The 63,548-nt window shown below is 37.8% G+C and overlaps 3 protein-coding genes across 18 annotated transcripts; 2 read left to right on the top strand and 1 right to left on the bottom strand.

Moving 5' to 3' along the window:
* Positions 1 to 3,841: 3,841 nt before the first annotated feature.
* On the top strand, positions 3,842 to 18,178 carry LOC113460952 (mitogen-activated protein kinase kinase kinase 1-like). 8 transcript variants are annotated; one of them, XM_088708997.1, is made up of 10 exons: positions 4,010 to 5,192; positions 6,168 to 6,252; positions 6,468 to 6,530; positions 6,958 to 7,115; positions 11,761 to 11,836; positions 11,955 to 12,014; positions 14,154 to 14,199; positions 14,659 to 14,774; positions 14,855 to 14,962; positions 17,521 to 18,178. In XM_088708997.1, the coding sequence occupies exons 1-10, from the start codon at positions 4,285 to 4,287 to the stop codon at positions 17,725 to 17,727; spliced, it is 1,827 nt and encodes a 608-aa protein (XP_088565123.1). In that variant the 5' UTR covers positions 4,010 to 4,284; the 3' UTR covers positions 17,728 to 18,178. The 8 variants fall into 8 exon arrangements, 7 of the variants coding, with proteins under 7 accessions (XP_088565125.1, XP_088565123.1, XP_088565130.1 ...); XM_088709004.1 differs by having other exon boundaries at positions 4,010 to 5,212; XR_015972201.1 differs by lacking the exon at positions 14,659 to 14,774 and having other exon boundaries at positions 4,056 to 5,192.
* Positions 18,179 to 20,149: 1,971 nt separating this feature from the next.
* LOC103701832 (uncharacterized) lies at positions 20,150 to 34,889 on the bottom strand. The gene is made up of 5 exons (XM_008784030.5): positions 33,548 to 34,889; positions 32,724 to 33,445; positions 32,551 to 32,640; positions 20,872 to 21,768; positions 20,150 to 20,754 (listed from the first exon to the last, which is right to left on the bottom strand). The coding sequence occupies exons 1-5, from the start codon at positions 33,654 to 33,656 to the stop codon at positions 20,653 to 20,655; spliced, it is 1,920 nt and encodes a 639-aa protein (XP_008782252.2). The 5' UTR covers positions 33,657 to 34,889; the 3' UTR covers positions 20,150 to 20,652.
* A 3,999-nt stretch (positions 34,890 to 38,888) lies between these two features.
* RUG1 (Regulator of chromosome condensation (RCC1) family protein) lies at positions 38,889 to 60,509 on the top strand. 9 transcript variants are annotated; one of them, XM_088709005.2, is made up of 15 exons: positions 38,890 to 39,257; positions 40,516 to 40,592; positions 42,828 to 42,906; positions 44,082 to 44,141; positions 47,141 to 47,242; positions 47,343 to 47,436; positions 49,933 to 49,975; positions 50,086 to 50,131; positions 50,231 to 50,277; positions 50,392 to 50,494; positions 54,967 to 55,021; positions 55,134 to 55,200; positions 55,286 to 55,340; positions 58,472 to 58,551; positions 60,113 to 60,509. In XM_088709005.2, exons 1-15 carry the CDS (start codon positions 38,984 to 38,986, stop codon positions 60,368 to 60,370), a joined length of 1,440 nt encoding a protein of 479 aa, XP_088565131.1. In that variant the 5' UTR covers positions 38,890 to 38,983; the 3' UTR covers positions 60,371 to 60,509. The 9 variants fall into 9 exon arrangements, with proteins under 9 accessions (XP_088565134.1, XP_088565131.1, XP_088565135.1 ...); XM_088709009.2 differs by lacking the exon at positions 60,113 to 60,509 and adding an exon at positions 58,740 to 58,908; XM_088709006.1 differs by having other exon boundaries at positions 38,891 to 39,257; positions 55,304 to 55,340.
* Positions 60,510 to 63,548: the final 3,039 nt, after the last annotated feature.

The following is a 63,548-nucleotide window of genomic DNA, read 5'->3' as shown; positions in this document are numbered from 1 at the left end:
TGAATGTATACGTGTATTATATCTTTATCATTTTCGATATAGAATCAATAAATGACTTCTAAAGTAAATAAGTTATACTGCTAATTATGATTTACAATGTATGTTGAATCCTAATGCATGCTATGATGATGAAATTTCAGGCTCCAATAAGCATCGGCTTATTTTGCTTACGTACCATGATCTTTTACTATGATATACTTTGTTTCTACAAACGCTACAAGATTGGAAAGCTGGGGACCGAGGACATGTTAAAGATTTAACCTGAGAGTTCTATTTTTTTCTGATTCTAGCGGCTTTAGTATTTTCCGCTAGAGACAAATAAGATCATGAATCCACTGTGTGTGGCATAGACTTGAAATATCGCGGAGAAAACAAGGGAAGGTCAAGGTAGTTGAGTCGAAAGATGCACGTAAGAATTCTACTGGCTCTTGGATTGACTTTGAGGAGGGGATAGATGCAGCCAAAAAAGAGATAATTCCACACACACACACATCAAGTACTCATTTTCCTATATGGAGTGGTCAAGATAAAAAGATTATTAGCACTGGCAAAATACTTTACAAGACCCCCTTGACTCAACTTCGACACCACAATAATAACATACACCTTAAACACGTTTGTCATGAATAGACCCCCCCGCTCTCTCTCAATTGTCTGGTTTCTTTGTGGATGTGGGACATACACGTAGCACTTCAATAATCGAGTGTTTTCCCGAGGTTTCGGACGGGACGCGCGAACGTCTTCTCATTTTCCAGGCACGTGGTGGACTCGGAGGTCATTCCCTTTCTCTTAACATCAAGTCGGAGGTGATCTCGGCATGACGGGAGCGACCAACGCACGAGCGTCAATTAAATATGGAAAACGAATATCCTTTATCTAGTTTAATCAATAGAGTTGCCATCTGGTTCACCGGTACCGAGGTGGTGCTGGAGTGACGTACTCACACGTGGGGCAATCCACGAGTCGAAGAGAGCACGCGGAAACTTGTGATTTGCATCGAACATTTTCTGATGGAAGAAGGCCCAGTAGGGGCTGCTACGCAGGTGGGTTCGTTCCTCCCCCCTCCTTTTTTTTCACCAAAAAAAAAAAAAAAGGTGATCCCGGCACTAGAAGTTCCTTTCTTCTTTTTTTTTTTTGCTAGGAAAAAGGAAAGAGGGGGGTGAGGAGGAGCTCACCTGCGTAGCAACTCCCATTGGGCCTCCTTCCTGCTAGAGAATGTTCGATACGAGTAAACAAATTTTACTCGTATCCTTCCCACTCGTAGGAGAGTCGCACCAACGTGGCAGTCCCTTCCACGTGTGAGTACGTCACACCAGTACCACCTAAATACCAGAAGACCAGATGGCGACTCCATCGGATAAATTAGGTGGGGGCATCCGGTCTCCATATTTAATCAACGTCCGTGCGTCTCAAATTTGGACCACTATGATAAAATTTTAGCCCCATTTCAATGGAGCTACCACCTCGGTGGTCCTGGAAGTTCCTTTTTGAGATCATCGCTGTACTCGGAAGCTGTCCCGGCACGCTAATTAAAAACGTTGCCTTTTGGCATCAATAGCCATAAACAACGAGTCGGCTTAATTCATGTGCTTCTGATTGTGATTGGCCCGGCCGTGCACGGCTGTTCATTTGCCATTCTTCAAGCCTCGTGCAATGCTTTTGGCACGCCATTCTGGTTACAGTTGCAAGACATTGGGCATCCATTACACCATCCTTGTTAATTGAATGAGATTTTGATGCTGTGTGAAGTAATAAATTTATTGCATTATCTTTATATTTTTTGTTGTTACAGTCTCTTCTGCTAGATAAAGCAACATTACTTGACATTTGTCAACTACCATCTTTATGCAAAAAAATAAACTTGTAGCTGACATGAGATTTGGATTACAGTGTCTACTATTCAAGGAGAAAGCCTTCAGGTCAGGTTCTCGTTTGCAAGATGAGCGGCTCTCTTTTTCTTTTCCTTTTCCTTTCTTTTCCTTATTTTAAGGTTGTAGTTGAACTCTACCTAAATTGTTTCTCTTCTGCGCAGCCTCGCATTGGTTTAATTAGAAAGAAAGAGAGCAACCATCTGAATTAATATGTGGGCTCTCCCTTCTCCCTTCTAACATGTTTTTAACTCTTATTTTACATGCTCATCTCAAACACAAGAGGCATTAGTTTGATACATATCCATTATTCGATCCAATATATATGAATTGCACATGTAAAGTTCCCGTATATATGAGCAGCCATTAGTTTGATTTTTATGGAATGGCAACTATATGATGGGTATTATATATCGATCCATGATATAACAAAAGGCCTCTAAAATTTTTCGAGGAAGCTGATGTCATAAAAAAAGAGTTTTACATGCTTGGTTGACCATGAAAAAGTTGAATATAACATCATGGTTTATTTTTGGTTGAGCTTCTATTTTTTAGAAAAGTTATGTAAAATACCTATTATATAGTTATATCTTTAATTAAAAAAGGAAATTTAACCCTCTCTAGGGGTATGTTGCATCGAGATGCAGGATATATTGAACGATATAAAGGAATGTTCATCAAAATCAAATTTAGGTATCTATGAAGTACTTGTAGAGAATAAATATGAGCCCTTCTCCTCCACTTGTATAAAAATAGTTATTCTTAGAATATCTATGCATAAATAATGAGACTAACAACTTTCTTTATTTTTTTATTCACGAGACTAACAACTCCATTAATAAAAAAAATAGCTTTTGGAATTTAAAAAAAAAATAAATACTAAGAAAAATATGGTGAAATATAAAGCTCTTCCTGTAGTTTTTTTTCTCATGCCCGCTATATATGATTTTAGATTTTTTGCATGTATACCTTCCAAAATACACTAAATTCTTTGAATACCCTTGTAAAATTATTATTTACATATATATCCTCATAAAATACTTATTTTTTATATATATCCTTTTTTTTTCTTTCTTTTTTTTATATGTACCTATACCATCTAACATCGTTAAAAACTAGATGATTTAATTTTGAAATGACTAAAAATATCTTTACATATAGATGCACAAAAAAAAAATTTATAAGATACATATGCAAATAGCAACTTTGTAAGGATATTCACGCAATTATACATATTTAGGAGGATATACATTTAAATATTCAATAAAAAATGATCAAAATTCATTAAAGCTAATTCAGTTGTTCTTAATAAAATAAGGTGGCCAAAAAAGATTAATATTAACATGTCACATAATCTCATGATAATATCAACTTTTATAGAATGAATCATGTTTCTTTTACAAAATTCTCGCCTCAAAAACAAACAGCAACTCAACTTTACAAATTACTAAAAAATATTTTACTAATCTAAACATCTATAATTAATTTAAATTTGTTATGCTTTAATTTTTAAAAATAATGAATAATATATCAATGTCATAGATTCAATAATAATAATTATATCAAAATTAAAGGAGGAATAGCATTACCAAAATGATCACCTAATATTCTAATTTGACCGAGCCACAATTTTTTTAAAAAAATTAACAATGTGGATCAATCATTTTTTGACTTGTCGATTCAACTGAATCATAAAAGACTTAGTAAGTTCCAGCCGAGTTTTGATATTTTTTTAATAATTTTTTTGAACTTCTAAAATGAAAAGTTGCATGAATATCCTTATAAAAGTACTATTTATGTGTATATCCTTATATTTTTATTTTGGCTATTTACCAATGAAGGTATTTCGGTCATTGAAAAAAAAATACACATAAATAATAATTTATAAAAAAAGTATTTATATAATTTTATATATTAAGAAGAATATATATAAAAAAATTTATAAATTTTTATAATTTTTGTTCCTCACCGATGGCCGGCTGGTGGCCACCTTGAGGGCCCTGCGGCCCATCGCTCCACCTCCATATCAAGTGCCAAACTAATCCAGTCCGAGAAAGAGGGATCGTCGTCCATTATCCATCCAACCATCCCCACGCCATGTCCATCCCCGGACTTTTCACCCCCTGACGGGAAGTCTCCCCACGGCCGCGTTCTCTCTTGTGGACCAGTCAACTCTCTCACTCCCCTACCATTTCTTTCTTCAAGCTTCATCCAAACCTCCTCCTCCTCGGCTTTAAAAAGATCCAAAATCTCTCCTTTATTCCTACATTTTTTTACCTCTTCCTTCCTCATGCTTTCGCTTCTACTCTTCTCCGGCTTCAGTTTGGGCATCTTGTCCTCTCCCACGGCCTTCGAATTCCTCCAATATCAATTTTTTTCGGGATTTTTCTGATGGGATTTTGGCCCTCTTTCGCCTATGTTCTTGCCGAGACATAAAATAGACGCCTTTCGGTCGGAGCGGGGGGAGATGGAGCGGCGGCGGCAGCAGCAGGAGAAGGGGCGGGGGACGCGACGGCTGGAGCGACCGAACGCAGTGAAGAACATCGACTACGACGCGTTGGACGAGCCCCCCGTCATCCGTACCACCCGATCGCTGGACTTCTTGTCATCGTTATTCTCGAAGCAGACGAGCTTCCGAATTGGGGGCAGCATCGAGGGCCCCAGCCCCCAAGATCCCACCTCTGCCCCGAATTCTACGCCTGCCGATCCCCCCAGCGCATCGGCTGAAGAATCCGTCGGCCGGCAGGATGTCCAGGTGGAAGTTCCAAGCCAGCCTGACAGGCCCGTGGCTGAAAGTAAGGTTCTTGATGGTGAAAGTCCGAAGAGTTCGACTTCGTCTCCAGTTGTAAAAGGAGGAGATGGAGGAATTAGCGGTTTTCGCCCTCCAGCTCTTGCTCCTCCCCCTGTGATTTTGACTCTTTCCCCTCCACCATGGAGGCCGCTCGCGCCGCCTCCATCGATGCCCATTTTTGCCATGGACAAGGAAGGCTCGACGTGGGATATATTGAGGTCCTTGGCTCCTGATGAAGCGAACAATGATCTTGGCGCGGAAGGGGGGAGAAGGAGATCCTTCGACTCGGAGGAGGACGAGGAGGAAGAACCTCCTGCTGGTGGAGAGGTTGCGGGGGTGGAGACCTCCGAGGGCTTTACCGGGACATCGTCATACCCCACCATTGATGACGACGACACTTCCAGTACAATTACCGAAACAATGTTTATCATCTCGCCGAATGACAAGGTCAAGAGGAGGATCAGGTCATGGATGCGAGGTCGGCTCCTTGGGAGCGGTTCATTTGGGATGGTCTATGAAGCAATCAGCGAGAAGTAATCATGGAGCCTTATAAGTTGCTGGATCTTCTTCATTTATGGTTCTTTTAATGTAGATTTTTATATGTGCATATAACCATCAGAACAATCTTTTGAGCCATGACAAATGTTGCTGCAACATTCACATAACTCCTACTTCGTTCTCTACTTCTTATTCTTATATCTGTGTTGCCTTTTTACAAGTAACTGCAACTAATTTCTGTAAGTATTTTTGTTTTCAGATATATTGCGTTATGCTTAGGGATTTTGAATCCTCAAAGAGACACTAGAGTGAATTTTGCATATTGTTATTCTGATCATAATAATAATAATAATAATAATTGAGAACCATTTCTAGTACATGTTGATAAGAGGTGAGATAGAGTCATAAATCTACCTTGGGATGTTGCAAAATTTGAAGAGGGAGTTCTAAATAACACTATGCATAGAGGTATATGCTGCAGTTAGTATGGGGGACCCTGACCCATGATCCGTCAAGAGTTCTCGTAATTCTTTTACCCTCATTGGTTGAATGGTAGTGTTTTGAACTTTCATGCATTTAGGATGACCAAAAACTAAATCAAATCAACAAGATTAACAAGATTGTCACCCATTGCTACTTATCATGGACTTATCTGTTTTCTTATTCAGGGCATCAGATAAAGATTTTCTTAAAAAAGACATTGACAATGGTGATTAATAATCAATGTCATAACTGGGAAGTACACTTTGTTGTATTCAAAATTAATCTTCTTGTTCACTATCTCTGGTTCCACGTATAGAGTCAGTAATCCACTAGTCTAATATATTTAAAGCAGAAAATGGTGACAGAGCTAAGTTGCATTAAGTTCCATAGAGTAGCAAATATAAATAATTTTCTGGTTAATATCACTTCCTCTGCAGGATATTAGCTATGATTAGGTTGTTATCATACTGGTATGAGTTGTTGGCATTTTTTGTGATTGGCTATGCTTATTTCTGTTATCTTCACAGTGAGGGTGTATTCTTTGCTGTTAAAGAAGTATCTTTGCTTGACCAAGGAGGCAATGCCCAACAATGTATTCTTCAACTTGAGCAGGTGGGATGTCGTCAACTCTATTTTAACTGTGTTACAGCAGATGCCTTAATATTTATTCCGCCTGCTATTGTTCTTGAGTAACTTTTTTTCTCTTTCTTGTAAATATTGTGAAACTTTATTACTCCTTCAAATATGTTAGTTGAAAATTCATCTGTTGGTTTTCATAACTCTTTTTTTGAGCATGTTATCTTCTAACTTCTGACTTATCCTTTCAGGAGATTGCACTTCTAAGTCAGTTTGAACACGAAAATATAGTTCAATATTATGGATCAGACAAGGTACGCTTGCATAGACATTTTGATGTAGAATTGACTTATTGAGCCTTCCATCAATATTTCTATTCTATTAACATTGAGTTCCAATGATAAAAGAATTTTCTTAAGTTCCCATTTCCTGATCCCCCCCCCCCCCCCCCCCCCCTAATTTCTCACTGTTGAGACACTAAACTGTTTTGGCAGTCCTTGAAATTGATTATTTCTTGTTGCTTGGTGACTATGGTGTATGAAAGGAAAATGTTACCATAAGTCTCAGTTGCTTATAGCTTATTGGTCATTAGGAACTTATGCTTACAGAATTGCTGGATATTATAGTTTATTTGTTTTTAGTTGATCAATATTATCGTATTGCCTATTCTACTGCAGATCTGTGCTTGCATACTCTGTTGTGTTACTATTTCTTTTTACTAAGACATGGATTTTCTTGCAGGAAGATTCGAAACTGTTTATCTTCCTGGAGCTTGTTACTCAAGGATCTCTTGCATCTCTATATCAGAAGTATGATCTGCCAGATTGTCAAGTCTCTGCATTTACCAGGCAGATCTTAAATGGTTTGAAGTATCTTCATGACCGAAGTGTGGTGCACAGGTGAGGCAGCTGTTTTGGTTTATATGATCATACTTTACTCATACATTGAATTTCTTGATATTGTGTTCCATTATTTTGATAAAACACCCCATAATATGATCTTTTGTTCCTCAATTGTATTTCATTTGTATGCTGAAAGATATTATTTGTCACTAAGTAATCTTAGCTTAGAAAAAGGGTGCATTCTCACCTATCAAAACAAAGGTACTTCCTGAAGCCCATATTTGCTGCCATTTACTGGAATGGAAGATTTGATGGCTGTGAACTTAAGTAGTCTATGGTTTCCTCATTCTTCTCGTCTTCCTTTTTGCTTATTAGACACCATAAGCCTAATAGTTTAGACTTCTGATTTGAGGTAGTCTTGTTCACTGTTCTGTAAGGTCTTCGATTATTTCCGTTCATTTTCTGTGAAGCAATAAAAATTGTAATAGTATCAAGGAGTAGGAGGAAAAACAGATAGATGGTTCCCTGTTCTATTATCGAGATAATAAGCAAATTGGGAAACTGACTGCAAAACACGACCAAAGAAAGGAGGGCCCAGAAATACCATTTTGATTAAACTCACATCATAACTTAAGGACAGCTGCAGGTTACGAAGAAATGTTAAACTAATTTATCTTCAGTAGTTCTACATCCTGCCTCTCTGTCTTGATAAATATCAAATTTTCTGTCAAAGCTTCCCTTCAGTGTACGGAAAGACATTTCAAGCATCTTCATTATATAACTGAAAGCTTCAAGAAGTGGACCTGTTATTGATTTTATTGAGATCAGAAAACCCTTTCTACAGCTTGAGAGTGTCTAAGTTGTGATATAGGTTCACCAAGATTTTTTGTTACATGCACACTAGGGACATAAGAAATAGATACTCATTTTATATCATAATACTCAAATTTCTTGCATCATCTTTTTGGTGGAATGAGAGAGAGCTATCACTTCAGGGGATTTAATTATCTTCATCCCCAGGATTACATCACCCTCTTCTAGATCTTTCACGTCAAATTTGCTGAATAGAAAGGATTTACTTTCTTCTATGATTTTGAGAGACGCACTTAGGATCAAGATATCATCTACATGGGGACAAAGGGATAACACAATTGTCTTGAAAGAGACACGTTAATTATGATCGTTGAAAGAGAATCCAAATGATAAGACAGTTTTATCAAATTCTTGTGTCACTGCTTTGGATGTTGTTTGAGACCATATGGGGACTTAACTAATTTACAAACTTTGTTTTCTTGCCCTTAATGGTAAACCTCTCGAGTTGTTTCATATAGATCTCTTCTTCAAGATCCCCATTTAGAAAAGCAGTTTTCATGTCCATTTGATGGATTATCAACTTATGATTAGAAGTAGTTGCAAGGATTCTAAGAGTTGCAGCCGGAGTTACTGGTGAATAAGTATCAAAGTAATCTATATGTTTCTTTTGATGGAAATCTTTGGCTAGTACCTAGTCTAAAAAATATTTTTCTGTTTATCTTGCTTTAGCTTTCTGTGGAATACCCATCTACAACCTAATGTCTTACAACCAGAAGGAAATTGTTCTTAATTTGAATGATTACCTGATCTAATTAGACGTTAAAGATAGATTAGTGCCTAATATGGGAAAGGGTGGGTTCTTCTTTGGAAAGGATCCAAGTCTTACTTTGAAAGACAGATTCAAACTCACCCTTGATAGCTTTCTTCTAGAAAGGTGCATTGGAAGAGGACATTGTCTCGGCATAGGAGGAAGGTTCACTTTCAACAAGAAAGGCAAAGAAATCTTCATCTAGTTCTTTAGGTCTTTAGTTACTAATTATGAATTACTACAGTAATTAACTGATATAAATCAAGCTTTAAGAATCATTTCTGAAAATATTGATGTCAGAAATTAGGCCACAAAATCAGTGTGCATAGAATGCTGAAAAACAATGTTTCTGTTTATCAGAATACAGCTAGTATTTACTCAGGTGCAGAAATTATTTATTCAAAACATGCTACTGTATGCTGAAAAATCTGAAACAATGAACAGAAAACAAACTACCACAGTTAACTAGAACAGAATTGTGCTTAATATGATGCAGAATGTGTTTACCGAATACAGATTCATGCATACCAAAATTTGGGAATAGATAACAGCTAATTAATATAGATGCAAGATTGTTTATCAGTGCAGACTATATGCTTACAGAAAATCGCAGGTGTTTATTTGTTTACTATTTTTTGTTTAATATAGACTGCAGATGCTTATCCAGATACAAAACAGTGTAAAATAGTAAAAGCTTTATAATCCAATAATGTCTGTAAAATAGAAAATTGATAGAAATTGATTCTAAAAATGTATAATTACTTGACTAACCGCAGAATATGGAGAATATCAACATGTATAAGAGGATTTAATTTCTACATCTATAAATCAGAATCTAAGCATGCATATAAAATAATTTAACAAAAATTGGATAAATTAAATAAATTGATTTAAACCCAATAGCGCTCTTAGATTGTTGGAGGTAACTAAAAATAAATTGAATAAATCAGGAATTTGTATGATGAATATCATGTTAAAATCCAAATAGTAATTTAGCAGAAAATAATTTTGAAAATGATATGAAATTCAAAAATAAAATATAGCAGAACTTGGATTAGAGGTGTGCTAGGCATTGTAGCCTCTCTTGCCGGGTAGGTGGCTCTAATGCTCCCAAGGTACAATTGATCCCTGGTTTAGTTTGGCTTCTGTCTGGTGCAACACAGGCACACCGAAAGCTTGACCCGAATGACTTCTTTAGTTGCTTGAAATTATTTTTTTTGAAACTATATAAAATATGGAAAGAATTTGCAGTGAAAGTGATGGAAATTGTAGAGCAGTGGTTAGCTGCCATAAGGAGAAAGGGATTTTTGACCTCTAATCTGTGTGGTGTGCTTGGATTGGACCATGGCATTTATATAGGGACCAGTCCAGTAACAGCTTGAACAGCCAGTCTCCTGGCCTATAGAATTTGCAATAAGCGCCTAGGGCGTTGCTAGCTGTTAGGGCTGTCAACGGGCCGAGCTGCTCGGGCTCGGCTCGGGCCCGGCTCGGTAAAAGTCCGGCTCGGGCTCGGCTCGTTAGTCAAACGAGCCCGAGCTCGAGCCCAAAATGAGGCCCGTTTAAATTCGAGCCCGAGCCCGAGCTCGAGCCCGAGCAGCTCACGAGCCCAAACGAGCCCAACCAATAACCCATTCCCATTTTCCTCCACCTGACCTGACCACCTCCTCTCTTTTTATTTTTTTTTTCTTCTCCTTCCTTCTGGGTTTTTCCAGAAGCTTCCCGCTGTCCCGCATAAAAATCCATTCCCTCCCCTGACTCCCCTCTCGCCTTCCTCCTCCGCCGACCGCCGCCGATGCCTCGCTGCCTCCTTCCGCCGCCTGGGAAAGAAGCACGCGAGGCCCCTCCCCCTCTTTCTTCTCCGTTTCTCCCCCTCCCTTTTCCTCTCTTTGCCGACTCCTCTACCGGCGAGACTGCGATAGAGAAGGGGATGAGAAGCACTCCTCCACCGGCGAATCAGGGAAGGAGCCGAGGAGTCCCTCGCACGGGAGGGTCGGGCCGCGGGCGCCGCTCGCACGGGAGGGTCGGGCCACGGCCGGCGGCGCCCGCGGCCAAGCCCGCGGCTTCCTCGGCTGTGCCGGCGGCCGACACCCGTGCCGGCGGTGCAGGTGCTCGCGGCTGAAGCCGGCGGCCGCCGCACGCGATGAGGTGAGTCCCTTCTTCTCTCCTTTTTTTTTCTTTTTTTCTTTCTTTCCTTCTTTCTTCTCTTCTTCTTCTTCTTCTTCTTTTCTCTCTTCTTCGTTCTTCTCTCCGACGACGAACCGTCGGGACTCGGAACCGAGCTCGGCTGGTCGTTCTCTCCGACGGGCGACAGAGATGGGGGCGGGGATGGGGATGGGGATGGCCGGATGGGGATGGGGCGGGCTCGGGCTCGCCGCTCGGGCTCTGGCTCGGGCTCGGGCTCGGGCAAACGAGCTTTACGAGCCCGAGCCGGGCTGTGCCACCCGAGCCCGAGCCCGAGCCCAATACAAGGCTCGGTACCGAGCCCGAGCCCGAGCCCGAGCCAGAAAATTAGTGAAACGAGCCGAGCCGAGCCTGCGGAGGCTCGGGCTCGGCTCGGCTCGTTAACAGCCCTACTAGCTGTTATGGGCTAATAAAGCCACCTTGTGCTTGTGGTGCAACATGCATGGCCTGCCGAGTCAAGCGCGCATGCATGTGTGGTGAAAGGTCCATAGGCCCGCATACCCAACTAGAGTCTGCTAGTTGAGGAAGCATTAAATACAACTCAACTTGCATAAATTCTCCAATGTGGGACTAAACTAAAATGAAGTAGTTGAGAATTAAAGGCTTTAATGGTCTAAAGGCTTCAATGGTTGAACCTTTCCAACAAAAAATCAGAAAAATATTAAATAATTACATATCTTCTAACAAAAAAAATCTTCACTAATATGTTATGTACATGGACAATATATAAACCTCAGATTACAAGACTTGATCATGGTATATTATTCAAGATAATCTGGTTTGTATTATGTAATTTTGATTATTAGTGATTTAAAACATTTTCAATTTTAACAGTTTCTTGGGATATGGATAAGGCAATCCTTTTCTTCAACTGATGTTATTATCCTGTTTTCTTGCCAGGGATATTAAATGCGCGAACATTTTGGTTCATGTAAATGGATCTGTAAAACTTGCTGACTTTGGATTGGCTAAGGAGGTCAGTCGCCCCACCCCCCCCCTCTCTCTCTCTCTCTCTCTCTCTCTCTCTCTCGATGCATGCGACTTTTCAAATGTTTGAAATTTAGTTGATGTACTTCCCTTATGTACCTGTTCAGATAACCAAGTTCGTCATGCTGAAATCATGTAAAGGAAGTGTATACTGGATGGCTCCAGAGGTTAGCTTAATATTCTTTGATTTATTTAACCACCCATAATGGATGGCACAAGCTATTAGACCATGGAATGCCGTACCGGCCCGTACCGGCCGGTACGGGCTGGTACGTACCGGTCCGGCCGTGGACCGGTACCGGAACAGATAAAAAACCGGTATTTTTCTGTTTTTTATCCAAACCGGCCGGTACGGGTGCGTACCGGCCGGTTCGGGCCCGTACCGGCCGGTACCGGCCTCGTACCGGTGCGAACCGGCCGGTTCGCACCGGTACGATTTTTTTTTTTTTTAGAACCACAGCGCCGCGCGTTGTGGTTTTTGAAACCATCGCGTACCGGCCGGTATGTACCGGACCGGACCGGTACCGTACCGGTCCGGCCGGCCACCGGTATGCCGACCGGTACCGGTACGGCGGACCTTGTATTAGACACTGTCTTAACTCCATAAATTCTGAAAGTAGTGAGCAATGAATGCCATGTGATGTCTCCATTAGTTATAGGATTACAAAATGCATATATAACACCTCTCTTTCGTCTTAAATTTGTGTCATTTTGTATTTGGGGAAACATGTATTGTGAAAAGAGAAATGCCACTAGAGACATGGAGTCAAAAATAAAAATGAACATAAAAATACATGACAATGTAGATGGCGTGAAAATGAGGGTCCTGCTGATGGTTGGGGCATGTGAATTAGTTTGATAGTTCCAAGATTATTTAATTTATATAGTCATGCATCCTTATGTGCAGTTATTTTTGTAGAGAAATTCCTTTATGCTGGTTGTGACCGATGCAAAGCAATTGAAATGAGAAACTTTATCACTGCCTATTTTATGTATATATATATATCATTGCATATATTATAGGCAAAAGAAGAATAGAAAAATATAATAATAATGATCTAGGCTCAATTCCACAAAGTTAGAATAAGAAACTGGCAAACTGATTATGTTAAACAAGGTAATAAAATTTAATGACTGAATTTATTTAAGTAATACCCGGTTAAAACAATTCTAAGATATCTTATATTGAAAGCGTTGTTACAAGTTTGTGCATAAAAAGAATATCTTCACAGCTTGCTCAAGTATTAAATTTTACTTAAGTCTGATAGATGAAATACTTCTATTTCATTTTCATTCGAGTTCATCACAAAGTCCACTTATCAAGTCTTGAATTGATATCTTTCATTTCTAATATTGTAACTTTGTGTTTGAGATAGTGATAATAAGATGAAAAAACTGCAATATCCTAGGATCTCACAGAAAAAGACTTGCCAAAAGTTATATTTTGAGGTCCTTGCCCATGTTTAAGTACCTAAAATCTTCCTAGTTAATATTTTGAGGTCCTTGCTCATGCTTGCATAGGTCCTCTCACACTCCACCCATTTAAGTCCTAGCATTCTCACCAAGGAAAGGGTCTATCAAAATCACAAACACCGTATTCCACAGCTGTAGTGTTCCATGGTCCACAAGTGCCATTGATCATATTAGCTTTGATGCCATTTATAACGTTCTAGAACCTCACCCAAAAGGACTAGCCAAAAGTCTTATATTTTGAAATTCTTTACCCTACTTAAGGATCCAAGATCTTCCAGCGCACAACCAATATGGGACCCCAATATGCGACTAAGGACATGCCCCCATGGATCCTCACATGTATGGTGGCTGCAATTGTATATAAGTCTATACTAACTAAATAACACAGCTATGCATACAGGGTCACTTCAATTTGTGGTGATTCACATCCTTTCTTTGCATGGTAATGGTAATGGTAGGTGGCTGTTATATGTTATCTCTGCATATTATGCAGAAATCATGGCTTAGATGCACTCCATGAATTTTTTTTTGTTTGATCAAATCTTTTGTAAGTTGAAATAAATCTTGAAATTTGTCTTATATTGACCAACCAACCTGATTAGTAGCTTGTCCTAGTTTTCTTCGCATTGTAATTGGACTAGCTGCTACGGAGATCTTGTGGTAAAATGATCTTTGTGGATATCTTTGGTCCGATGTGTATGTTGCTGCAAACTAGAAGGAGGACTGATAGTTGCAAAAGAGTGAGCCTCAAATTAACGCATTGGTCTTTGTATAGATGCATTACCCTCTATCGTGAATAATTGCTACTTATTAGTGCTGATTACTATATGCAGGACATTATCTGGCAAATTGTTCGAAAAGTGAAGGATACCTTTAGAGGTATCATGTATTATACTTGTTCATTGTTCTTTAATAACTTGCGAATATATAGAATCAAGAAGGTTTAAAAGTCAAGCTTAGATGATATGATTGCTATCCAAAGGCAGACAACATAGCCTTTCTGTTCTTCACAATGCACTCGTTACTTTCTCACTCCCACTGAATGTGTGCTATGTGTTCTATGATGGCACTATATCAGACATTATATTTGTTTTGAGTCCAGATGCAAGCATTTGCTGGTGGTGATTCCTAACCAAATACTGACCTGGAGATGATGAACAGATTTGGTTCTCATCTAAATTTCAATTAAAATTCCTCGGAAAAAGAAAACACATGCACATAAACAATTATTTGTGAATGTATGTACATATATCATCCTATGTCATTCGTCACATTATTGGGTTCAGATATATCTTGATCCAAATCCAACTCAGATAATCTCCTACAACTCTTTTGCAGACTATTTTTTCCTGTTGGACTTGATTAGGTTTTGGATGGAGCGTCTATCTTTTGTGACAGAATGGAGAATGATGTTATTTTTTTCATCATCTACTGTGTTCAGAATAGTACTGCATGTAATTTTTAAAGATGCCATTTCATAAATTTGTGCATGGGTCTGCAAGTTCCTATTAAATGGGGAGTTCTCATTTTTCAGGTTGTTAATCCTAGAAAAACATATGGGCCTGCAGCCGATATATGGAGTCTTGGGTGCACTGTCTTGGAGATGTTAACACGGCAACTTCCTTATCCAAATCTGGAGTGGGTGAGTAATCTGTTTGGTTGAAACAGTTAGCTACTATTCCTTTTCATCTTCAAAGGACTCCTCTGCCAGTTCAGTAACGAAATAACAAACAATATTCCTGCTTGATTTCTTTTACTCTGAAAGTTCCCGTGATGTACCCAAAAAAAAGTTCACGTGCCATAACCGCAAACTTATTTACTCTATACCTTAAATCTGGATTCCTTGAAAGCTGAAAGCTATCTATACTTTTGGAACAGCCAGCTGCGGAATAGCAAACACAGAGAATAGAATTTCACTAAATAATCAGCTGCATCTAGATGACTTGAATAGTTCAAGACATGTAATTTTTTTAATAAAAAAAGAGTGATCTTGTAAGTATCCAATATATTAACAGGATAAAGTTGATATAAAGAAATGGTATGTTATAAAATTGAAAAAAAGGAGTGTAAGGATTAAATTCAGTAGCTCCAGCAGTTGAACTTGCTTCAAATTCTGAACACCTAGGTTAGCAATGGGTTTGGGTAATAAATCCTGGAGGATGAGATAAGATGAGGAGAAGGGCGTAGGAGATGTGGCACATTGACAGGATTAGTGTATGGAGGAGAATGAATCAAGAACGCAGATAAAGGAAGAAAGAGGTAAGCAAGTTTAAAAAGTTTTATATTATGGCTCGCAGGTTCAAATTCATGCTATATACTGCCAATTATGATAAGGAGAGTTCTGGATTGGGAGATGGGGAAATGGCCAGTTGAAGGTAGCAAGGACTCAAAGTTTCATTTAAGATAAAGGAATAAATAATGTTGTAAAAGATGGTTATGTGGATGAAGGCTGGCTAGGTGAAATACTCACAGACCCATTATGGTAGATCTTAACCTGCCCGCGCCAAAGCGAGTTCGTAAATAGGTGGATTTCTTTGGTTCACATCTTGAGCTGATCAATCTCCTTATGACGGGGACGGTCACCACTAAAGATACAACAGTCCCCATGCATTGCACCTAGAAATGACAACTTGCAGGAACCATTGGATCTCATTCCACATTCCGTTGGATTACCTCTGTTGCGTGCTGAACTTTTTCTGGAAATAAGAGTTTGTTGGCTAAGCTGGATGAGCTCTTTTACTAGCTTTCTTATATATTTTAGATTTGACATACGGGATCATCTCTCAAATTTGAGGAATCCTTAAAAAATTCTCTCAATATAAGCCCTTTGTTTCCAATATAAATTGTCTTATTCACTTATTCTTATCTTACTATAAAATTAAGCATTAGAGCAAACTTTATTTTAGTATTTTGATCTTAGCACTCATGCTTTCAGATAAAGATGCTCATATACACTCTCTGATACATGTAGGTTGTGAGGTCCCTTGAAAATTCATTATCCGTGTTATCATTAATGACTAACTTATGGCAGTTTTGAAGTAACAAGCTGTTTGTGTATTTTTCATCCCTTGCGCAAAATTGTTCCATGTTTAAACTTTTAAGCTAAAGATTTCTTCAAACTTGTTCCATATTTATGTCAGTACTATATAATGCAATTAGGAAAATCTAGATAGTAGTTCAAGTAACAATATGCTTATTGTCACATCTTTTATTCAGAATAATTTATCGTTGATATAATTTTGGAGAGGATGAGTCTATTCAGAGTGACCCAGATATTATAAAATACTTTGTTTGAATCATATACAACTCTTTATGAAACTGTATCCCACGAAGGAAGCTAAAAGTAGCTCTAGTGGCAAGTTTGTCTAATAGCTTGTATATTATTTAAAGTTTGTAATTAAGGTAATATCTTTACAGATCATTACTCATAAAGTGATTGAAAAATACGGGGATTGACATATAAAACAACTTGGTCAGATCTGTCTGGTGTGCTCCTGTACGTGTATCTCGACAAACTTGTTGGGTCAAACCTAAGAGGATTGGAGGTGTAACCTGTTCGAGCTGGCTGGTTGGTCAAATAATGTCATCAGGCCTTATTTGTGACGTATAGCAAGTAGGTTGAGCCTAAATGTAGAATTTTCTTCATGATTGCGCTGGTCGGACCCCTTGACGATGGTTATGTTTATCGAGCTGGACAGACCTTGATCGGCCAAATGGCCATCTCCTATACCAGAAATATACATCATTTTCAAAAGATAAATCTAATTCTCATTGATGAAAATTTCGTGCCGTTTTATAAAACACGGGAGTTTGAGATGTTGAATCCCATTCTCATTGATGAAAATATCTTACCCATCTTATAAAGATACGGAAGAGCAAAACGATCTCCTAAAAGCAAACAGCAGAAGATCATAATAACTTTTGAGCCTTTTCATAGAAAGTGCTTCTAGCAGTTAACACAGTAGGAGTAGATATTGCAGCTTCTTTAGATGTCTCCATCTTATTAGTTTTCCATGCCTATCGTGCAACTTCTATGCTTGCCTTTTCCTCTTAAGTCAAAATTTGAAAGTCTGAAGATATTTTTACTTCTGTTTCATGCTGCAAGCTGTAAACAACGGTTTATAATTGTTGGAAGGAGTTGGTAGCTATCTCAATGCCCCAAGATACTCTTACTAATTGTTCATTCTCTCTAATTTGCAGACTCAAGCTCTCTTTAGAATTGGCCATGGCCAACAACCTCCCATCCCCAACTACTTGTCAAGAGATGCCCGTGATTTTATCAGTCAATGTGTGAAGGTTAACCCAGATGAACGGCCTTCTGCTGCTCAACTATTAGAGCATCCGTTTGTGGTGAAACCGCTGACATTTTCTTCGAGATCCAGTTCCTCCGCACATGGTAATGATTGATGGAATTAACTAAAAATGAGAGCTGGCACTTTGGTATGACTAGGTGAAGCATTGCACTGCCCTTTTCATTCCGGCGTCCCCCCGATGATTTTGCCTTCTTCAGGCTATTAAAATTTTGCTTTTCAGATGACCATTTGAAGAATAAAACAGATGTTTGTAGGCTTTTCCGCAAATGGGCGTTGCAAGCAGATTCTTGAAAAGCAAGGAATAAAATTTTCGGCTTTCATTGTGTTTTAGAGTTTCAGCAGTAGTATGTTTTTTTTCCTTTTTTTTATTTTAGGATAGTTCCGATGTTGTTTTGGTTCAGATCCTTGCAAAGTCGGTCATGTATTTGGGTGCGGAAAAGAGAACTGGATATGCACCCAAATCTGGGTGAGATGAGTGCATGAATATATGTAAATATGTAGATTTATTTAAGTATCATCTTCAAGGCTATGTTTGCTTGGTAAAATCCCAAAGTATTCTTGTGCCGAGAAGATGGTAGTGCTTGGCTGTTTAGAAAGAAGAGACAAAGTGATGGTGGACCCGCAGATAAAAGATACTGTTTGGCAGTCAGGATCTAATCTGGAAGCATCAAAAAAACCAGAAAGGGCACAGTCCGGTCATTAAGAACCAAGACATGGATGAGATATAGATTACCAGACCTGATTCAAATTAAGGCAACGCATAAATTTTTCAATAAATGCTGACGCAGCATGAATGTAAACCAGAGAGAGAGATGTTAGATGTAAAATACCGATGTCTAAATACTTGGGATTAGAATCTGACCCATTTTTTCATCGAGTGAAGTCTTAAACTCAGACGTGGTCAAATTGGAGAGGTGTGATTTCACAAGTCAATTATATTAAGGCTTTATTTGGCAGAGCTTTTGAAAGTAGCTTTTATTTGTTATTTGGTAGCTATATTTGTAAAGTGCCGTGAGACTTTAATATGACTGAGAAAGTATTTTTGGTATGACAAAATGGTTATAAAGGACATTGCATAATATTATACAACATAGCATAATAAAATAAAATATATATTAATACATAAATATAATAGTATAATATTACTATACTATAATATTATTATAATATAGTAATATAATATTGTATAATATAGCATAATAATATAACATAATATATCAATGTATTATGATATAATGTAATATAATATTATATTTATAATATAATACAATAATAAATGTATAAAATATTATTATTATTATATATTAATACTATTATTTTATGTAATTATTATATTTTATTGCGGGTATTGTGGTCTAAAAATGAAAAATTTTATAATTCAAAATAGCTTTTCGACATGGCATGAAAATGCTTTTTTGGATAAGCTTCAAAATCCAAAAAGTTGTTTTAGTTTTCTGACAAAAGGTAATACAGCTTTTCGATTTTTTTACCAAACACTTCTATTTGATCTAAAAGTACTTTTGGAGGGTGAAAGTGTGCTTTTTGGTCTTTCAAAAACTCTGCCAAAAGAGCCTAATTCAGCAGGATGGATCAAAGCTTTTAGGTGATGAAGCTCAAGAACTCAACAATTGAGTATTATGTTCAAAGACACTGTAGCTCACAGTAGAACTTATTAGTGAATTCTAACCGTGACCATACGACATAGTTATGGTAATGTTTCTAAAAGATATTACTTAGAAAAAATCACATCAAGCTTTCTTGCTGCTCTCTTAAGTCTCGGCCAGATAATTTTGTCTATACCCAAAAAAGAGAGGGCGGAGGGTGGGGAAAGAGATTAATTAGAACAGAAAAAAAAATGCAAATTGAACTCCCACCGCTCTAAGGCCCTCAGATTTGTTGATTGCTGCTGTGGAGCTTGTTAGTGCCATTTCCTCAAATATGATCCTTTTTCTGTAAATTCACTCTATGAACTCAACTCGATGACCTGGCAAAAGTATAGGAGCTAAAGTAAAGAAGTATTCATCAAATATATTGCAATCACAGCCACCCATCAAATGCACCTGCTAATGAACTGTGCTTGCAAGTCGAGAGTATCAATAAATGTAGCCCTCAAATATTCAGTTTCAAAAATGTTATATAATATTTTCAATGGTTTGTACAAGCTAAAATTCCACATATCATATTGCTTGCATCTTTGTCAACGCATTCCTCTAACCACATCCAAGGGTTCAAAGCAATATCTGTCCACAATAGTCGCATAAAACCAGGAAAGTGCTGAAGCAGAAACGGCCTGCGCATCAAATACCCATTCTTGATAATTGACCCCTTCACTATGCTGGAGCAAGGCCTGACGCCTGGATATCACATAGCTCTTAGCCCTTGTGTTCACTAATATATATATATATATATATATAAAGAAAGCAAATCAACCTCTCACCATTTCTATTGATGAGGTTCATTTGGGTGCATCCCCATACAATAAGTACTGCATTCATTCATGCAAAATCGGATTCAGGTTGATGAAACTGGCTACTTTTCCTCTCTTATCACTAAAAGCACCATAATCTTTCTTTGAATATTGCCAAAAAGTTAAAAAAGAAAATAAACCAAAAGGCAAAAGGGTAAAAAAGCCCTGATGTTTCCAAGCTGTGCAATTTTCTTGTACCCTAGGACCCCTATCTACCTTTCCTGTTAACCCTCAACCAATCCAACAAAATCAAAAGGGAAGAGGCTTCTATGAGAAAGCACCCTGAAGTTCCGTAGGACAGCATGAGTTTGTGGACCGAAGCATGCATCTTATTTTGCATTTCACATCACGTTTCTTTTTGGAAGCAAGACAGGAAAAAACTACTTCCTCTTCTTTCAACCTCGCAGATTTCCATGCCACTCCATTTTCTTTGCATCTCAAATTCTCTGGGAGCCGATCCAAAAATCCCTTTGACCGCAAAAACTAGAAGCCTTCTTAGCCATGGAAGCAGTGGTTGTTCAGCAAAATTACGCTTCCCCTACTCAGATGATTTCAATCCAAACGATTGCCAGCTACATCACTCTGACCTGAATCTGGAACCACCATCCTCAATGGCCGTTGGCCCACCCTCAAAGATGTCCTCCGACCCTCATACTGCAAACGGTTAGAAAATATATATAATTATTATTAGGGTTCCTCAAATTAATATAAATCCCTATCAAGCACCATTAACAACATTACAATCCTTTTCAGATAGGATCAGTTAGTTACCCGACGAACAAAATCATCAATCTCCTCAGGTGTCAGAGCATCTCCCTCTGCATTTTCATCCCATCCAAGTCGTCGCAGTAAGTCTAATTCTTCCTCGCTGGGTACGACAACAGGGTCTGAAGATGAAGTTTCATCAACGCTGTTGGGAGCAGACGCCGGGGCAAGAACAGGCCCTGAAGAGCTCTTTCCTGCATTGCCAGGACCAGAATCTGGGACAACAGGGTCTGAAGATGAACTCTCCTCTTCATTGCCAGGAACAGACCTGCTGGACACTTCACAGATATCAGTACCATCCTCAGTCGCACCATTACCATCTTCCACTGGGCAGCGCACCAAATCAGAACAAGATGCAGAACTGTCCTTCTCTTGATTAACAGAAGTGGAGGCCCCTGTTATCTGCTCATCCAACTTCGCCGACCCGGATGTGGATGCAGCACAGCTTGGCTCAGTAAGATCAGCAGAATGGCTCGTAGGTGATTTCTTCCGAATGAAATTGAAGAAATCATTACGATTCTGAGCCTGAGAAATAGGCCTTCTTTCCCCAAAGGAACTCTGAGTAGAAGATGGAGCACCTGCCTTGCTGTCTGGCTTCAGCTTTGGGTTAACAGCGCTCTTTGGTGGGTGAATTGCAGCTGTCTGAAAACCGCCGTGTGGGGTCGCAACTCTGCTGGCATTCATTAGACTTGGGCTATCTTTGGCAGTAGGAGAGATGCCATTTCTCTCACGGTTGAGGACTTGGAAATTCCCCACCTGAGATACCTTTGAAGTATCTATTCTAGCAGGTGCACGGAGGGTCAGATTGACAGGTTGAGATGACTGCTGCCCAACCTTGGAAGGACCACCGAGATCTCCACTTCTTGCTCCTTTGGCTTTTGACTTCTCTAAAGAGTTGAGAGCCTAAAAGAAATATCACCATCAAAAAAATTTTAGTGTGTTAAACAAGAGTTTGCCTGCCATGTGAATATCAGAACTCAATTTTGAATCAAATTCATATTATGCCCATAAAAAAGCTAGAAAATTCAACAAAATTTCCAATATAAGGAATGGTGGCAGAGACCTTGATTAAAGCATCCAAGCATTGACATTCATAAAATAAAACCCCCAAAAATGGAAAAACTAAAGGTCAAAATTGTGGACTTCAAAAATTATTTCTTAACTGGATATCTGGTCCCAGCAAATTTTACTTGTGTGATATCATTGATGTAAATATGGTACACCAGGAGCATATTTCAAGGGATTCATTTGGAACTCATTTTAATAAACTACAACAAATGTAATGTGGCAATGTCCCTAGGGTAGTTCAATATTACATTTCAATTTAAAATCAACACCACCATTTTACTTCAAATTAATACCCAGAACCCATTCGGATTTGTGCATCTTTCAGCAAGTTGTATATCCAAAACCATGCTTTGAGCTCAGGGATCATCCTATCTGTATTATTATTTGGTAGTTATTTTGTGCATTGCAATAAACATTGCCCCCCCCCCCCCCCCCCCCAATCTCCTCCTCTTTTCTTCTGTCTATCATTTGCAATTACCAAACTGTAGGCTCTTCACACATTGTATACAGAGATTCCATTTATTTTCTGTAGGAATCAAATCTGATACTGTTGAAAAGATTGTCCGATATTAGATTCTGAAACTCTATGTGCATTTCCCGCACCTAATATAGCATGAGATTCTACAAAAAGGCCATGTCAAGCAGAATGGAAAATCATTAAAATTTTAATTGGATGGATCTGCAGTGACATTAGATGGCTGATTATATTTCAAAGGTCAATGTGAAGCACGATAAGATGTCTGTAAGTACCAAAAGAAATGTTTGCCTCCAGCTTTGGCTTAAGGTTCTCCCCGGATGCCAATCAAGATAGCCTTCATATCAGATGGATAATTCACTGGCTAAATAAGAGGGTAAGATCTCATACTTCCATCTTTTAAAAAAATCTTATACTTCATATGAATCCAAGTAGTGGTGAGGCTTCTCCAATCACCAAAGCTTGAAATAACAAAACAATAAACATAATGTGAAAAAGCTCCAAGGGAATTCTTAGACTCTAAAATGATCATAAAGAGCACAAGAGTCATTGCCCAACAAGCGTGCAAATTTCATGCAATGGAAGCAATAGATGTCGAACATGCCAAAATCATAGAAAAAACATCACAACGTGTTTACTGTCAAGATCCCATCAAAACACGAATAAAAAATTCAAATTACAAAATAACTAGGCTCAGGAATATAAACCTAAAGAAAACTCTTTAGACAGCATCACATAAGTAAGCTTCTGATCACAATGCAATTTCAACTTGTTTCATGTCAATATGAATCTGGTATACCAGAAGCACAATCTTATTATCTACAATGCATTTTTTTCTCATTTAGGCTGATTAAGAATCACATAATCTAGGGTCCATTTAGTATAAAATTGAATATTTACAAATTAAAAAGCATTACACCTAGTTTAAATTTTAATAACAAAGAGAATTACTTGAAATTCCAGATTAACTCTTTAAAGCGCTCCATGAATAAGCATGGCCTAGCAGGAAAGGTTATAATTTATAAGTCATTACTTTTTTATGGTAAAACATTTTAAAAGTAAATTCATGTCCTCCCTCTCCTTCTTTCCCTATTATCTCTATCTACATGTTAAATCATACCTAGTCAAGCTAAGTATCCATCAAAATTGAATTGCATAAAGTAGTATGAAAGATTCACATTAGAGGATAGCTGGAACTATAGATTCCTGCCAATGTTCACTGAGATGAGATTCAATATTTGCATTGAAGTTGATATTAGAGGGAAGCAAAACTCCTAACAATGTTCTGGCATTTTAAAGCTCTATATCAACCGTATTAGGGGGCTTCTAGAATGCAAAAGCTGATTGCATAATAAGGTACCATCGCTACTTCAAATCGATGGACCAAAAGAGAATTTGACTGCTAAGCATACGTAACAAATGGACCAAAAGGGATCTTCAATTGGTGGTAAGAGTAGAATTTCCTATATTGAGCAGTCTGTCTCCATCATTGTCGAGTCATCCACTAGTGCCTAAAGCAACTTACCCATCCTTACGATCAGAACCTTCTCATCACACAATCTGATCATGTCTTCTCCAGTCAAGTTTACACAAGGTTCTAAATACTGGTGGAATAGTGGGGCATCCAACCATCCCAAGAATTGAGACAGGAAAACGTCGAGTGTAGGGACAGGATGAGTTGTGAAATAGACTGGGACAGGGCGAGATGCCAACTGTCCTCAATGTGAGTACACAGCACATCGCATTCCATGAAAAAACTAGGAAGGCACAGTCCTGCAGTATTTAAGATCTTGAGGTGAAGCATCCTTGCTTAAGACAACTTGCAGAACTAATACTCGTCCACATACTAAAGAGAGAGCTCAGACTTGTGCTCAGCAAGAACATTTGCTCTAATACCAGTTTGATGGATAAAATCAAAACTAGGATAGATATTTTAGTTTAATGAGACTTCAAGAAAAGATAATAAAAAATATAGAGTTCACCAGATCCATAATCATAGTTGCAAATCCTCAAGCCAAGGAAAGCCATCTCCCAACGCATAGACTCCAACAAGCACAAGAGGCAAACAGAAATTACAAATTAAGTTTTCTCCAGTCCTCCTCAATTTTCTTGGAAATTCATTCCACTATGAACAAAATGCATTATAACTTGAGCCAAAAAAAAAAACTTCATCCAAGTAATTAATTTAATAAAAATTAATCCTAATCCTTCAAATACACATGAAAAAAAAAAGAAAACGAAAAAAGATACAACTACGTCCATGTGCAAATATAAGCCTTGGTTTGTATAAATCACTTTGATAATTTGAATGCTTTCAAAAGATGTAACTCATCAAGGCGCACCAAAATGATGCAATTATAAAGCTAAAATGGATGCTTGAATCTAAAGTTATGGTGTTTTTAAGTTGCCATTGCAATCATTTCTAAATATGGTAAAAAATATTCCTTACATAAAAAGTACCATAAAAAATTCAAGTGGCATTGGTTGGTGGGTTCACTAATAGTCAAGGTTATGCTTGACCAAAACTGGTGGGTGCATTACCAGTCAAGGATATGCTTGGCCACAATTAAAAAGACCCATAGCATTTTATTTACAAAATCTTGTCAGAAACCAAAATGCTATATCACTAAGACTGCTGCACTTAGAAGTATTCTCATTCAACATCACAGGTTGGTGATTTTACCTTAATTCAAATTTTCTAAACTAAGAGATAATATTTTCTTTTAGTAAGTTGTTGATCTTTCAGTAAGTTAATGCACTTAAAAAGAAAGTTAAAAGAGTGTAAAGTGAAACAAATGAACAAGAATTTGAAAAGTTCTATTCAAAGTTGAATATTTAAATTCAAAAATTTTAGTCATTTTATGAGCTTTCTAAACTAAGAGATAATATTTTCTTTTAGTAAGTTGTTGATCTTTCAGTAAGTTAATGCACTTAAAAAGAAAGTTAAAAGAGTGTAAAGTGAAACAAATGAACAAGAATTTGAAAAGTTCTATTCAAAGTTGAATATTTAAATTCAAAAATTTTAGTCATTTTATGAGCTTTCGGTACACCCACTTGTATAGCACACAACTAGTAATTTCAAGAAACATGCAATCAAGGTTTAATTGTTGCATGCCAGTGCTGTACCGTTGCTAAACTGGTATAAGACATGTTGTGTCATGTGGTGCTTGGAATGGCATTGGCATGCACATACAGACAGGGACAATGCCTTGCCACATGCCGGTTCAGTACTCTCACCATACGAGCAGGTTCATGCCAACAGGCACTGTTGGCACTTCAATCCTTTAATGCACTCACATCATGTTTTTGCAGTACATCTGAATGCTCCCTAATCATAAAACGAACCCATATATCTCAACTTTAGGTCAACATTTAAATGTAAACAAATGAATCCTAGGACAATAAGAAAGTAACACATTAAATTTGTCGTGGAAGAAAATATTTTAGTTCTAGTGTCTTGTTTACTGTCGAGACAAAAGATGGAGACTGTAGAAAGCAGACTTTCTTCAGATTCTTTCCCAACAGATTCTTTTGTTCTTCAAAATATACCTAACTTAAAAATCAAAGCTTAAAGATTTATCAAGAATAACATATTCATGGATATAAATAAATAGCAGAATGTACAAAGGGGGATTAAAAGGGGAAAAGAATCAAGTGAGACAACAGCATCATGTGCAACAAATGTCAGCAGAGGCCCACAAGTAGGCACAACAAGCCTTACATCCAAACTCCAAAATCGAGAGAATTATGTCACCAAGCTTATAAAAACATGCCATAAAAAATATAAAGGAATTAGCCACAAAGATAATGAATCGAAGGGAAAAATCGAAAGCCTTGAGCTCCATATAGTAATTCAACTACTGTTAGATTGGAGTTTCTACCAATCACAGTAAAATAGTGTGCCCTTGGGGCCAAGTCCCATCGGCACAAAACAACATATTGCACCAGTTCTTATAGACAAGTGATATGGTAAATCATCTTGCACACACCATTATATATAATCCACGAACACAATCAAATATGTGACAACCATACAAGTACAGCAGCAATTTCTGCCCATACATGGATTTAAAAAAAAAAATCCACATAATAGCTTGACTACCACATTCTAAAAAATAAAAGAGGACCCAAAATTACAAGTTCCCATTGAACCCCTTAGAAAGCATAGACCAAGATCAGAATGAAAGCGGGCGCAACAAGGCATAAAAGCAACAAGTTTCTAGATGGTGACAATCCAAAATGCAAAAAAAGAAAAACAAAAGCACTTTTTATTTTTGGAAAAAAACATGCATACCAAATTTACAATCTCTGCTTCCACCAAAAACTCTCCTTGAAATATATCTCCAACAATCCACGAAGTAACTATAGCTCTGGCTTGAAGCCAAATGAGAAAAGGTTGAAAAAACAAATAGAAGAAGAAGAAAAGAATGTACAAGAACCAAAGAAAGAAAAACATATGGGACTCCTCAAGTAAAAGAAACCTAGTGGAAAATCTACCATAAAGCTTAAAGCTTCATTAAACATAATCCTCAAAGCACCAAATCTACTCTCAAAAACTATTAACAAGGTTATCCATAGCTGAAAGTCACCAAAACCCTTAAAATAGCCTAAAATAGGCTTTCACCACAAAATTGAAGCCACTCATCCTGGAGGCTTAAAGAAACAAAATAAAGTTGGAATGAAAATTTGGTTTCTATAATCAATGTTTTTATAGATGGAAAAGGCGGCAGAATTATAATTTCTTATTGTCTTGATGGTTAATCAGTAAGGTGGTCATAAGACTAAGAATCTTATGATTGATCCATTAAGAATCTTACTTAGAGAACCTTTCCCTGGCTTTCTCCTAATTTTAAATTCAACGTAGACCTAGCTTGCTATAGAGTAATACTTTTGACTCTTAATGCATACTAACAGTCTTCAACTAAGACTCCTGCTCATGAATTTTGACCTGCCTTATTACTTTGAAGCACAAATGTTCTAGTTTTCCCTTCACTTTTTACTCAGTCAGTAAAGACCTCTTAAATATACAACAATGAACAGAATTTTAGCAATTTATAGATGTATGAGCACTTCATCAGCATCTGGAGCATTAGTTAGTTTTGATCTTGATGGCTTAACATCATTGGTCCCTCTCGCCCTCCCCCATTTCATGCCTCCATATGAAGTACAACTACTAATAAAGACCAAGATCCTCTTTATGTATCACATTAGTGGCTTATCTTCCAACATACACAACCCATAACTCATCAAATTCAACAACAATATGCTCCGCTGCAATTTGGCCTTCAATCCTAGGCAATCACAACCACATTTGTCCACCAATATCACTTGGTAATTTGAATAAGTCACTAGAATTTCAAACAAATCAAGCTTTATTGGATATATTAAACATATAGCTCATATATATGAGAGAACTTCATAAAAATAAATTTCTAAATCACAAACAATTCACTAGACCTGCAAAATTTCACTTCTACAGCCAACATACATCTTAGACAATTGCAAGGAAAAGGACAAGAAAAAGCAATTAAACCCTTGAATGAAGTTTGCAATGTTCGGAATGATAGGAACTTTAATAGTTCAACAGTAACATTTATCAATATCTTCATAATAAAATCATTATGCAAACAATAGCAACATGCATGTGATCAAGACAATACTCATCACATTTAAAAACCATTAAGTGTTTAACAAGAAAAAAGTCTACAGACGATCTTATAGCTACTCTCCCACCTCTGAGCAACATCTAAAGGAAATGTCAAACAATATTCCAAAATGCAGAAGTCAAATGCGAGCCAACTATAGAAATGATGAGAAAGCATCATCCAAGGTACGTTAGAGAAAAAGAAGTACAAATATTAGCAATTTTAAAGGAAATCATCGGTAAAGTTTTTAATTGAAATCTTAAATGTTAAATTAGGTGCAAAGAAAGGGCAAAGAATGGAAGTTTCTAATAACAATGCAAGAGTTCCTTTAAAAATGCTACAATTGTGTAAGCTACAATGGATTTAGGTGCTCTAAGCAAAAAAGGGACATCCAAGATCCGAAATTATCATCTACTATCTGGAGAAGTTAAGATATGAAGTTTACTGCAGATATAGATAGCAAACTGGAGGTCTGATCCACATGCTGGAGATAACTATGATTTGTTGAGGTCTTTCGTTCAGAACAACTCCTTCCAGCTTGTTTCCATCAAGCCCAATACCCTCCCAAATTCACCAGTGACTTTGTACTCCCTAAAGTTACAGCTAAACAGACCGAAACCTGCCTTACATACAGGTCTCATCATGAACTGACCTTTCTTGGGCCCAACTATAACAATCTCATATATAGGATCCCACTAGTTCTGTCCTTGAATGACTATTAGTCATATGGTTGCAAAAAAATATGTATGCCATTCATCTAAGATGAAGCTTTGCAAAAATAAAACCATGAATTGTGCACATTAGACACGGCAAAGATGCAAAACATTGATCCAATGGAGGACATGACCAGAGAAAGACAGCCAAGTTCACTATACTTATGAACCATGTGGTACTCCAGTTATAGATAGAACATGAAATACAGGAGGTAACCCTTCAACTTGCTTTAGAGGTGGCAAGGTGCAACTTCATATCACAGGCATTGAACTCTGATCATGAGGTGCTATTTAATGATCAACGAAAGCAAACCATGCTTTGTAATAAGACAAATAAGAGAATAAGACCTTAGCAATCCACAAAATTTAAGTTACCCATTCTCAATATCTGATATTTGCTTCATAGATATGAAACAGAGTAAAATCAGAAATTATAAGATTTTCACAGGAATTATATGTCGAGTCAACCTCAGTTAGGTTTCAACAAGAATAGCCTTTGGTTAGAGACTAATCTTAGTGCAGATTCCATTAGTTTGGACTAAGTCAAAAATACCTGTTCACAAATAGCAAAATCACATCTGAGCTGTGAAAAGATGTTGTCAAACAAGATATATGGAGCCAACAAAATTCACCATATTGACCACACAAATTATCTATTCGATATTGACCTAGGAAAAGCTTAATAAATATGAAAATAAAGCTAATCATACACTTGATGTAAATAATATATTGATCAAACTGTACATTATAGTATTGTACAAATACTTGTTGCACTTGTAAATGGCACCAAGCTAGAATAGATGAGTATATGCAAATAAGGAAACCCACTAGAAGTGTAGTTGTGTATGAAGGCATACACATGATGCCCATATCATAAAACTCCATAACTTCAAGTCACCCATAATACCCTAATCACTTGACCACCAATATACACAATCAAATTTCTAATGCATTAATCCATAGAATAAATCCACTAGGCCATAAAAAATGTTCACCAACAAGCACTGCTCAAGATCAGCAAATCCATTCTACTATCATATTCAAACTCCCGAAAGGCATTCATGAGGCTTCACTTAGGATGCCATACATCTTCACTCATGTGCGTAGCACATGTCACTCTCTAGTTATAACAAACAAAACTAACACATCAGAACATCACATCAACTGAACTCCTTCAATTGCAACATCCAAACTCGAGACCATAATGCAACTCAAAGCAACAGCATATCAAAATGTTAAAGCTTAATTTTTAAAGAAGGATATTTGGGTTAGATGTATCTTTTAAATCACCTTAAAAGTCCTTGCCATCAACCCTCACATTCAAATTCCACAGAATTTCCCCCCTTAAAATTACATCAAGCCAAATTCTTGCCCTGATTACCTCCTAATTGTGATTAACAGGGAATTCAGAGTTATATAATTCTCTATGTTCTTCTCAAAAACTTTCTTTGATGACATTATCCAGCAAGACTGCCAATTAATTTCCTGCCTATTTGAGATACCACTACCAACATCCTCCTACATATATATGGTCCAATAATCAAGGCTAAACCCCCTGAACTTCCAACCCAGATAATGAGAGGAATTTAGAAATCCAAAATGCCACTTGACAAAATGAATCATAAGTCTTACATAATTAACCATGGTTGAAATGATACCCCTGTAACAGGTAATTCAAAGCATCAAAAAAAAAGGAGGTGCCTTATAGGCAACAAAAATATCACAGATGGACCAAATAGCAAACTATCTTCCAAGTGTCTTAAATGACAAAGCATCAAACTTATTCAAGCAAACAGAGTAGCACCAGATGCCTCCGTCATAAATTATTCCACATGATGGTCTAATGGTGAAGCTGTTCCAAATCTTTTTGATGGTCACAACATTCTTAGACCCATTTATTACTCTTTATCCATGGTCAGAATCACATAAAACACTCTAATATTCCACAAAATACTTAGCATTACCTCCCAGATCAACTCACCGAACAGTTCTATTGTTCTCTCCCCGTGCCCCTCAAATATATCAAGCATCCTTTTAACCAAATCTTCTTCAAGTCTTTATTGAACACATCCATACCATCTCAACTAGTTCAAAAACTACATACAAGACATGATTTAAGATTATTAAAGAGAGCTTTGACTCTACTGAAGTCATCATAGATAACATCTACAATCTTCTAATACACGCTTGCAAATGATCGACATGCCCATGATACTAATATGCCAAAAGCACATCAACAATATCACAATATTAGCAAAATTGTACCCATGTATGCATATTTGATAAATGTCGAGATAAGATAGCATACTCCACTACCAACCTACCACACTTCTTAGGCCACATGTTCTAGCCTAACTTGGTGAACAAACTTTGATCATGAAAATCCCATAGCATACAAAAAAGAATACAAGACATATCATGCATCTGTCTCCTTTTTTTAAATCATTCTTAGTTCAGTGATCTTCAGCTCCCTACTGCACTCAATATCGATAACCAGAAAAGGATACAACATTTTTTAACAACCGCCAATATACAACCTTCAAATAAAACTTGTTCACCAAAGTTTGCTCTCTGATCCCAAACACCTCAAACTTTCCTAAAGCCATTTACCATCTACAGGACTCAGCTTGAACACCTCGATAGAGGAACACTCTACCAAAAAGGAAGATTGTCCTATAAAAAACAACAAACCTATACTCCTGAAAGAATATACCCAACTTTGGAATAGCCACATTACCAACAATCTAATCTCTCCTCCATCTCCTCAAATCTTCAAGCAAACCTTCACTCAACCTCAAACACCTCTGTACTCCCCTCCATTAGGTATACCTAGAACGGCAGGTATTACTCTAAGCTTCAAGCTAAGGATTCAACCATTTTAATAATTTTTCGTTACAGATTTCAAAGATTCAGTATAATCAGCAAATGTTCGCCATCATTTGCATCATTGCTAGTCTTGCATGAAATCATACATGGTTATAACTTTTTTCTGGTAGGAGAAAAAGTGTAAGACTCATGAACTTGAAAAGAAAAATTGGTTATCAAGTGTAAATTTATCTCCTTCCAGACCCCAGTAACCTAGTTCAACAAAGTCCTTAACCAAGCATTCAAAATCACAATGTCTCATAAGAACTCTCACCTTTCTGTTCCTAACTTTACAGAAAAGTAGCAATGCTTGACAAGCATTTCAAAATCACAAAGTTTAATATAAACTCCTATGTTCTTCCTGAACCTAATAGTAATTCTCAAACTTCTGCCAGCTAGTATAATTCTCAACTTTTGTCAGCTAGTATGATATAGTTTGTTCATGCTCAATAATAATTAAAGCAAAAGCAAGGGAACTGAATGAAGCTATGTTTCAGCAAACATAAGCAGCAATATCAATGAAACCTAATACTGAAATAGAAAAGGCCGTAATCGAAACAAAAGCTTATACTTGAATAAAGGATGTATGATGCTATTCCAAAAATGTTATTACTCAATTAACTTTCCATTTGAGAATGCAACATTTTGACAACATCAAATGGATAGGCATAGTGGATAAAACATCATCATGAACTTTCTTCGGATCATTCAATAAAAAAAAATTGCAAGTTTCAACTAAGCATCAGTAAAAGCGCACTGAACATGATTTAAAATCTTATCACCAATGTAAGCACCCATTTTCTTAGAGATTATGCACATGTTTAAATACCATTTAAAAATACGTATATGCCTGGAGAGAAGGATACAAATTTCTGACAATTATATAAGCAAACCATTAAATGCACGTACAAATACCTACCGAGCTTTTAGGCATCGAAGGAGTCACAGGTATCAGCTTGCTGTATTGTAGACGAGTCCGTTCTTCAATCCTCTGGGTATCAATGGATAACTACAACCAGGAAATCGAAGAAAAAATGTCATTCGTATACAACTATCTGAATAATAAAGAAAGCAATATATTCACTAGGTTACCTGAGGTGGAGTAAGAGCTCGCGAAGGTGCCTGAGCCAGTGTTTCAGCCATGTTTAACCCTGTATTACTACTCGAAACAGTAGATCCCAAACTTCCAGAAGTGGTTTGTGGAGTGGATGAAGGTACTGGTCCACTGCCTTCAGCTATAACGGGAACATCTACCAGAGCTGAGGTCCAACCATCAATGCCAATCCCTTTAGGAAGGTTCTGAATGGCGGAGGTAAGACCAGGAGAAGATATCCTGCCTATTTCTGGTTGGCCCAGCTTTTCTTCAGCTCCAAGAGATGGAAAGTCTCTCTCAAAGGATGTTTTACCGATGCCACTGCTAATACTCACCCCAGATAGTATACCATTTTTCAAATCACTCCCGGGTCTTTTAAGCAATGACTCGACTCGCTTTCCTGATACCATAGAGTGGGAGCGCCTCAGTGGGTCTTTCTCTGACCTACTTCCCATGAATGAATCAGAATGGTCACTGAATCCATTGTCCGCCAAATGGGACCTATCTTTGTCGCGAAGGTCGATATCCTTCTCCCAATCCCTATCACGATAGGTCCTACCAAAACTAGCATATGGCCGTGAGTGCAAAGAGCTATCCTTATCATGGCTCATGGACCCATTACTGCTCGCACTCCTACGGAAAGAGGAGCTTCGGGCAGCATCATGCTCGCTTGCACTTACCAACAATCTGTTTCTCAAGGAATGTCCAACACCATGGTCGTCTAAAGCAATAAAAAGATCAATTAAGTTGCAGCTCAAACAATACAATGAAAATAGATTACAAATAACCCATAAAATAAATACGAGAAACAATAATTTAATACCTAAATGCGAGGAAGACCCAGTGTGGTGGTTTGAGCTGCTACTGCCACTTGCGCTGCTGGACGAACTTTTGTACCACTCAGGAACAAATGTCGGCTCACCTCGCTCCATAATGAATACAGACCATCATCTAACCATAAAGAATTGCTATATCTGCAGACTTTCAGTCTACCCTCCACCCTCTGTAATCCAACCTCCAAACTGAATTCTAATCCCAATCTGGAACTAATGAAGCCGCTGCCGGCCTAACGGAGGCCAGAACCCGGCATCCACTCGGGATGCCGAAGCCACCCCACCGTTGTATTCCTCCAGAAAAGCTTCAAGCGCCCAAAATCCAAACCCCTTGGACGGCTTCAAGAATGCGGCAGAAGACAAGTGGGTATCTCCAACTGGCGTCCGAACGAATCAGACACACCCACGTATCAAACCAAGCAATCAAAATATCCTCTATCACAAAAACGAACCCTAATTCATGGCAAAAGGAGAACCTCCAAACGCCCTTAAGAGACCCTCATCTCAACCCCAAAAAAAAACGAAAAATAAAAGAAAAACCGTGCATAAATCGAACCAAATAAGATGGGAAGAACGAAGAAGAACCTTAATCCATCCAAGGGGCCATCTTTCGTGGAAGTTTGGAGCCGAACCGAAACCCTAGGATCAGGGAAACCAGGGACCAAGAGTCCCGAAAAAAAAAAACCCAGGGATTTTCGGAGAAACCCTAGAGGGGGAAGCGATGCGCGACTCGGAGTGGGCGAGACGAAGAAAGGGGGGCCAAGAGATTGGGGGGTGGGGAGAGGAGACTCGAAGCCGAACCCTCCTCCCCTCTCCGAGAAGCTTCGGGAGGAGTGGGAAACCCTAATCCTCGCTTCGATTTCGGCGCGGGTGTTTCCAGTTTTGCTTCAAGAGTCGCGCTTCAATAGAAGAGAGAGAAGGAGTTGGGGTGGGGATAAGGATTAGAATTTAGATACGACTTTAAATAAGGAGGAGACACCTTGCGGCGAGGGAAAGGAGAGTCCAGTCTTTCTCTGATTCTTCCCTTCTTTCTTTCTTTCTTTGCTTTCCGCTTCCTCTTCTAACAAAGTCTCTTCCTCAATTCTTCTTCTTACGCCTCCGAAATTTTTGTTTCAATCTCTATACGGGGGTTTTTGGGAGGCTACAGTTAGGTCGGAGAGGAGCGGCGGTTGGAGTGCTTCTTGGGGGGCCGGGGGGCGGAGAGAAATAAAACCGGGGAGGAGAGGGCTTCTCGCTTGCTTGGTTTTATCTTGGAGGAATTGGGAAGGGAGATTTATTGAGGGAGAGTAGGGGAGTCGCGAACTTGAGAGGACTCTGTTTTCTTCTCCTTGTAATTTCTCTTATCACCTTTTGGATTTTAGAGTTGGGAGGGGACCCAATGCCCCCTGGGCTCGCTGGGAGTTGAGAAGGATCAGGGGCTTGCGAACTATGTCTCTCTCGAGGCTGCATGCACATTGGGTCAATTCTGATGGCACCACCTCCATGACTCATATAACTTTTATTAGATTTACATATAATTTGAATTTAGAGAATTATTTTTTTATTATGTACTTGAGTAATTATTACTTGTCATCTCGGAACCGAATTAGAATGTTCCCAATTTTTCCAATGCTTTTTCGTATTCCGTTCTTTTATCCAATTAAAATTTCCTTCTTTATTTAGTGTCCATGGGCAGTTCATTTTTGCTTGGTTTTTCAAAAAAAAAAAACAGAAACAAGTTTCTTTCTGTTTTTATTCATCTTTCTTCGTTAATTTATCATATTCAAGGAAAGACCCTTTTGTTTTGCTACGTTTAAATTTTGCATTTTCTTATAATTTTTTTCCAGATTCTCATTTTTATATTTTGTTTTTTAAGCATCAAAATTTTGCATTTTGTTTCAAAAGGTTAGCTCGATGATAGTCTTCCATCCAACTTGCACCTTATGATTTGTGCATCTCTTATGATTACTTTAAATCTACCAATCAAACATTACCAAGTACATCCTTGGTCAACTTCATTTCTTTTTGTTTTACATGATGTTTATTTCTTTTTTTTATATTATAATCTTTTTTTTGTTTTGAACTAAATTTTTAACTCAAATTAGTTAAATACTTATTCAAAGGCAGATGGAAGACAAAAGTAGAATAAAAATCTAAAATGGATGTAAATTATGCAAAAGACATGAAATGGTAGGCGAAGAAGATGGTCATTACTAATTAAGGCAAAATAACAAGCCAATAATTATTTGATTTCAAAGCACTAGTTTGTTTGAGTTTCTCAACTTGAATGTTCATCAACAGCATTGATTGGTCATTTGTTCTTTCCTTTTCCAAATTTGTATTATCAATGTAGAGCATAGAAAGGAATGAAGGGAGATAAAAATATTAAATTAAGTTCTACCTTTATATTGATCCTACCTATGACATGTTAAAAGCCAAAAAGTTTTGTTCCCCTCTTTAATTTTCTTTCTTTCTTTCTCCGAATGTCTATTAGCTTGCATATCAGCACAAGAATTTGCCCTGTGTGATTTTCCATAAGAATAGCTAACAATAATCGGCTATGAATTTTTCTTCTCTGGTCTGAATTTAAATTTCTAATTTTCTAGAAATAGTCGATAATGAGTTTACCAATTTTAATGATTTCTCTAGGGTCAATATGAATATCCCTTCAATTAGATAAGCTTACTACTTTAACTTATTATCTAGTTCTTTGTGTTCACTATTTTTATCAGTTCCATGTAAGTGCTATCTCTCTATATTTAAGTATAAAATAAATGAGGTCATGGAAACCCCTCTATATTCCAGGCGTGTGTTCACATTGGGCTGGAGTTGTTGGTCAAGCATGGGTTGGACTAAACTTGAGCCTTGTGCCTAGTTATGCAATTGAGACTGAGATCCTAGTTTTTATTTGGCTAGCTCTTGAGAAGAGTATAGACACCAAAGATCTGAAGGTAAGAAGAAGGATTAAAGGTTAATGAGTCATGTCCGCGAGGCTAAGTGACAAACTGCTAATCATCTTCTACTGCATTGCTCTTTTACCAAAAGCATCTGGTCCAAATCAAAACCTTTGCAAATATTAAAGGTAGGCCAGCAATACTACCATCTAGATGGACCAAGAAGAGAATTCCTAGCTCAACTCTTGTTGGCTTCCTGTTGGGAAATTTGGAGGATATTCCTTAGCAAGAAGAAGTTCATCTTAGCTGCTTCGAGACTTTTCGAGTCTTGGGGTAATTTATGCTCCAACTTAGTATAAATTCATTTATGAGGATCAGAAAGTAAAACACTCAAAATTTGAGGAGAAAGATTGGTCGTAGAGTCTCGTCATATGGTTCTGATATGATTGGCTATGTAGGTCGCCATCCAAACAGCTATACTATTAGCTTTTCTACAAATATGCGAAGCCTTATAAGAGTCCCGTCATCTTTTGTCTCAATTCCTTCTTGGTGAGATTGTCTCTGTAGCTCTATATGTAATTGTTCCATAGTTTTAGTTTATTCTATTAATAGTCCGCCGGAACAATAGGTTTTGATAAAAAGAGATTGGACGGGAGGTAAGTCAGACTATGATGGGTGGATTGATGTAGAACCTGAGATCAGGTGTGTTTGGAATCCCCCTTCAAATTGTGATCGCCAAGTAAATTCTCTGGCAAATAGAGTTAATACGTGGATCTCTTCCTGGATAGAATTATTAGATTACTTTAACTCTCTGGCAAAGAGAACTAAAGCTAATTTCTTACAGGTTTGACCCCCTCCTCCTCTTTTTTTTTTTTTTGGTACAACATCGATTTACACGCGGCAGGTGTAGGTGCAACCAACAAAATCTAGGCATACGACAAAAGGGGATTGCTTTCTGAGGGAGGCTACAATTCTCGAAACCCATAGTTTCTGCATCTGTCACTGTCTCTTTGCATATATCAGTATTTATCGCCTGTTAGCCAATCATCTCTGTATTGGATTCATGTTTTTCTCCCAGTGGCTTGCATGATTCAAGCCATTAGAGAGAAAATCATGAGTCTCTTCAGGGCCTAGAGCCAAGGTTGTAAACATGGCCAATGACAGTTTATGAACAACCAAGTAAATATAAGAAGAGCAAGAAACAAAATAAACCAATTCAGTCTGGATCCACAGAAGAACTTAAAATCAAAATAATTCCAACCTTATAAACCCTGCATGACCATCCAAATTCAAACGATCTTCATCCCTTAGAACATTAAAACTACATCAATTCATCAAAATATCTATACGAATCCAAAACTGAGTACCTCAGACCACAAAATCCTCGAATATCTTTTACTAGTTAGGAATTCGGTGCCACAAGAAGAAAAATCTCAACATTCACGGGGATTATATCAAGCCATTGCATAATCCATAAAATAACAAAAATAAAAAAGACTAAAATCTAAAACCATTGACCCAACCAACCATCCAGCACCTAAATCGCTAAATCCTAAAATCTGGGTATCCAGTAGATACTGAAATTTTAATGTGATAAAGGTCATGAACTAAAAATTCTTCCAAAAAAACCCAATAAAGTAATATCCAAAGAAACAGAAACAAAAAACTGAAAATTTAAACCGGTGAAATTCAAAATTCAGAACAGATGCTAAAAACATCAAGCAACCACCCATCTTTGCATCTAGATAGCAAAATCCAAGAACATGCCATCATTAAGCAGCTACAAATCTGATATATAAACTGCTATAAAGCTCAAAGTTTTTTAAAAAAATACCTTTAATTGGAGAGAAAAAAGAACCAAAAATTTCCGAAGGAGAAAAGAAATATTAAATACTACTAAAAATAGTACTATTAACTATAAATTTTTAGTAGTGACTTAAAATTCTAAATCAACTCCAACTATTAGGCATCCATAATGATTTTTTGGAAAAGATGGTATAAATGAGAAATACTATTAGGACGAGTTTGGTTTGAGACCGGAATTGGAATTAAAATGGATTGAAATGAGAATTGGAAAGATCGAATTTTTCGATAGATTTGGTTCATGATTAGAATTATAATTGAATTCAAATACTAAGAAAGAGGCCAAATTGGATTTTGGGGAATTGGGGCAGAGTCACTTATTTCTATTTCGAGAGCCTAGCCCCTCCAACCAAACATGAGTATATTTAGAAAATTTTATTGGTATGGGATATTTTAGCCGATTCAAACTCGTGCTAAGAGTACGGCAGTTTTGGATTTGGACACTAACCCGGGACTTTATTGGTGTGGGATATTTTATTCGGATTCGGATATTACACTTAACCCGGGACTTTGATCCGATTCGGCTGCACCGTTGCCGTCCCACCGACGTGTCAAAGCGCAGCTCCACGACGCTCCTTTTAAAAGTCTTAACTATTCTTTCCAGAACCGTCCTCGGCAGCGGAGGTGTCTCGTCTCTTCTTGTTCCACCCCGATTCTCAAGCGGACTCCCGCACCCTGTTCTTCTCGTCAATGGCGTCGGCGGTGTGGAGAAGGGCTGTCCTAGAAGCCTCGGGAGCCGCCGCCGCCGTCGCCGCCCCGTCCTTCTTGTGGTCGCCAATCCCTCGCCGGCGGTGGTTCTCGAGCGCGCCCCGGAGGTTCGCGGCGCTGTGGGGGAACGGGGATCATGGGAGGTTGGGGCTGGGTAGCCTGGAGTCGCGGTGGAGGCCCACGATCTGCCCCTTCTTCCAAGAAGATCTTCCAGTCTCGATCGCATGTGGCGGTGCCCACACCCTTTTCTTGACTGGTAATTTCTTCCTTCTTTTGAAGAGTTTTGTCTTTTTTATTTATTTATGATAAAAAAACACACACTGCAAATGAAAAGAAAAAGAGAATCTTTGGAATCGTAATGTTTGGCTTTGGCGCCAGCTTCGGGATACTTTTAGTGACCTGTAGTGAGATAAATTGCGTTAAATCTGTAAGAATTGTATCTGATATTCGATATCTGCTGTTTTTTATGATTTTACATCCAGGGAGCGTAATCGGTCTTTGAACCAATTGATTTGTTGGATTCGAATATCTTGTAGTTTTTAATTATATTCATTTATACCAATCCAAATCATGATATTCCAGTGAGACTGTGAGAGACGGTCCAGTCTGACACCCTGATCCTTCGATGCCTTTAAAATATGAAACATGAATAAATTTTCTTCAGGACTCTTTTCTTTGCACTAAGTAGTCAAGATTACAAGAACTTGGATCCGTGTATGGTCAAACAGTACGAATCTGAGATCGAGACAGAGAGAAAATGGTGGATTTTCTGATATCTTTAATGCTGTTACCTTTCTTTTAAATGTAGGTGAGTCTGAATTCCTCTTTGCTCAGTTGACATTGGATCTTCTTGACTATTTTGGGACTCCAGTTAGGCGGAATTTGGAATCTAGAAAGATGATTTCTACCACAATTGTGTTTTTGAGGACACTTACGAATAGAAAATACTGATAATTAATGCTTTTGTACTTAATAATTGGAAAAAGGCATGATTGATGCATTGTAGATGTGCAGGTCATTTATATATTACATTAAAACATCCTTATAACTTTGCCTGGTGTGCAAAGCACTTTTTATTGGATATAGGCACATTCAGCTCATTCTGCTATTTGATTCATGCATCTTTCGCCTTTTATCTGTGTTATTTTTTTTAGAGTTATCATTTTTTTATGATAATTTTAGAGTTATCAGTTACGCTAGCTTTATGACCACAATAGCTCCTGGTGGATATGGGATATATGTCTATGTCTATACACACACACACACACACACACACTACAGATACATACATACATATATATATATATATATATATATATATATATATATATATATATATATATATATATATATATATATATATATAGATATAGATATAGATATATATAGATATATATTCTGAATGACTATTTCATGGTTTATGAGGATATACATATTACTTTTGTAAGGAAAACTATGGTGATATGAATTATGGTTGTATATGTTTATAATGCTCTACTCCATTTGTTGGACAGAAAGTGGTCGTGTTTATGCAACTGGACTGAACGACTTTGGACAATTGGGTGTAAAATCTGTCAAAAGTCATACGCTAGTATGTTTTTTTCCTTGATCTTTTATTTCATTCTGTGTTGTACTCATTGATTGGCTACACATAGCTGTTGTTTCATGTAGCGCAATAGTTTCCTTGTTGCCTTCCACTTCTACTTGCATGTTATAGGTAGGCATGGTTCTCACATGCTACTTATAAAATTTGAAGAAAAAACAATGGGAATAACCTGCAATGGAGATAATGATTGAGATTCCTATAGTTTATATCGTTTTAGTATGTAAAAAATGTTATGTAAATGTGCATGGGATATGCCATGACATTTTATTGCAAGGTTCGTCGTCTCGGTACTGGACCTTGTACCGGTGCCATACTAGCATTGTGTTGGTATGGTATGGTACGGGATCTTTTCGGCATATCGAGTGTCTGTACGCCATCCATACCTGGTACCAGTACCGAACTGGTATAGTACAGTACGTTCTATATCACCTGGTTTGGTCCGGTACGATAAACCATGGTTTATTGCATTGTTGAGATAAATCTACAAATGGAATGCTATCCGTAGATGAAGCGAATCTAATTAAACAACTTATTTTTGAGCTTGGCCTCCCCAATAGCTCACTTCCATTTAACTACAAGTTATACGTGGCTAAGATTTGTAGGTATTGAATCAAGATTAGGTCCCTGACATTGGTTTTCAATGTTTGAAGGTTGATTGTTTAGAAGCTACGTGGCCTCCCCCCTCCAATCCTGCCCCCCTCCAGAAAAAAAAAAGAAAAAGAAAAAAAAATGCAATAACCACCAACACCAGCATCACCCATGAACGTTGGTTCCTTTTTCACAGTCAAATTCAAAAAATCTCAAGGTTTAGGGTGACTTGCTACTATATCTTGAGCTAAATGAAGGTCATATGCCTTGGTAGTTGCAGAAAATTTGAACTTGTATAGATAGTAGAATCTTGGATTTTTACAGAGAAACTTTTGCAGTTTTGAAATTAAGCAAATGAATACCGAATTAAGATTTATTTTGGCATTTTTTTATTGTATGGCTATCAATCTAATGTCAACCCTTTGACCCCTTCTTCTTTTTTTATCCTCTTTTTTTTTTGGTTGGGGGGTGGGGTGGGGTGGGTGGGGGAACGGAATATGTATCCTATGCTTTTTCAATTGGGTTGTGGACTAGCATTGGCAACCATATGGTTATGATTGATGTGTCCGATTAGTTGCAACAAAGTGTTGATGGTTATTGTTCTTGTTATGGAATTAAGGAGATGAAACCTATTGACAGGGCCTTCTTTTTTTTTTGTGTGACAAGACCTCTAGTGGTTGTCTTTTGCTGAAGGTCATGTTGCCATATATGATTGAAGACAATTTGATTGAGTAGGTGCAACAGCCTTTTCTTTGAGGCAAGCGGATCAAATAGAATAATCAAAAGGCGAAATGGTTCAGTGACTGAAGGAATCTGCCCTATTGCAATAGTGGGGCCACTTGGGAAATAGGGATGCATGTCCAAGTTGGTTAAACAATCAAATCGGTATCTTGCACTGACAGTTCTAGCCGGAACTTCGCCAATAACATACAAATCATGTGTTTCGAGTTTGGAAAGATTGGACATAATTCTTATCTAAATCAGATATGTCGACATCATGCAAGGAATATAATAATAATGTGGTATGTGATAGATGAAGAAGCACTAGTCTATAGGAAGAAACAAAAATCTCTACCTGCTATGCTTCTGTTGAAGATGTTCAGTATGTGAAATATTATCTGAGTAGTCTCTCTTCCATGTTTGAATATTCTAATTCTTCTCATGGAATTTGGATAAAGGTACTTTATTAAGGATGCAAATCATGTATTAGCTGCATATACTCATGCTTAACTTGGTTTGTTAGGAACTAGTTAGTTGAGAAGTTCATACATGTAAGTTGTCAGGAGCTCAAAGATACTCATCACAGAAAATTAGGTGTTTAGAACAAAAAATTGAAGTCCAAAAGAAGCATCTTCACAATTGTCCTTTTTTGGTTACATTATCAAGTCAAAAATCTGATGAGAGAAAAAAGCTGACAAAATGGCTGGTAAAGTTAAACACTAAATATCATTACTTGCTTGTGTCTCCTTTCCTGAGCTGTCCTGGTTTCTGGTTTGCTTTGTGGAAGTTCTTCATTGCTTCATCATAATTTTAGAACTGAAAGATATATTTATGTCGAGTCCTTCAAACATTCTATCCTAAATGCTTCTCTGAAGTCTTGTTGTTTTGCCCCCAATACCTATCTTTTTGCAGGAGCCTGTTGAAATTTTAGGACTTCCTGAAAAAGTTGCACATATTTCAGCTGGTTACCATCATTCCTGTGCTGTTACTGGTGAGAGAAAAAGACAACTTGTGAACCACCTTGCTTTCTCTTTGAATCGACTTTATTTGCAATTTTAAGTATGAGGTGGCTAAGTTACGTCCATTTCGTATTCATTTCTCAGATAGTAAAGAGCAAAGCAGTTCTTTTATTGTTGTGAACAATGGACAACAGATTAGAAATTGGCTTAGGATAACTTGGAAGAAATTTATTTGTATCCTTCTATAATACTTATGTATGTGTTCGTGAGAGAGTAATGGGTAAATTAGGTTCATTGTGAAATAAATTTCTGAGATAAACAAAGAGCAACATGGTTTTCTTTGTGTCTTATCACATTACAAGTATTTGAGTATGAACTAAGATATTTTGACGTGAATATTTAATATGCCTGATTATTTCCATTCATAATTTGTGTGTGTGTGTGCATGTGCATAGACCTTTATAAATTATATGTGCAACACTTTTGCAAGTTGTGACATTCTATCTTAATTGTAACAGATTTTGCACTAAATAAAGTTTCTAGCTTTTTCTTTAAGTTACTGTCAGAGTAAATTGACTTCTGCATGTTATAACACCTCAGAAAAAAAATATTTTTGCCTGGTATATAGCTCTACCAGAACTATGCTGTTTTCTAAATTTTTGTATAAGCCGGAGACTAAGATTTAAACACTGGAGACCTACTAATTGAAGAATTTCTTCAGGCTTTAAATTTTTCAAAAGACCATACTACTGATGAGTTAACATCATTTATTAAAGAGGTTCTTCAGCTGAGATGTAAAGAAAGGAAATTCATGTCACACCATTTTACATTGTGATATGAACACCCAACAAATTAACTTAACCTCTACGGGACTGATCACAAATTGAATATGGATTATGGGGATGTTGAACCACCAGTTATAGTCATGAGTGTGCTAAAAAAAAATGAGTTTTTATAGGAACCGAGAGTGCAATTTTTAATGATTTTTTTTTTTAAATTCCTGATATGAGCCTTTTTTTGTTTGTTTCATCTAGATTAAGTTTATATTGAGTATACAAATTTTCCATTTTCATTTAAATTTTTTCCAGCTCATTTATTGATTTGATTTACTAGATGAATTTCTGTCTGCTACTAGTTCTCTAATAATAGACAATAGGATATCTCATTCTTGGTTCTTTTTTTCTGATTTTTTTTTTTGTGCTGATAGAAAATGGAGAACTCTTCGTTTGGGGGAAAAACTCTAGTGGGCAGCTTGGTCTTGGAAAAAGTAATATCCTCTTTACCTTCATGCATACTGATGCATTGGTTAATGGTGCTGATCTTGCTATGGTCATGGAATTTCATTTTCATTGTTTTTATATAATGATATTCTGTATCTTTTCAAAAGCTTCTGAGACTGCTATAATCAATTATTAAAATTGCTCACCAATTTCTATTACAGATATCCTGAGAGGCAATGTGATTCGCTGTTTACCCATCTCCTTGATCTATTATACATTCCTTTATGATCAAGGTTTGCCGAATCAGTACTGGGATTTGTACCCGTCGGCGATCGGAATGGGATGGTACGAGTCCGTACGTACCGTTTTGAGGGCAAACTATTATTTTTTTTTGAATTTTTTAAACTGAAGTCAGCACATGATTTGCCAACTTCTACTGTAGCAAGTCGGCAAACCGTTTGCCGACTTCTCTTTAAAAATGACGAAAGAATAAATAGGGTCCCTGTTTTCGAGCCCTTTCTCCCTCTTTCTGAGTAGCCTCTTTACCTCTCTCTCTCCCCCCCTCCCTCTCCTTCTATCTCCCTCCCCTTCCCTTCCTCCTTCTCCCTCTCCCTCCTTGCTGCCCTCTCTCTCTTTTCCTCTCTCTCCTTCTTCCTCTCCCCCTTTCTTGCTTGATTTCTCAAACCAAATGGCGGAACTGTGCCGGTTTGGCCTCGGTACAGTTTGGTACTTCTCGAACCGGGTGGTTTAGGTTGGCATCACCTTCTTTGTTTGTGATTCTTTAAGGTTTATTGATATTCTAGACTCTGGATTTATTGATTGATAATTATCTTTGCCATTAGATCTAACTGGCAACATGAACCTTCTTGATTTTTTCAAAAAAGAAGTATCTGATGTTAATTGTGATAAAATGTACATATCTATTCCTGCACTATATCGAATCTATTACTCCTTGGAAGTTGCTTGTCTCAACACGAGATGTTATCAAAAACTTTGCAAATTGCAACCAAAAGCCAAATTGAAAATATTGCCTAGAGGACTTGTTCCCTTGATTGCTTTTACTCATCATCAAATGCATGGCTGTAATATGCTTATTCAATTTCCTTTTGTATCTTCAGTCAGTATCCAGACTGAACCATTAATAAAACAGGAGCTCATAAAAGCCTCAAATTGTGTGTAATAGATATAAGCTTAAATCATCTTTTCGAAATACATATCATTTTGAATTGAGTAATATGTGTAGAATGAAGCATCGACTGTCAAGGGGATAAACTGCAGAAGTCTCACTAAACTATATTAAATTAACATGGCAAGCATGATAAATACTAAACTCCCATTTTACCCTTAAAATCGGTGAGGATACTCCTTGACGGTATCTTGGCTCAAAACAACAGTTGTTGTTAAAGTCTTTGAAACCAAAAGCCAAAATAATTATATTGTCTTAGGGTACTTGTTCACTTAATTGCTTTTATATTTGAATACATCATGCGCTGCTGTGCTATGCTTATTGAGTTTCCTTGTAATGGTCAGTTGGTTTTCAGGTCCAGCCATAAATGAAACGGGAACTCATGAAAGCCCAAAAGCATGGATTGAGGATCTGGTTGGTATCGGTTGCACACCGGGCATCTTGGATCAGATTGGGGATTGACCCATCTTGGAACCGGTTCGGACCTTGAAATATGTAGAATTGGGCTTTCCCCATTGGTATTGGTAGGCACTGACCTGTTGTACAAAGCAGGATGGGGACCGGCAGCAATCATATGGATTGATGCTAGTCGGGACGTGCATTTTCACCGTTTTTCCCTTTTTTAATCCTTTTTCCTGTTGCTATTTGAATAGGAAGAGGAGGAAAAGGGAAAGCAGAAAGATAAGGAAAACAAAGGAATAAAACAGCAACAAAATTATCAGAACAAAAAGAAAAACATCAAAAGCCTCACCTAACTTAAATTTATGACCTAAATAAAAATAAAAAACTTAAACAATAAAACACATCAAAACAAAGGAAAAAACAAGAAAATGAAAAACAAAAAAAATTCCTCCTAGTAGCTATCATGATGCCAATGCATCCCAGCTGGCAGTATGAAATTGTCCCGTTATTGTGCCCACTGTTCCCTACTTGATATGAGCACCGGGACAGGGACTTAAACCTTGCTTGAAAGGCTGTGGTATATAAGGATAAATCAGGAATCATCTTTTCAAAAGACATTTTTCTGAAGCAGTGTTAAACCTAATTATATTTGGTTTCATGATTGTCATAGTGTTATAAAGGAGAGGATCAACACTAAAATGCATAATTTTGAGATTAAAGTATGGAATTGAAAGGATCATTGGTATGGAAGGCTCTAACTCATGGAGGTGAATTATTTAAGGAGCAGAGCATACAGGTATTTTCCAGTGCCGGGTAGTAGGAGAGGGAGACATGGCCTCTCTCTTCCTCCGTGCTCCATCTTTATGCAGTAACTCCCCTGCGCCCCCCCCCCCCCCCCCCCCTTCTCTCTTCTTTTTCCCTTTCTGTGACTGAAGTATTAGAGCAATATACCACCTCGATTACAATTTTTCTAATGGATCCATCCACATGTGACCTTTATGGTTGTGTTGGAGATTTTTTGTCTATGTCTTAGGATTTCTTCTTGATGAGATGGCTACTATCTTTCACAAGACTTGTTGTTTTTTTTTTTAAGCTTACATGCAGAATTCTGAGCCTATATTGAAGATTGAAACATTGCATCGCATAATTTTGTACATTATTATTTTATTTCTGGCAATTTACATTAATTTTTTACCATCTAATTTTTCTGATCTACATCAAAGTTTGAGCCTGGTCCTTAGAGCCATTGTGTTCATGGCAAGATAAGATCATAATTTTTATATTTTAGTGTCATGCTTCATTACAATTTATTAGGTACTATTTCTTTTTATCAGAATTATTCGTAGCATATTCTATGATCATTTTATTTATTTATTTTTGTTATCTTAAATTGTGCAATTTCATTGACAAGTCATAGAAGAGACTGTACAAATATTGACATTCCATATTGCATTGTAGGGGCAGAAAGTATAGTCTCCACCCCTATTAGGGTTGATTGCTTGGTTGGCATCCGTGTGCAAGTAGCTGCATTGGGTTTGGAGCACTCCATTGCCATCACAGGTGATAAAAGAAAAAACAAAATTTTGATATGACCTAATTTTTCTAATTTATGTCTACTAATTTGGTATTTTTTCGATCATTTGTTATTCTTCCCCTATAGATGAAGGCAGTGTCTTGAGTTGGGGAGCAGGTGGCTTGGGTAGACTTGGTCATGGACATCAATCCAGAATTTTTGGATTCTCAATAGACTCAAGGTTTGAGTAAGAGAAATATGTGAATTATATACTATGCTGTGACTTGATTTCATTGGTGAAATACCATCTTCTTCTGTAGGATTTTTTTCTTTTCATGGTGAGAATTATTCCTTAAACAATGAAATGATGAACAGCAGTGTTCAAAATCTAATTTATGCAAATGAATTGGTAAAGTTGATCTTCTCACTTCTTTGATTTTTTTTTTTTAAAATTTGATGGCTTCAAGAACTACACATTCCATTTACTGCAGAACTCCAATTATCTACCAGGAATTTAAATTATCTGAAGATAATATTTCCTTCATTCTGATTCTACAGTGACTGTACTCTTGACAATTGAAACTACTGAGAATACTAAATTGCCCTCATGCTCAAATAACTCAAAAAGAACTTAAGATGTCTATATATTCTACTCCAAAAATACTTGATTTGTAATCAACAAATAGATGGAAGAAACAAAAAATGACCCCAAAAATGTTTCTCAATGACCTGTGGACATATTAATTTTCCTACACAGTGGAAGAGTTGTCCGCTATTTGAGCTTGTTTTCTCATATTAGTCAGCATCCTCATATTTTCCATAGCTTAGCTTGGAAATGCTTGTTATGTGCTCAATCAATATATCCCCTACCATTGATTTGTCCAATTTTATTTACTTCGCCTATCAAGAAGTCCAATGATGACATCTTACATTGCTTTCTCAACCATCTGAAAAAATGATCAAAATCCAAGGATTAAAGTACCTTGTGCACCTCCAGTGCCATTTTGCTCGTTATTGTGCTATGACAAACCAGGCCAGTCACGTGGCCAATCACATGCCAAGACTCGAGATAAAGAGAATGAGTTCTTTCTAGCATGGAGTGACATGGATGATATAAGGATACATAAATTTGTACCGTGCCTATTATTTTGCTGACATGGTACATGCTGTATGATAAGAACCAGTGTGGCAGTATACTTTGAACCATGGCATGCCGAACCGGCCCATACCGGCCGATACGAACCAGTCCGGCCAACTACCGGTATGCCGGAGCCGTGGAAACCGGTACGGGCCAATTCTGTGCTGGAGATGAAGAAGACGAAGAGAAGGAGAGAGAGCATGGGGAAGAGAGGGAGGGAGGAGACCTGTGGCCGCCGTCGTGCTCCCGCGGGTTCCCCCATCCTCCGCCGGGCTCCGCCGCCTTCCCCAGCCTCCGCCGCCCCTCCGATGGCGGCCACAGGTCTCCTCTCTCCCTCTCTTCCCCGCGCTCTCTCTCGTTCTCTTCTTTTTTTCCGGCTCCGGTGGAGAAGAGCTGGTCGGTTTGTACCTACAGGATCCGGTACGAACCGGAGCCGTATTGGTCCGGTTGGCAACTGGTACGCCTACCGGATCCGGTACGGCGGACCTTGCTTTGAACCATGGTAAATTCATGTCTTTTTTTTTTTGCATATATACCCGTCGAAAGTTTCTGTTTTGTACATATGACCCTGTAGTTTTGCATTTTTCATAATGCACTTTTGTTTTTGCCAATCTCCATCAGGGGACTGTAGGGTAGTTTTATTGTTCCCATTCAAGGTTAACCTTTACCCGTTATTGAATGACTCTAATCACTTTTTGGGTTGATAGCTGCTAACGAAGGAATGGCAGGCATTGGTTTAAAATAAAAATATTTGAATATTTGCACAAAATGCAACATGACGGGGTTGCACATGCAAAATCACCATTTTAGTGCTCAATAGTGTGCTCATAGAGAGTTTGCACATTAAACCTGAAACTTATGAAGTACTTCTATTGAAGATCAGTATCATAGGCAATGCCTGAATCCTATTTTCTTTCTTTCATTTTTCCAAACTTAGGTAAATGAAAGCCTCCTTCCCCATGAGGATCACTTGGATATGATCATGGTTGTAAGTGGACATGGTGTAAGAAAAAAGATATGAAGGGATAGTGGAAGGATTCTAACCTCCCTCTTGATATGATTCAAAACTAGTTATTTTTGGAGAGGGAAATGGTTGATCCATGATAGCAAGATGGTGATGTTCTCTGTTAATCTCTCAATTGTGAGCATTTTTAAGATTATATTATTATTATGTGCTCTGGCCCTCCCTTTCTCCTTTTTGTACTAGTCCTAGCATGAACTTTGCTGTCGTTGCAAGGAGCTTTGCATTAAATTTACTAAAGTAAAAAAGCTTAATGATTGGCATGGTATAAGGATACCTTAATTCTTGAAAACGATGATGGTTGATCTTGCATCAGAATCTTTAATAAACCATTAGACCTTTGAAAGAGCCTTTTTCTGCTGACTGTTATTGCACATTCCTTAAATCTATTCCATCTTAACTTGAAAGCCTTTTTTAATGGCTCATGTAATGTTTATGTACATATGAATATCCTTTTTCTCTTTTATGCATTATTTGTTAGGGTGACATGCGTCTAGTGTCTGGAAATTCTCTTTGATTAGTAAAAATAACATTGTTTCTTATCATACAGAATGATATTTAAAGATCCATTTATGCAGTGAATATACTCCAAGACTAGTCAAGAACCTTGAAGGAGTTAAGGTACTTTTGTCTGGAAATTTATGCTTGATGTTTGCTTCTGAAGAGTTAATTTGTTGTGCATCAGTGATTTGTTTACTTATAAATCCATATGTCTAAACATGCATTTATAGGTCAAGCGTATTGCTGCAGGAATGTTGCATTCGGCCTGCATTGATGGTAAATTTAACCAATTGTTACCAAATTAACAATTCAAGCATGGTCTATTTCTATTTGCTTAATCTCTTTCCTTTCTGTAACTTACTGATGCACATTCAGAACGAGGTTCTGTCTTCTTATTTGGGGAAAGGACAACTAATAAACTGGTATATTTGCTAGCCACATGACCATATATCCATTGTAGACTTGTAGTGCTTTGTATAAAATTTATTTTCATATCAGCTTGATTAACTAACTTTTTTACTTTTCTTAAATAATAGAGCTTTGGAGCAGCAAAATATGCATCCACGCCATATGCTGTTTTAGATCTTCCATTTTCAGAAGAAGTTGCTTGTGGTGGTTATCACACTTGTGTTGTGACAAGTACTTTCTGAAACCGAATATCAGAATTTCATTTTTAATTTTTTTTTTGGAAATTCCATGCTACAACTTTTTTGGAACCATAAGTTAAATTGTCTTGTGTGATGAGATTGCCTATATGCTAGGCCTCTGTTGGTCATACGGTCTTAAAAACTATTTATCCATATGGGTTATATATGTATCTTAGTTGAGTTTGACTACCAACTATTACTCTCATCTGGGTGATGTTGATGGATGGGGTAGTCGTGAGATGCGAAAAGTTGAAAATGCAAATTTGCTAGTGTGAGAGGTTGAGAGCAAATGAGAGAGAAGCACCTATAGAGCACCAGATCAGTTTGTGAATCTGTGGAGGCTATGGATGATTTTAAAGGTCTAAAGCAGGGATAGGAGTTAAGAGCACAAATTGGAGTAAGTAGGTGATTACTCATAAAATAAAGGTTAAATTTTAAAGAAAATGAGCTCGAAGGTGGAAAACTGATGCTAAAAGAAGGCTGTGCCACTTGAAGCTCATATGTACCTAGATGTAGGATTAACAATTTAGCATTATATCCTTTATGCATGAGGATATGCTTCCTTACCTTAAGATACAAGAAAAAGAAGATAGAAGATAAGAGGAAAGGAGAGGTTGGGATCAATGTCGGCGAAACCGGTACCGGGCACCATATTGGTTTTCCAGTAGGATAAGTTGGTACGGGCCTGTGCCGTGCTGTGCCGAGCCCGTACCAACATAGTAGAAGAGGCGGGGGAGAGAGGAAAAGGGAGAGATAAGGGGAGAGAGGGAGGCCGGTGGAAGGTGGCGGAAGTCTGCGGAGGGCCGGTGGAGGCCGGAGGGAGGTGGCGGAGGGCCGTCGAAGGCCGGTGACCCAGGCAGAAGGCAGAGAAAACCTCCACGGCCGGAAAATAGGGCGGATGCCCTGTTTCGAACAAAACAGGGGTCCGACCTTTTTTCTTATTTCGTGATTTTTTTAGCGAAGTCGACAAATCGTTTTCCAACTTCACTTAAAAATTACGAAATAAAAAAAGAGTCGGATCTCTGTTTCAAAAAGAAATAGGGGATCTGCCCTGTTTTCCGGTTGTGAAGCCACATAGCCCGGAGGAGCGTCCTCCATGCAGTTCACCGGCCTCCGTCGGCTGGCCTCCACCACCCCCTCTCTCTCTCTTCCTTCCTCTCCCTCTCCCTTTCTCCCCCGCTCACTCTCTCTTTTCTTCTCCTCCTCCCCCTCCGGCAACGGATTTCGTTTTCGTTACCGGAACCGTGGCGGTTAGCCGCCGGCACGGCTCGGAACCGCCTGGTTCGGGACAGTTCCACCAACCCTGGTTGGGATTGTCCATGCTATTTTTAAGGTTGTTATATGATTTAGTTCAAGGGTAGAAACTAGAAAGGATAAGAGTTTTCAAGATCAATGAATACCATATGTGAAGCATGGTCATAGAGATTATGCTTTTGAGAAGTAGCGTGCTTACAAATAAAGTTAGCAAATGGGAAGCTTTCAGTTAATATAACATGATAGCAACAATGTTCCTTAAAGGAAAAATTCAAGACAATATTTGAGTTGAATTGGAATTGCAAAGAGACTAGGATTAGAGGGACAAGCAATTTGTTTAAACTCTGTTAATTTGTTTCAGAATTTTGCAACCATGCAATGTGTCAATTGTCAAAAAACCAAAATATGAATTAAATAACCAGGAAGATATGACAAATGACCAAGTGTGTGATGCCAAATGCCAAAGGTTAAAAGAGGAGGAAGAAGAAGATGCTTACTTATATGAAGGTCCAGAAGGTCCTTGTTATCAAGTCTCACAATATAATTTGAAATTAATAAGCATAAAGTAATGCTTCTAGATCTAATAAGAATAATATAATGTAATAGAGCCACAAGTTGGTTGAGAGCATGATGTTTATGACAACCTATGGAGCATGAAGCGTAGGAAGAGAAAAGGAAGGAGGTCCTAGATTTGATTCTTTGGTGTAACAGAGCATTGATGTCAACAAAATATGCCATTATATTTGAAATCTGAAGTGGACCTGGCAAAGATGAACCAGGCTCTAATAAATGCACAATGAGATGTGGCTGAATCAAGAAACCCAAGTCTGAAAAATATTTAGAATTGAAAAATGTGATCATGATAATATTCGAAGTGAATTAGAGAATAGGCAATATGGCTAAGGATTGTTTTTAATGTTCAATCAATTATTTTAACTGATCAACATGCTAAAGAAGTGGGTAATAGGCCTCCTTATGGTAGTTGATTGTTTTAACTGAAGCTTCCTTCTAGAAAGCATGGTATGAATTGACTTTCAATGAGATGCACGAGAGAATAATGGTTTGGTAGAACTGTGATACTGAAGACAAAAGTGAACAATGAGGGTATTGGTATCAATATAAGGATGCTATCATAGCCTTGATATGGCTTCATGGCCCTCATCCTTGTGTTGCAAGAGTAAATGCAACATCCAGATTACAAAGAAAATTCGCCAATTGTTGAGAGTTAAATACCCCCCTCCCCCCTCCTCCGAAAAGAGAGAGAGAGAGAGAGAGAGAGAGAGAGAGAGCACTTTAAAAAGGAGGGAAGGGGAACAACGAGAGGCAATATTCTTCAAAAATGTACAGATGGAGACCTCTGTTTTTGGTGTCCAGAGGGTGCGAACAGCACCAAGCAGGTTATGTGAAATGCCTCAAGGTATGCCTAAAATCAAGGATTAAATATCACACCCATGTAGCTTGCAGCCACGTTGCGTACCATGTTGATGGTGTTTTTGTGCTGAGCCAACAAAATGGGTCTGTGGAGGCTGAAATTCATCACCTAATCAATGAAGGAAACCAATGGTTTCAAACTGGAATGAGAAGTGCTTCATTTAGGAGCTATACTAGCTAATTATTGGGTATGTGAAGGGAAAAAAGATGATTTTGACTTGGTGAAAGGGGCTACTTTTTTGTTTGGAAGAGGTGGATGTTGGGGGAGGAGTTGGATGTTAAAAATGGATGGCATGATTGGATATGCAGTTTCTAGCCACCATCCAGCAAGGGCATGGAGAAGAAAAATTGCTAGGGGAAGGAAAGATTTTTTGAGCAAATGGATCTTAATTCTAGATGTATCTCATAGAGGTTGCAAAACCCTTATTGCTTCACAGAATAAGGCAACAGAGAATGAATATGTCATTGGATTTTATCAATGCTCTAATAAAATTGTCTAGCAATGAGTCAAACATGAATAAAAGATTATCTAATTCTAAACATCCATAAGTGGAGATGAGCATGAAGGTATTATTTATGTAGCAAATTTTGAAGATCTCAGAAAAGGCTCAAAATGGGCATTGATAACATATTACTTGCTAAACAGGTCATTTGATAAAAGAATCAAGCACGCAATGCATATGCAACTAATGGGAGCAACAAACTATGTACAAGATACATAGTTGATCTCCACCATGGAAGACAGTGTCCTATGAGACAAAAGATTAAAAAGGAAAGCCATATATAATATGTTGACATATACCTGTTAACAAAACAAACTTAGATTGTTTAGCTTGGAATTGTGGAAAGAGTTAGTAAAACATTTAATCAAAAAGGATGTAGCCAAAATATTGATTAATGGTGAAGAAGAATATATAGGGCAGGCCCCAAATAATTTGATTCTGCTTGCTAGTGTAGTAATTGCCATGCATCTTGGTTATGCTGCTGTTTCCTGTTTGAAATTGTAATATATCTCAGTATGCAGGTATAGAGCAAATAAGGTCAGTGGATGGAATCAGTGACTCTAAATATCTCATTACAAAATTTATCTACCAACAAAGTTCTGATTAGCTGTGAACGAGAAAATTGCTTCTATGTTTGCAGTCTGCTATGCAATTTGTGACAAAAAGTGCTATCTTTTGAAACTTCAGTACAGTCCTATTTATACAACTCATTATCACAGAGTTTTATTATCATGCCCTAAAGATTCCTAGATAAGTAGTGTTGTATCTGAAGCTAAATGACTTCTAATATGTCTCTCAAATAAAGTAATTGATAGGATAAAAAAAATCTATTATTTGATTCGAGCAATACTATAAAATGAGAAATAGAATTCGGCGAACTAGTCATCATATGCCTTTATTATCATTCCCTGAATTTCCTATTTATGTAGTTCTGTATCTGAAGCTAAATGACTTCTAACATATCCTCTCAAATAAAGTAATTGATGGGAGAAAACAACTGTATTATTTGATTTGAGCATATTTTGTTTTATTTTGAGATGTCAAGAGTTAATTCAATTACTGGTGCTCGTATTTATCATATATATATATATATATATATATATATATTGTAGAATAAGTACTAGGTTCATTTGCTTCTTTTGATTAAGCATGTCTTTTTTCTATATTTATGGTCTCCTACAATTTATTTTTTGATTGTTACACTTTCCTTTCTTTCTTAGCTACTGAAATATAAACAGCAAAAAGACTGTAAGTTCATAATTATTGCATTTTACAGGTGAAGGAAAACTATACACATGGGGATCTAATGAGAATGGCTGCCTTGGTCTTGGGTATTAACCTTATATTATTTTCTTGGAGCCTTCTCTGACTTTTATTAGTTGAATATAACTATTACTCCAACATCTATAATTACTAACTGATAAATTTTCTTTCTTATGCCAGTGGCACAGAGGTGGTCAAAACTCCAGAAAGTGTTGAAAGTTCTTTTCTAAAGTTCCCTATAACTGAGGTGAGTACTGCTTTTGTTCATTCAACAGTTTCAGTATGCAACAAATAATCTTCTGCTTGCATTACCGTGATCTCATTTCTTTCAGAAATGTGCTTGTTCCCAGGTATCTTGTGGTTGGAAGCACACAGCTGTCATTTCTGGTAAAGTATTTTTTTATAACAAATTTAAAAAACCAAAAATAATGCTTATATCTTGTGTATGCTTTGCTTTTTAATTGTCCATGTTCTGTGATCTCATTTGTTTTGTGGTTCATGAAGTTATGCTAGTTTTTGTCAATTTGTGGTTTATACGGATCCCTCCATACTATTTTTGTTATGCTAGGTTAAGTTCTTTGTAATGGTGAGCACCTGCAAGTCATTTTTCACTTCTCCAATTGTACTTGGTCATCCCCTCATTTCAACCTTCAACATGTATTCTTAGACCCGATCCTCTTATTGTTCATCATGAGCTAATGCTGCACTTGTTCAAATTATCTTAAGCAATCTACCTTTTGTCACTCATTGTTGCTATCCCTAACCTTCTGTGAAAGTAATAAATTCTAACTCACTTGTAGTTTTACCATGCATCTATCTCAACTCTCAACATCCTTAACTCTACAAGACTTAGTTTATGCACAGATTCTTGTGAGCATAACCTTGAAGTGGAACAAGTTTATGTTATATTATGCTAGGTCAGTGCACATCAATATGATGGAGCAACATGTGTCATGTTTTTTAACATGATAAACAACTTGAGTAGAAGTCTCAGTAAAAACTTGGAACTCAGGACAATGGCTTTAAATCAAATGCAATCCATGGGTTTACAAGTCCCTTCAGCCTACAAGCTAAACCCGCAAATCCTATTATGTTGGTTAAGAATTGCTATTTTGTTGGTAGAATTCCATCTTTGCTGGAAAATCTCAACACCTCAAGGTAACAAAAACCTTGACTTATCTACCCGATAATATTATATAGTTGTAGATGACACACCAACTTTGAGAAGAGTGGGGGAGTGGGTATCCATCACATGGACTATCATATTAACAATGGATTTATGTGCTAGATCTACATGAATGGAGCTTCATTGCTCTAAAAGCCAATACTGTCTCATGACTCAAAATTATCGATACTACTTATGACATTCATCCCCTATCATGAATCAAAAAGGATAAATGCTACCTTTTTGAAATCTCTCAGATCAAGAAGGATCTACCAAGATGGAGTGCTTACATATGAGCGACCAAGCGAGAGGGGTTTGTGGCGAAGAGGAGATTGCAAACTACCGGGTGGCCACTAGCAACTCGGGTGTGTGAGGTTAATGATCATCCCTGCCTTCACTAGTGGCTAACCGAGATGGGGGTTTAGATGGTGCTAATTCTCGGATGGTGCTAGTTCATGTAGGACATGTTCGGGCTTGTTTTTGGAGAAAATATGCTAGCCATGGAAGTTCTATCTGATCAGGAAGTTTCTATGCCATCGGTGCTCATGGACATTCATTGCCAGGGAATTCAAGCTGAAGTGGAATCTCGAACATGAGTTCCACTTTTGAAGATGCCAAACAACATCCTAGGATTCAGATTTTGCAGTGAGCAGGATATGCTCAAGGTACGGGTCGTAGGACAGTGGATGGTTATGAGCCTAGTGCTTTCTCTGGAAGCCTAGTGGTTGAACTTCATCACTTTGGTGGACACTATCAAATTGGGAGTGGTATGGATGTGGTTGCCAAGGCTATCATAGGACTGTTGAGATATAAAGTAGTGGCAGGGAACATCGCTTGTGGCCTGTGGGTGGACCTGCGCACCGAGACTCTAGTAACCGAGCAACTTACTCAGGTGAATTACACCAATGTTTCAGTTCTACTGGATCCCATGAGCCCTCTCATGCTCAGGATGCATGTTGGGCTGCTGGAGACGGGGGTAGAAAAGTGGCAGTAGTTCGTGTTTGAGTGTTGGGATAGTGTGCTTTAGATGTGGCTGAATCATCCATGACCAAGCGAGCCACCCCTTCTTGAAGGGCCAAGCCAGCAAGGTCATCAGCCCGACAACATCTTGTTGGACCAACAGCAGGTGGAGGCAACATGGCAGCAACCAGTGGTGAGTGTGGCATCTGTCGCCAATTGATGGCCAGTGGCCGGTGGCGATGCCAATATGGATGCAGGTGTCCAAGGCATCGATGATGAAGGAAATCGCTGAGTCTGAGTGCTGAATCGTCTTGCTCTGAATTGCTAAGTTCAGCTGATCACTGCCTTACTTGAAGAATGACTTGAGGCAAGGCAGTTGGTCTCCACTCTCAACCATCGATAGATAGCTCTTGGTTCTTTACCCTATCTTTTGTGTTGGTTCCAGCTGGCTCATTTGTTTTAGGGTCCGCAACACAAAACTCAGGTGGCCATCTGAAGTTGAAGCGGCTCGGATTGGAGGATAGCCCTCAACTCTGCCGGCACAAGAGGATGCCTCTGTTAGCGCCGACATAACATCTGCAGTGCAAATGTGTTCCATTAAGTGTAAGCAATGCTAGGATCTTTGGGGTTTAGCCATGCAGCATCAACTAGGGTGGTTCATTCTTCCACTTTCATGCTTTGGTGGCTATGAGGTCTACTCCAGCAACACCCTCACTGTGCTCGACTCCCCAACCAGGGAGTAGCAGTCTCTGGTATCTTCTGGACAGCGGTCACTGCTGTTGGGCTTAGTGGGTTAGTTGAGATGTCGGCCTCCAGACCAAGGGACTGAGCAGGATCACCATGTTCTCAAGTGGCCCTTTGTGGGCATGTAAAATATACCACACACTTAAAAGTGCAATCTGAACTATTCTAACTGATCGATCCTCAGATTGAGTAGACACATGCATTAGAATTGTTTGATCAATGCATCTACCAATATCTCAAGGACCCATGACAAAAATGTCCATAACAAAAATGTGCTATCTGTTTGGCACTACCATGTGAATATCTATTTATTCTGTATGCCAAATTATTACATATTTAGGGTGCTATATGTTCTTATCCTTTTGCAATTCTTGACTTTTTAAAAGTACTATTTACAGAGTCAGTCCACTAGAAGATGCTTGCAACTTTCTATATGATGCACCTTTCATTACTGCCATATTTGTTCAGACACCGTATTATGCCAGAACATTTTTATTAATTTCTTGAACTTTTTCTGATCATTATAAAAGCTCCGCATCCCATTTCCTAAAGTACTTCCCCCCATCTAATGTTCGAGTCAGCTCTCACCCTTAAAATTATTTCAAGAGCTTTGACGTTGAAATAACCATTTTAAAATGCTGACATTCAGGTGGCAATATCTTCACATGGGGGTGGGGAGGTGCTAGTGGAACATTTTTTGAAGATGGTCATTCGTCTGGAGGACAACTAGTAAGTTTTTTAAATTATCTTAATTACAACTATTTAACAATTTGAATCAATTTCTTGCAATTACAAAAACCAAGAAATTGATTACTATTGTGATCATACTGCATACTGTATTCACTATCTTTAGTTTATTTGTGGCTTTGTGCTTTACTTCATCAAATCCATCTAATTCCCTTTATTATATGTTCAAGCAAGTAGGTACCTTAAATAAACCTTGGTCATGAAAGAAGAGGAAGGTTGCAGGGTGCACATTCAGACTGTGTATGGAAGATTTTAATTATAAAATCACTATTCTATTTTTTTATTGATATAAATTCCTTGGAAATGTGATTTTTAGAAGCAATTAACAAGGTATTTGGTTGTTAAAAGGAGAAAGATCTAAACTGGAGAAGTATAAGCATAGCGAGGGGAAATCATGCACTTGAATAATTCTATCCAGTAGAGTTCTCCAATTCCTTGGTTTTAGGAATTTTATGAATTTCAAGTAAATAGTTGTACACGTAGATTTGTAGAATCATACTTCATCATTTGAAAAATGTGAAATCACAAGTTATATTGGGTTTGAGTCGATTTTTGCATCAATCTTATATTGATTGACTGCTTCTATTATATTGTTGCTAGCAAATACTACTGTTTTTAGTTTTGGATCTTCCAAAATCATTCCTGCAGTAAATGTGGAGTCATTTTTTTCTGATTGTTCTGCAAAAAGTTTCATTCTCTTCATAAAAAAGAGGAAATTTTATGGTACACCTAAACACACCCTCAATAAATTGATCATTTTTTAGGATTTTTTGCATGAATAGTCTTCTAAAAATTTAAATTTGCATGCATACCCTTTTAAAATTTATATTTATTTATGTACCCTCATAAAACACTATTTTTGCACAAATACCCCTAATATAACGCCTCTTCTAACCCCGTTAATAAAAATCATATTTATTTTAATTAAAAATAAAATAGAATTTTGTAATTACGTTTTTGTCCTCCATCACGATCGTCTTATAAATATTTTTTTGCACATCTATTCATTAAGGGTATTTTAGTCATTTTAATTTGAAATTGTTAATTTTTTAACGGCATTAGATGGTATGGTTACATATACAAAAACAAGGATAAAAAAAGACATAATAGCAAACCAAGTGTTTTACGAGGGCATATATGCAAATATTAATTTTGGGAGGGTATTCATGCAAAATTCGATATTTAGGAGGGTATTTATGCAAAAAAATATTTTTTTTATCATCAAGACCTGCTAGTGAATTTAATGGCCCTAATGAGATGTCTAAGAGAAATCCGGTCAAACAATGCTTAGGGTTTTTTTACCATGTTATATATAGGCAGAATCAGCTTGTTTTTGCTATTTTATGCAAGAGAAGGAGCAGGCGAGCTCTTTGGGTTCACAGCTGAGTGTCAAGCTTATAACAGATGATTATCATTCATTCAGACTGCTTCATACACAGCTGTTGAAAATCTTCTTCTATTTGAATGTCAATCCTTCAAGTTTCATAGTGTTATAATGTCCTGTTTAATTTAAATTTGATTTTTTTTTTAATTCTTGAGGCAGCTCTTTTCTCGCATATATTGTGTTCGCTTCATGCTGGTTTTGTCCTGTGAATACCAACAACCGATCAAATTTCAGGGACATGGAAATGATGTTGACTACTTTGAACCCATGATGGTGAACATTGGTCAACATGTCAAAGCTTTGCATGTGTCATGTGGATTCAATCACACTGGTGGAATTTTTGAGTATAATGAATTCTGGGAGGATTACAGCATTCCTACAAGCTACACCACCATTAAAAGGCAATTGCAGATATAACCTTCTCTTTGTATCTACAGATCATGTATGTAGAGAAAGCAGCCTCATGAGATAATATGATGTGTGCCAAGCTACAAGTACCCATGTAAATTAACTACTCTCTGCATGAGTAATGAAAGAGGCATAGATTTTTATGCGACACATGTAGAACTAGGAATGAATGAAACTTCCGTGGTGTGGTTCTTGCAGATTTTCATCAGACTCAAAACAGGGTATCCTTAGAACATGCAATGCTGCTGTGCAGAGGTGGGGCAGTCTTAATAATGTCATTTTGGCTTTCCATTTCCTAATACCTATTTCTACTTGTGTCAGCAAGGAGTGTGCCTGTCAGGAGGGGATGTTCATTCATTCCGAGAATTAGCAGGACAAATACCTAAGCATCCTCTAAATTATCTTAATGGCCAGTGATAGCCATCCTTGGTATTTTTGGGAGGATGCATTCCTTGACATGCTGGCGACAGGTTTATCCTGATTGCCGAAGTAGTGCGGTGATCGCCGATACCTGGGGAAGAAAGGGTTAGCAAATCGGCGAGTAAGGTCAAAGAGCATTGGGGCTCAGTTATAGCCACTGTTAGCCTGAAACCAACCCTAGATCTGGTGATTGATACTGAAGCTTCCTGTGATGTCCTTGGGTCAAATGACCTGACGTCTAGATGACATGACGAGGAACTAGAAGGCAAGCCATCGATCAGGCCAATAATGCTTAGGCTTAAACCTTAGTGGCCATAATTCAGCTCATAGACAGACTTGCTAATGTATAATTTTCTCCTGGTTCTCCAATAGCTTTACATAACCAAAGGCTTTATTTGATAAAGCGATCTCAAAATTGAAAGTTTAGCTTTTCTGTGGTCTCCCATCTGTGGTTTTTCGACAATCTTGAGCACTCTAGTTTGGAGATCTGGCTCATGAAGGACAAGTGTTGAAGAAAAGAAGTGTCTCAGAATGTCACAGACAACAACCTTGTAGCAACCAAGGAAAGAATGGTGATTTGATGTTTAGATTCCAAATGACTGCACTACAGCAATGGATGAGTCAACACGACTGGAGCAGCAATGAAGAAAATGCAAGACACCAAGAATGGGGTGATAAGCCTATCTTTCGGTCCGGAGTAGGTTTTTTGTGACCTTTCATCATACTTTGATGAACTGAACTCTAACCAATGCCTACGGTGGCAATAGCATTACCAACCAAGAAATATACAAACTTTTTTAAAATAGAAGTACAATCTGTAACTTGTCCCGTAGCAGGACTGAGAATAAATAAAAGAAGATAAATTTGCTAGCGTCGTCAGAAGAGTTTGTACTATATAATGGTGGGCTCATGTTTATCAGAAAAAGAAATGATTCCGATGATGGAATGAGCAGCCTTTTAGAGAAAAATCTGGATCCAAGCTTCTGGAAATCGTCCAATTAATGTAATACGCCAAAATAAGATGATAGTTCCACCTAAATGAAAATTTTGACATCAAGAAGAAAAACTCCCTTAGGTAGGCACTTTTCCTTGCATCTTAAAGAACACAACAATAACCTGATTCTTTATAACCATATGGGGGGGCTTGCCTCAGTGGTCACACACCGTGGAAACTAAAACGAAGGTTCCATATATTTGACCATAACCTGCTTTTGTCGTGGAGCATTCTGAAGAAATATTGTGGTCCGATTTATCTGTTGTCTATTTTATCGGATGTATTCGTACAAGATGTGTACTATCCGTACATTTTATCCAACAAAACAAGAGAGATAGAGAGAAGGAGAATGGGATCGCTGCACGATACTATTTGTCATTGTCCGCAAAAGGGCAGGGAGAAGGAGCGGAGGTGCAGCGACTCGCGCTCGATGAGCCACCGGATGTGGAGGAAGTCTTGGACAGAGCAAGGGAGCCTGAGCGGGCCTGGCGATTGGTAGCCGTAGAGCTCTTGAGCCTCGTTGAGAAGGTTGGCGAAGAGAGGGTGGCGGAGATGAGATATGGGGATCATGAACTTCCTGAAACCACCATCTCCTTCTTCTTCTTCGAGCCCCACGCGCACCACCAACCATCCCTTCTTCACCTTCATCCTCTTGTCCCCCGGCATTTTTTCAGTTGTATGGGAAGATATGGAAGAGTTTAATGGAATGGGAGGAGATCAGATGGAACTCTTGGCCGATGCTGGTGACTTTTTATAGGAGGGAGATTCAGTGTACTCGATACGCGGAATCCGCAGACCAGATTCTACCTCTAATTTTTCATTAATGAGCGATGATATGGCCGACGGTTTATAAGAGCCATGCACAGATCCAGTCTGCGGCACCGCAGAGTGATCTGGAGCGCTCGATGGCTGTTACCAGAAGATGAACAGCGTATCAAAGCCTTGTATATCATACACAGCATATCGTATTTGACGATCGTTCATGCAACGAGTGCTATATATGCAGCACTTTGGGGTGCAAACAGCTAACCTGGATCCTCCCATAACCATAGCAACTTTTACTCACCGAATCTCATTGTTTCCTTTTATTTTTAATCAAATAAAAATGGCATTACGTACCTCGCTCGTCCAGACACGTGTGGCAAGTGTGGAGATTGACTCTCTTCATTAAAACCTTTTCGACGAACTCTTATTCACTAAAACTGGGGAATCCAGTCGCTTAATTCCTATTTGATTTGTTCGTTCCCCTTCACTCTATTTTACTAGAGAGAGAGAGAGAGGGATCAAATGAAAACATGTATAAAAAAGGATATTAGTGCAGTGATGTAGAAGGGCAATGTTGGTATTATCCATTTCATTATTACATAGGTGTGCAGCTCTCGCATCCTGTGAGGCTTTGTTTCCCTGTTCATTTCAGCCTATGATTTTTAATCCTGTGGTTCTTTTGAGGCATTCTAACCTGGGATTTTTGGTTTTTAAACAAAAAGGAGAAAGACACATTGGCGATATAATTATCTGAGTGTTGATCTTCTATGCACACACGTATTTGCTTGGCCATGTGTTAATTAATAATTTTCAGTAAGCATGGATATGAATATAGATATTCAACAAGTTAGTATTCATATATATTTTAAAAGGCTATGGTATCAATTATATATTAAGCATATCCATATTTGCTACAAACAAATACAGATATAAGCTAAAAACTATTTGGATATAAATAGAACTTTGAGTGAAATTCCATAATATGAATTAGTATAAATGACAAAATTA

This window comes from Phoenix dactylifera, chromosome 12 (genome assembly GCF_051530095.1).
Source record: "Phoenix dactylifera cultivar Ajwa chromosome 12, Ajwa_hap1_PhDact_Kaust_v1.1, whole genome shotgun sequence".
Lineage (NCBI taxonomy): Eukaryota > Viridiplantae > Streptophyta > Magnoliopsida > Arecales > Arecaceae > Phoenix > Phoenix dactylifera.
Note: the sequence above shows the minus strand (reverse complement) of the source record. Positions and strands in the feature narration are given on the sequence as shown.

Excerpts from the sequence above, each read along its gene's own strand:
- LOC113460952 (XM_088708997.1), top strand. The coding sequence starts at position 4,285 with ATGTTCTTGCCGAGACATAAAATAGACGCCTTTCGGTCGGAGCGGGGG. Across the intron at positions 5,193-6,167 it reads TATGAAGCAATCAGCGAGAA|TGAGGGTGTATTCTTTGCTG; the intron begins GTAATCATGGAG and ends TTATCTTCACAG. Across the intron at positions 14,200-14,658 it reads AGTGAAGGATACCTTTAGAG|ACTATTTTTTCCTGTTGGAC; the intron begins GTATCATGTATT and ends ACTCTTTTGCAG.
- LOC103701832 (XM_008784030.5), bottom strand. The coding sequence starts at position 33,656 with ATGGAGCGAGGTGAGCCGACATTTGTTCCTGAGTGGTACAAAAGTTCG. Across the intron at positions 33,446-33,547 it reads TGGGTCTTCCTCGCATTTAG|ACGACCATGGTGTTGGACAT; the intron begins GTATTAAATTAT and ends TTATTGCTTTAG. Across the intron at positions 32,641-32,723 it reads GAGCTCTTACTCCACCTCAG|TTATCCATTGATACCCAGAG; the intron begins GTAACCTAGTGA and ends TCCTGGTTGTAG.
- RUG1 (XM_088709005.2), top strand. The coding sequence starts at position 38,984 with ATGGCGTCGGCGGTGTGGAGAAGGGCTGTCCTAGAAGCCTCGGGAGCC. Across the intron at positions 47,243-47,342 it reads GCACTCCATTGCCATCACAG|ATGAAGGCAGTGTCTTGAGT; the intron begins GTGATAAAAGAA and ends CTTCCCCTATAG. Across the intron at positions 47,437-49,932 it reads GGATTCTCAATAGACTCAAG|TGAATATACTCCAAGACTAG; the intron begins GTTTGAGTAAGA and ends CCATTTATGCAG.